The 72,089-nt window shown below is 32.3% G+C and overlaps 2 protein-coding genes and 2 long non-coding RNA genes across 4 annotated transcripts; 1 reads left to right on the plus strand and 3 right to left on the minus strand.

Annotated features, from left to right (window-relative positions):
- Window positions 1–8,190: 8,190 nt before the first annotated feature.
- On the minus strand, window positions 8,191–10,938 carry LOC139849110 (uncharacterized). Its single transcript, XM_071838783.1, has 10 exons — window positions 10,916–10,938; window positions 10,706–10,756; window positions 10,306–10,652; window positions 9,984–10,210; window positions 9,681–9,884; window positions 9,498–9,593; window positions 9,326–9,409; window positions 8,613–8,933; window positions 8,295–8,534; window positions 8,191–8,208 (listed from the first exon to the last, which is right to left on the minus strand). The coding sequence occupies exons 1-10, from the start codon at window positions 10,936–10,938 to the stop codon at window positions 8,191–8,193; spliced, it is 1,611 nt and encodes a 536-aa protein (XP_071694884.1).
- Window positions 10,939–12,397: 1,459 nt separating this feature from the next.
- On the minus strand, window positions 12,398–14,429 carry LOC139848314 (uncharacterized). Its single transcript, XR_011759909.1, has 4 exons — window positions 14,152–14,429; window positions 12,960–13,120; window positions 12,652–12,701; window positions 12,398–12,573 (listed from the first exon to the last, which is right to left on the minus strand). It is a non-coding gene; the product is annotated as an uncharacterized lncRNA (long non-coding RNA).
- A 3,326-nt stretch (window positions 14,430–17,755) lies between these two features.
- Window positions 17,756–19,849, minus strand: LOC139850550 (uncharacterized). Its single transcript, XR_011760065.1, has 4 exons — window positions 19,668–19,849; window positions 19,057–19,167; window positions 18,595–18,701; window positions 17,756–18,041 (listed from the first exon to the last, which is right to left on the minus strand). It is a non-coding gene; the product is annotated as an uncharacterized lncRNA (long non-coding RNA).
- Window positions 19,850–29,772: 9,923 nt separating this feature from the next.
- On the plus strand, window positions 29,773–31,378 carry LOC139849111 (F-box protein At2g35280-like). The gene is made up of 2 exons (XM_071838784.1): window positions 29,773–30,237; window positions 31,232–31,378. Exons 1-2 carry the CDS (start codon window positions 29,773–29,775, stop codon window positions 31,376–31,378), a joined length of 612 nt encoding a protein of 203 aa, XP_071694885.1.
- The last annotated feature ends 40,711 nt before the right edge of the window (window positions 31,379–72,089 follow it).

The following is a 72,089-nucleotide window of genomic DNA, read 5'->3' on the forward strand; positions in this document are numbered from 1 at the left end:
AGCACTGCAGAACAATTAGCATTCATAGTAACAGCCGAGAGTTCTTCCATTTTCTTTCTATTTGTGATTAGATCTTTCAGAAATTTAGCATATCTAGGCATTCCTGAAATCACATCAATGAAAGGAAGATTTACATTTATCTGTTTAAACATATCCAAGAATTTGGATTGCTCGGCTTCAAGTCTTTCTTTTCTCATTTTACTCGGGTAAGGAAGTGGTGGTTGGTATGGTTTAACATAAGGTTTTGCCTTAACTGTGTTATCTTCATTAACCTTTTCAACTACCGGTTCTTTTTCCTTATCTTGTTCAGATTGTGGTTCTTGTGGAGTAGGAATAGCGTCATTAGAAATTATAGGTATTTCAGGTGGTTTAAGTGTAATACCACTTCTTGTGGTAATGGCTTTAGCTGTTTCATTCCGGGGTTAGCATTTGTATCACTAGGTAAACTTCCCGGTTTTCTTTCACCTATTAACCTTGCTAGGTTACTTACTTCTTGTTCCAAATTTTGAATAGAAGCTTGTTGATTTCTAAATGCTTGAGCATTTTGTTCATTGGTTTGTTTCTGAGATGTGAAAAATTGTGTTTGAGATTCAACTAGCTTCGACATCATATCTTCTAAATTTGGCTTTTTATCATCGGTTTGTGGTGGTTTGTTTTGAAAATTAGGTCTTTGCTAATTGTAAGTATTGTTGGATACTTGTTGATTGCTAGGACCTTGTTGATTGCTATATGGAACATTTCGGTTATAATTCTGGTTTTGATTGTAGATCGGTCTTGGCGGTTGATAATTATTCTGATAATTATTTCCAGGCCTTTGGTTTATGTATGAAACATTCTCTCTTTGTTCCATTGTTAGTTCAATACTAAGACAATCTTTTGTCAAATGTGGTCCTCCACACTGCTCACAACTAATTCGTATTGAGTGAATATCTTTAGTCATCTTTTCCATTCGTCTCTCAACAGCATCTATCTTTGCGGAAATGGAATCTAAGTCATGGCTAGAATCGGCTCTAGCTGCTTTAGATGATCTAACGATATCTTTTTCTTGGTGCCACTCATGTGAGTGGGAAGCAGTGTTATCAATAATTTTGTAAGCGTTAGTTGTTGTTTTCTTCATAATGGAACCACCAGCTGCTATATCGATGTCTTTCCTTGTAGTGATGTCGCATCCTTGGTAGAATATTTGTACTATTTGACAAGTGTCTAAACCATATTGCGGACATTCTCTTAATAACTTTCCAAATCTTGTCCACGCCTCATATAGAGTTTCATTTGGCTTTTGCGTGAACGTAACAATTTCTCCTTGAAGTCTCACGGCTTTAGATGCCGGAAAGAATTGTTTAAGAAATTTTTCAACTAAAACGTCCCATGTATCAATCGCCCCTTCAGGTAACGATTCTAACCAATCTTTGGCTTCTCCCTTTAGAGTCCAGGGAAATAACATGAGATATATCTGTTCATCCTCCACTTCTCGGATTTTAAATAGTGTACAGATCCTATTAAAGGTACGAAGATGTTCATTTGGATCATCCTTCGGCGCACCACTAAATTGGCATTGATTAGTTACCATGTGTAGGATTTGTCCTTTGATTTCATAATCTGGCGCATTAATGCCTGTTTGAGTAATTGCGTGACCTTGGCCAGTGCGTTTATTTCTCATTCGGTCTTCCATACTTAGAGGTTCCAGATTCTCCATTATTGAATTTGTTGAATCTGAATCACTAGAGGATTCTGATTTAATGGTTGGTTCCTCAACAATCTCTGTTTGAATGATTGGTGGTTCCGGAGGAAAGATTAGTGGTTCAGGATCTCTGAATTGTCCCTGAATATTCTCCGGATCCTCAATTGTGAGGTCGGGTTCAAAAAATGGATTATCGGAAATTTGAATTGGAGTACTTGGTCGACTGGATAATGATTCTAAAGAAAAATCAATGGCGACAATATTTGCTAGATGTCTTGATCGAGTTACAGGTGGTGAACGTACAAAAGGTGGTGAACGTTTTGCTCGGTGCATTCACTGAATATCCTATTAGTTATAAAAGATAAAAATTATTTAAGTTATCAAATTAACAGACTTTTCTACTTTTGCCCACGTTTCGAATAGCCAATAGATGTAGCAGGGAGCCAGAACCCTTTAAATCGGAAGCTCACAACTCAGCCACTAACAAATCCAACTATTACTACGAACCAGAAAATTTTGGATGTCTATCAATTCAACCACTTAAAATCATTTTTCGTTGAAATTTAAAGAAATTTTAGAGAAGAAATAGAAAAAAATCTAAGTCCTAAAAACTAGAGCGGCGAAAAATAAGAAAGAAAAAGAGCGCCTCGAAAAACGTCAAAAAATAAAAGGTCGAAAAATAATAGGCGTCGAAAAATAAAAATAAGAAGTAGCGCGTCGAAACTTAAAAAGGAACTAAAACTAAGAATTAAAAGTTGCATCTAAAAATATTAAAGCTTAAAAGAAAAACTATATCCCAAATGGCAATAACTTAAAAAGGTACTAAAATATAAAATAAACGGCGTTGCAAAATTCTAAAGCACTTAAATCTTAGTCTAAAGAAAAAGCACTTAAGAGATTTTACGGCAAAGCCTAAAAATCTAGAAATAAAAATAACTATGGCAAATACTATGTTTTAAAACTAAATACGAGCGAAAAAATACAAAAAAATTACGAATAAACAAATAAAAAGATACAAAATATAAAAATAAACTTAAAGTTATAAAAAGTACAATTTTTATAAAAATATTAATTTTATATTATTTATTTTATAAAAGTATTAATTTTATAATTTATTAAAACTAATTACACTTAAAAATACAAATAAATTAAAAAACTTAAAACAAATAATTAAAAACTAAATCCTAATTAGGGTTTATATTAATAATTAATATTAATTAAAACCCTAATTCGATGGATCAGATGTACCGGGAATGTCAAATCACTCCATGCGATCGCATGGAGTTCTAGTTATGTTTTCATGCGGTCGCATGACCTGCAGATTCGGGCCAAATGCTGGGCTGCTACAGTAACGGGCCTAGAGGTTTATATATATATATATATATATAAATATATATATATATATATATATATATATATATATATATATATATATATATATATATATATATTTTAATTTTCTGTTTTAATATTTATAAAAAGTATTTATATAAATTAAATAAAACTTATATTTTTACAAACTAAAAATAGAAATAGAAATATTTTATATTTTTGAACAACTCTTAAATATATATATATATATATATTTTTCTTTTTATATTTTTGTATTTTTAATATTTAAAACATATATATTTTTATACAAAGAACTTAATAAAAAATCTCTTTTTTTTTAGATAGCGTTTCGCTTTCGGCGTTTAAGCTTTCTCCCCGGCAGCGGCGCCAAAAATACTTGATGTTATGCGAGGGGTATATGCAATAGTATTAATTTTTACAAGGAAATACTATTAACTACGATACAATTTTACACAAGATATTTATTTATTTATAGAATGGATATACCTAAACCTTGCTACAACACTTATAGGCAGTGTACCTAATCGTACAGTAGTGTAGTTTTTAGTAAGTCCGGTTCGTTCTACAGGGATCTTTTAAACAAGCTTAACGCTATATTAGTTTTAACTTATAATTGTAAAAATACAAAAATATATATAAGTAGTATTATTATTATAAAGGGGGTTTTTACCGTTTAATGACCGGTTTGTCGATTTTAAAACTTTAGTCGCAGTTAAAATCTAATGTAAAATATTAAAAATAAATATAACTTAATTTAAAGCGTAAAGTAAATAACGATAATGAAATTGCGATAAATAAAAGTGCGATAAAACAAAATTGCGATAATTAAAGAGTACGATAATTAAAAGTGCAATTAAATAAAATGACAATAAATAAAAGTGCGATAATTAAAAGTGCAATTAAATATGAAATAAAAGAATTATGCTTATTTAAACTTCCATAATCATGATGTTTGACGTGTTTATTTTTAGTTTATTCCCATGGGTTAATTGTCCTTTGTCCTGGATTATTCGATATGTCCATACGGATTTGTCCATAATAGTCCATCAGTCATAATCATAAAGTGCGAAAGTCTTCGTCAAATTATTCTTATTCCCGAAGTTAAATATTCCAACTAATTGGGGATTCGAATTGTAACAAGGTCTTAATACTTTGTTTAATGAATACACCAGATTATCGACTGCGTGTAAACCAAGGTTTTACTACTTTGTTAACAATTACACCAATTACCCTTGAATGTAATCCACCCCTGTTTCAACAAGTCTATTAACTATTAATCCAGTTCCGTGTCCGGTAAAATGAACAATTATTGGTATTTATAGATATCCCGCCCACCGTACCCAGTCAAGCGTATGTGGTTATATATAAATACCTCAAATTATAAGTCTATATATTAAATTAACGAGGTATCATTTAGTTAATATAAAACCCATTAATAGCCCATAGTCTAATTTTCACAAGTGTCGTTCTTTTGTCCAAACCCCAATTATGGTCCAAAGCCCAGTTACCCAATTTTAGTATTTAGCCCAACATCGTGATTACTTCGGCATTAAATAAGCATAATAATAACTTAGCTACGAGAGATTAATTTAAAAATAACATTAACCATAACTTACAGTGATTAAAAATAGCGTAGCGTTACACGGACAGAATTTCGACTTACACCCTTACAACATTCGCTAACATACCCTTATTATTAGAATTTAAAATTAAAATTAAAATTATAATATATATATATATATATATATATATATATATATATATATATATATATATATATATATATATACGAGTGATAGATAGAGAGATGATGGATATTGTGTAAAAACTGAGCCAAAATACGCAAATTTATAGCATGTGCCCTGGATTTCAGGGCCATGCGATCGCATGGAAAATAAGCCTACAGGCCATGCGATCGCATGGAGGTAGGTATCAGCTCACACTCCTTTGTTTTCTTGTTTGCCGACGTTTATAATATATAATATAATATATATATTAATTTTAAGAATTAATTATATATTATATTATATTCATGTGCATAGTTGACTCATAATTTTTAGTCCGTTGCGTCGAGCGTTGAGAGTTGACTCTGGTCCCGGTTCCGGTTTTTCGAACGTCCTTGCGTACAATTTAATATCTTGTACTTTGCGTTTCGCGTCTTGTACTCTTGTAATTTTGAGACGTTTCTCACCAATAATTTGAAATCACTTTGATTGTACTTTGTACTTTTGAGCTTTTTGGTCGTTTGCGTCTTCAATTCGTCGAATCTGTCTTTTGCCTTCACCTTTTATTATTTAAACGAATATCACTTGTAAATAGAACAATTGCAACTAAAAGCTTGTCTTTCTTGAGAGATAATGCTATGAAATATATGTTCGTTTTTAGCATTATCAAACCACACCCTTTCACTTGCTTCATATGAGATTTTTACCTTTTTCCAATCTTTGACCTTTTTCGTTTATGTCATTACGTTCTCACTTGTTACCATATTTATGGTTTTGTCTGCTTCTCCTGCTTTTGATTCGCTTTTCTTTTGCCACAGGTATTCTTTTTCCTGTCTTGACCTATTGCCCTCTTCTTTAGCCGATTTCTTTAAATGCTGCAACCTTCCCCTTTCAGTTCTGCGACCACCTTCTCGATTAACTGCCGGCACTTATTAGTTTCGTGACCAAAGTCGTCATGAAAGTCGCAAAATTTGGTTTTGTCCTTTTTTGCATAATCGGGTAGCGGTGCTGGAGCTTCGAATATTTTACACACTGATGTGACGACCCGGAAAATTTCGACTAATTTTAAATCAAACTCTCTATACGATTTAATATTTTTGACACGATAAGCAAAGTCTGTAATGTTGAGTCTCAAAATTTTTGAACTGTTTTCTTGCATTCATTTAACTTCGACCATTCTCGACGATTCACGAACCATTATTTGTAAATAAATGTGTTTACATATAAATATAAATATAAATATAAATATAAATATAAATATATATTTCATAACTTAAAATAATAATATACGATATAATTAAATTGTTATTAAAATATATATATATATATATATATATATATATATATATATATATATATATATATATATATATATATATATATATATATATATATATATATATATATATATATCAAGGTTGAAGAATTCGGATCTCGGGGAGATCTCGTTTGGACTTTTTTAGGGAGATCTCGGCATCTCAGAATAATCTCGGGGAGATCTCGGACGTTGACTTTATAGTTTTTTATAATAAAAATATACATAAAAACATAAATATATGTATATTTATATACGTTTTTATGAGATTTTACAAAAATATCCGAGAAATGAGCGAGAAAATCTTAGAAATTACGAATTTTACAAGAAAATCTTACAAATTAGCAAGAAAATTTGAGAAATCGTGGCTTTGACTAAGTTTAACCCCGTTGACCGAGAAATCTCGGGAGATGAACATCTCGTCTCGGTTGCCTTATAAAAACGAGATCTCGTGAGAGATCTCGGGGATATCTCGGGAGATTTACAACACTGATATATATATATATATATATATATATATATATATATATATATATATATATATATATATATATATATATATATACATATATATCAAATATAATTGTAACACTCAATGGACGTTTCGATTATTATTTAGAGAAGTTTAACTCGAATTTATGTGATTTTTAAAATAAACGGTGATCCAAAATTGAGTTATATAAATTATAGGCTTATTAAAAGTATATTTATGATCTAATTATTAAATTTTAACACTTTTTATATTTTACCCAGAATCGAGCGCGGACAGTTGAGTTAATTTTTTATTTAATAATTTTAAAGAATTAATGACCAATTTTATACCATGATGACTGAAATAAATAAAGATAATTACTATAAAAATTTGAGATTTTTCCGAAGACTTTTATCCACCACTAATTATCAACGGTGTACGAAATGCTATTCACTACAAAAAAACTGCGTTCTTAGGACCCCCATAAGGGTCCTAAAAGGCCCATTCTTAGGACCCTTTGCCTGATAGGACCCCCAAAATGCACGACGTAACAACAGCGGTCGTATTAACCGAAAAGGGTCCTAACGCTTATAGGACCTTTTATTTGAGTCCTATAAACAACATCGAAAGGGTCCTAAGAATGGGCCTTTTAGGACACTTTATAATACTTTGTGACGCACGAAGGGTCCTATGACGCCTAAATTTGTATGTTAGATCATATTAGGACCCCAAAAAAGTGTACTAGTATAATGAGAAACTATGTTAGTACCAATAAAAGAGTCCTAAAATAATTTTAAATTATGAAAGTACCCAAAAAGGGTCCTATTATAAAAATATAGTAATTTAGTACCACAAAAAAAAAGGTTCTAATATACATTTAGTAGTTTAGTACCACAAAAAAGGGGTCATAATATATATAAAAATATAGTAGTTTAGTACCACAAAAAAGGGTCCTAATATAACTATATGTTAACTTATTACCACAAAAAAGCGTCCTAACAAGTCATATGAGTTTCGAATATCCGGTTCGGGTATTCGGGTCCATTTCGGATTTTGGGCCAGGTTATAGTAATTGGGCCTTTCCAGGTCGGTTCAGATAATTGGGCCTTTCCAGGCCAGTTTAGATATTTGGACCTTTTGGGCCAGATTATGTTAATTGGGCCTTTCCAGGCCAGTTCAGATAATTAGGCTTTTTGGGCCAGGTTATGGTAATTGGGCCTTTGCAAGCCAGTTCAGATAATTGGGCCTTTTGTGCCCGGTTATGCTAATTGGGCTTGTCACCACGTTTAAGCTTACTGGGCCTTTCGGGCCTGCTTCAGCTATTTAGGCCTTTTGGGCCCTGTTCGGATCCAGTTTTCTTTTGATTGCATCAATTTATTATTCATTGCAATTACAATAATTTTAAAATTTTAAATTACAAAACAAATATTAAATATAAATTATAATATTGATCACCACATGATTACATTTAGAGTAAGTTATATTGTTTCAATAATAATTAAATCACGACAGGACAAATCATTGTTTCAAACACACCAACACATACATCGTATCAACAAATTGTTTCAAACACAAACATTCATTAATAAACCGGCTCACATTAACAAACACAAAAACTCTTCAACCCTTCACCATCCAATCTTGATCAATCCACACGTACCAACTACAAATTAAATCATCCATGTATAAGCATAAAGGTGCACATTATAAAAATTAATCTTAATTATTACAAATTTAACAAGGACATACCTCGATTAACTGAGCAGGCCAAGCAATAGACATACTAGTGATGTCATGAATGCATTTCAAATAATCATATGGCCTAAACAAAGCTTCATCTTTTTTAATGGTCACCTGAACATGGACCTCACACCAACCATGTTCAAGTTCTGTTCCATTAAGAACCGTATTTGGATCAACACTTCTCAACCTTCCTATTGCTACCTTCTCGAAGTTTGTAAGGTTTTTTACATAAACTTCCTTTTCGACCTAAAATTTAGTTGTCAAAAAAACATTTATGAACGCTAAAAGGGTAGAAAAACAGTAAGCTATTAAATTGAAACATACCCATAAATGGTGATCACCCGAACCATTAGCATGAACACGCGAACCATCATTCTGAGCACCCGGACCATTATTCTTCTCGGCTTTTAATCTTGCATTTTCTTCTTTAAGTTGTGTATTTCTAGACATCAACTGAGCATTTACTTTGCTAACAGCTAATCGACTAGGTCCTGCACCCCACAAATGATTGGCGCAAACACCAAGTCCGTACATTTCTGCAGTACCATTTTTAGCTTTACCCATTACCGTGGCAAAAACGTCATCTGGTCCAGGTACATCAGTTGCACCATCACCGAGTTTCTCAGTTAGGTCTTTCATTTTTTCCTGCATAAAAAAGATAGTAAATCATTTATATTTGATTCAATAATATGACCAGTATATATACAGGAGATGGCATCGATATACATGGAAAATTGCCAACTAATTTGTGAGCTATACAAAGGATAACTATCATATTATAATTCTACTCTGATATTCGATATATGCAATGCCTAATCACAGTATAGCCCAATCACAGTATATGCAATGCTTACCCTTGTAACTATTAAATTAAAGATATGGTTAATAGTTATTTTCTTTTATCTCCGACCTAAAAGTATACTTCAAATGAAATAAAAACCTCACAAGTGGTTTATGGTGATTAACATATATATAAATATACATCTACTGATATCATGTGTAGGATATATTTGATCTACTTTTGTAAAATTACTTACAAAGACACGAGCAGCTTCACCTTCACCGATTTTGTAACATTCCTTAAACATATCCACCCTAGTTGGCTCTCTTCCCAACTTCACCTACAATGAGTAAAACCAAGGTAACTATTAACGATGTATATTTAAAAGCTATACGTACTATATAAATAATTCTCCCATGATATATTACCTTCAGTTCTTCACGAATTCTTGCAAAACTTTTTTTCCCCGTCATTTGTGACAACTTCTTTTTAGCCCTATTGTCTTTGTTTTTTCCGGTCATCTCCTGAACAAGAAAAGAGTGGTCAGTATTTGAGGAGATCAAATCATGATGGTTAGTCTATCTACATGAAAGTGTAAGAATATATCATACCATCACATCATCTCTGGTCCAATATTCAAGAAGTCTTCTCCAGTGTCTTTTGGTTAGTTGTAGAGGTGGTGACTTTAATAGCTCCTCCATTGGTTTAGACGGGTCAAAGTAACATTCCTTAACTCTCGACCTCCAATTTTTCATCTTGCGCCCATATGATTGGAGTATCCACGAATTAGTAGTTGGTGGAAAATCAAACTTTGTCTACAAATTAAAAAAAAAAAAAAAAAAAAAAAACATATAAATCACATGCATGAGAACAAAAAAAAACACATATTATCACACAGATTTTAAAATATGTACCCTTAAGAACTTCAACAACTTATCCTTCTTTTCGGGTTTAACTTTGTTCCACGGTCTATAAATTGGACAATACTGGTAACTCCGCGATAAGTGACCAAGAAAATGGGTAAATTGACTACTGTTTGCACCAATTGGCTGGCCATGTTCATTAAAAGTAATAGGAAGTCGAACATGTGGCTTTTGCATATAAATCTGCCGCATAAGAGTCGGTCCTCTCGACTGATTATCTACAAAATATGTGCACTTGATTTACAACTGATACACTAAACAAGAAACAATATAAATCGAATAAACAAACCAAATTAGAAAAAGAAAAAATAACCTGGTTCAGTTTCTTCATTCACACATGAACCTTCTTCAGGTTGTTCATGTAGTACTTCAGTTAGTTGTACTTCAGTTTGTTGTAGTTCACCTTGTTGACGATGCTCTTCAAAATCTTCATCATAGCTTGTGTAATTATCGTATTCTTCATTTTGTCGTTGTGCATCATCCTCGGGCTCCGTATCTTCATCTTGCAGTTGAAGACGACCCAGACCTCTACCTTCTTCTTGGCCGACTCGTTGAACTTTACTTTTACTTAACCTCGGCCTTTTATCACTTACATGGCCCTTTTGAGACTTGGATTTTGAGGATGATTCTTTGGAGACATGAGGTGCACTAACTCGTTTTCTGATGGTATTGGGAGTAACAAACTAGCGTTTTCTCATGGTATTAGCCTCAACCTGTTGAGAGGATCTAAGTGAAGACTTTTTGATTCCTTCAATTGCCATAATCTACAAGAATGTAAAGAACAATAATGAGCAATTATATCAAATAACGCAACAGAGTTATAAACAATTTTATATACAGAGTAGTTAGGAACAATTAAAATTACAGAATCGTTAATCCATTTTCGTGAAAAAAGATATACAGTTTGGTGAAAAAATATATACAGTTCTTGTGAAAAAAGATACATGTGTTCGATCTTGTGAAAAAAGATATCTGTGTTCTTTGAGAGTTAGTTATCTGTTCTTTGAATTGGTGAAAAAAGAGATAAGTGAGTTGTTCAAAAACCTTTTAACTAGCTAACCCCAATTTGATTTGGCGCACAAACTAGTTTGGATCCATCCACACCAAAACAATCTAAATTACCTATTTTACCCTTGTAAATAGTACATTGACTTACTAGTAGTTTAAGAGTAAAATAGGAAGTTTGTATTATTTTAGAGTGGATGGATCAAATGCTAGTGTGGAAAGATCACCTCCCAAATTTTGGAGGTGAAATTTGAATTTACCCAAATTTGGGAGGTGATGTTTGAATTTACGATCAGGTTCAAAATTTGGGTCCGAAATCCGTGATATTTGGCGGTTTCTTTTGAGAGGGTAAGTTTTGGTGAAAATTAATTGAGGCCGTATAACTTCTCTATTATCTAGCTATTACTGGTAATTAATTTATAAACTTTATAGAATAAATGTACACGAAATTAATTTAATTATTCATAAAATGTATTTTTTAAAAAATATATCATAATTTATCGTAATTTAACATCGTTTATCCACTACAAGAAAAATGGTCCTATAGGACCCCCAATTTGGTCATATAAAGCCACTTTATAGGACCTTTGGGCTTGATAGGACCTACCAATGGGGGTTGTATCTAACGCGGTCATATAAAGTATTGAAATTAAAAAGTGTCCTAAAAGGTCATAAGATTATGAAATCAATGATCAGATCCTATAATATGATTAACAACCACATAGAAATGTCCTTTAAAATACATATTGGGAGACTTTTTTTGAGAATAAGACATACAAAAGGGTCCCAAAACGTAAAAATATATTACATTAATACCAACAAAAGGGTTCTAATAAAATTTTATATTTCTTTAGGAATAACAAAAATGGTCCCATTATAAGTATATAGTATGTTAGTACCCAAATAAGAGTCCTATTATAAACAAAATACTATATTAGTACGAATAAAAAGGGTTCTAATATAACGATATACTAGTTTAGTACCAAGAAAAAATGTCTTAAAAAGTAAGATTTACTACAATAGTATTACAAAATAAGGTCCAAATATGCACAAATACTATTTTAGTACCACATAAAGGGTCCTTATGATATTATTTCAAGTTTAATATAACCCAATTATAAGTCCTAACAAGTCATAGTAGTTTCGGTTGTGATTTCAAATATTCGGATCCAGTTCGGACATTCGGATCCGGTTCAAAAATTAGGGTCCGGTTCAGCAATTCGGGTCTAGTTCGAATATTCGGTCGAGTTCAGATATTCAAGTTCAGTTCGGTTAGGATATTTGGGTCCGGATCCAATTTTCGGGTTTTGGGCGATTTTTTTAAATGCGATTTATATTTGATATAATTTTAGATAGATACCCAATTAATAGTAAAATAATTTTACATTAAAAAACAAATGTGAAATAAAACATAATTAAATTCCAATAAATTATTCTCATAACATAAAAAACACTAAACATAAATAATCCAACATATAAAGACTTCAAATAACATTTGACAAAAATGAATAATTAACGAAAAGCAACGTGTAACGTTCTAGGTCGACACCTATCTTCAAAAATCCTCACGTACCACCTACAAATAAACCATTCATGTACACGTTATATAAAAAAAAATTAAATCTTAATTATTACAAGTGTAACAAGGACATACCGAGATAAACGTACAAGGACAAGCAATAGACACACCAAGGGCATACCGAGCTGAAAAACAAAAACATACATGTAGAGAGGCAATTGCAATAAGAAAACCTAGCACGCCCACACATACTGGCACAAACTAAAGCAACGAAAAAAAATAACTGAATTCAAGAAAAACAAAAGTTCAGTAAGAGATATGTTTAGATGAAGAAAATTTAAACCACAAAATCAAAAAGTAAGCGTGTGAAAATTACAAGAAAATAAGATTAGAAATCATTACACAATGCTAGGAATAATTTCTTAGAAAAAGGGTAAACTTACTTGTTATAATACATGTGCAACCTTTTTGATGGAAAATAATGCAAGAACAAGAATGTGTGCAAGGAAACTACATTGCTCCCGAGTTAAAACTGATGTACATATCCCATAATTTATTACATAAGAAATCCTTTCCAACAAAAGACAACCCTCTTTCAAATGTTCTGTCAAGTCAAGCAGAAAAAAGGAACTTGGATGAGTATAAAACAGCCAAAACACAGGTAACAAAGTATTGAAATACTCTAATTTATTGGGCAACCAACGAATGGGCCGGAGTTTAAGTTCACCACTTTTGAAGATCAAAGATAGAACCGGTTTTTTTCCCTTTAAATTAAAGAGTCCAACAATGAAAAAGATGGAGGCTTTTGGGTCATGAACTTTGGGTTGGGGGCAAAATAAAATAATCTAAATTTTTAGGCCTAAAATTTGCTGATCCACTGGGGCATGCACCCCCGGCTCAGCTATTTCCGCCCCTGGTCATAAGTGCAACGTCTACAACAAAGATTACACATTCGACGGTACAATTACTAACCTACTTAGAGCACAATCATTAAGCATGAATCGTACATAGTAAACGCTGTAAAACACTATCTAAGTGATTCATAACCATGATCAGATGAAAACCATAAAATATAAAGTAACTAAAGTCTAAAGTACAATTTTGTAACAAAAATCATATAATTCGTCGATTTACTTCAAATACTACACAATCATCACTAATCACTAACACTTGCACGTTCAATCTATGTACATACTTAACCACAAGATATGATACATAATCTAATCATATTCAGATCCAAATAAAAATTAATAAAACTTGCAAAATCTTGAAAAGCATGGTGTGTCTATATTATAGGCCTTTAGGCAAAAAAAATAAATTCAATTTACCGTAGAATTATACTACATGTTTTGAAAGAACACACACAAAAAGAAGCACTAAAAACGGAATCTAAGAATGAGTCTTCAAATAAAAACATAAATCCAAATCTAAGATGATGCAAATTAGTAGCAACAGGCTGAAATATTGAACATATATTAGATAAAAAATTGATTGTGTTTAAAAGACCGAATCTTGTAAATCATATAGTCGCATACAACAAAAAAAATATGAGTTCAATAATACCATAAAATTAAGTTTATGGATAACAATAATCTGCAAAGTCATAAGCTTTTTTGAAAATCAACGATCACAAACCTCTAATCGACAAATCTTACTTCTTCAAAACTGATGCCGATGGATAGGTTTCGTTACATTGATTGAGTCTGAAATTAAGTAAACCAAAAATCGATTCATCAACATCAAGAGCACAAATAACCCTGTCGCGAAATAGGAGAATGGATCGTTAAACATCATTAAATCAAAACAAATGGCTGCCGATTATAGCATAGTTTTTATCAATTATAGTGAGGGTTTTATATTGTGGATTGTTGGGGATATTATCAGAGAAATTGACGAGTTTAGTTTTTGTAGGAAAAGGTGGAAGTTATTAAACCTAACAATTGGGGAAGTGAATGAACGACCGCTAATCTGGTCAATAATTCCTTTTTTTTTTTAATGTACTCCGTATATTTTTAAGATTAAATAAAGGAATTTCGTGAACTCCTAAAATTTTGGATCTGGAAACCGTTCTGCAATTAAATCTCACGATTAAGTTATTTTAATCTTAAGATCCAAAATCTTGCTTTTATATTAGAAAGCACAATTATGACAATGTTGGTTAATTGTAAAATTTATTAGACGTATGTATTGATATAAACATAAGGTTGTAGTTTATTAATTTTTTTATTATATAAAATCTTAAAGTAATGTATAAAAAAATAGTTTTATCTTACGAATCAAGTATCGTCAGACCACTAAGATTTAAATTATGATTGAATAATGATCAAATCTTATACTCGTAGTAATAAGTTTCAATGCTTAAATTGAGAAAACTCGGCCGGAATTTGAATTCACGAGGGTGTAAAACAATCAATCGGATTGATTTACTCAATCGGATTCAGTAAATTAATATTTAATAGTGTTGAGCTCCGGTGACTGACCGGAGTTCAAATTAAATGCTTATTGACATTTGTTGTATGATGTAATTTTTACAGAGTAACATTGTTGTAATTGTGATTGTATAATGATGCCAATAGATGACCCATGGAGGTGTATTTATAGGCGCCAAAAGTTTTTTAGAGGGAATGATGACGTGACACATGTCTCATTCATGATCGTAACTAATTATCGTAACAAAATTTCCTGGATTTACTGGCTGACGTTGCTCAAATGCTTCACTCATGTGCAGCTGTCTAGATATTTGGATATTCGTGTGTAGGCTAACGGGTAACCTACACATTTGACCAAGTTGAATGGCTTATGTGAGATAACATTCTTAAATCTTCAAGTGTTTCTTTAAGGTATCTTTCACTCGGTTATCTTCTAGACGGCTCGTGTCTTCTATCCGGTAGGCAGTTCTAGTACCAAATGTTCTATTTGTCTGGGATCTTGCTTCTAGCCGGTGACGGCTTTTGATAGTAAAAAGGGCTTTGTTTCTTTAAATGTATATAATTTACATGATATGACTTATTTGATACGAATTGAATATCGGTATCATTACTTTACATTGAAAATATTGATACAAAAATGTGTAATTAAATATAAATATTTCGGGTTAATAGGTTTATTTGTAAGTTCTTTAAAGGGGTATCACAAATTCATGGGTCGATATTTAGCCCACATCGGTTATGGTATATCCATGATCCGTATGCAACCCTTCAACATGAATAAAATTTCAACAACCAATACTTACGGGTCACGAGTACATATTTTTACATTTACCTATTAATCACGGGCGCAAGTACATTAGGTCACGAGATTTCCCCCCTCCAATTAACGTCCATGATTAACTATTAAGACATGGAGAGAATGTTTGGTAATTTGCATAACTTAGCACTTGACAACTCATCATAATTAGGCTCTAATTAATCAAAAAATTACACATAATCTTAGTTTAATCATAAGAGGACAAATCAACCTAACCATTCACTGAAAAAGACTTCATTATCTTCGGTTTTTCCACCTTTGTTGATGTCGTTGCTTCACTCCACCTGCGAGCGATTTGCTTTGGTGGATTGCATCACATGTCACTTCCCGACATTGCCCCAACTGGTAAAACTCATCGTTTACTTTGTATTGATGTTTTGGTGTCGGGCGCGGTTTGATGGTTTATGTAGCAGTATAGAGTGATTTTCTTGGTTAGGTTGAATTTATGGTTTGGAGTGAAAGTCAACTGTCAAGGTCTTGGTTATTTTTATGTCTTTTGTGTCAAGTGTTTTTACCACTCTCGGTAATTTTCATTTCTTATGTGCCGGGTAATAACAAGAATCAACAAATGTGGACGAAAACATAGATTCAAGGCACGAAGATTGAAGAATTCGACGAGTTCATTAACGAGATTTGAGTTTGTCTATACCGATTTCATGTTTCTTAGCATACTTTTGAGTTCATCGGGCTTTCTTTTTTGTGTCTCTTGTTAAATTTGTTTTTTTTCGAGAACGTTTTCTATTCTATAAAAGTTTTCGTTATTTTTGTAAAAAAAAGATAAAAGATCTAAATAATTTGCATTTTTTTTCAACAACACTCAATGCCGTATAAGTGGTGTATGGGGACGTGAAATGTAGAGAATCCTTCGTCTATCCGAGTCATTTCTCCTCCCAGAGTGAAAACAATCTAAAAAGTAGAGAAAGTCATCCCCTTGTCCATTCAATGGATAGAAAGATTGCATCCGAGTGAACCTCCGACCAATAAGTAGCAAACTTTTTATTAAAAATGAATAAAATTAAAAATAAAAAATAAAAAATAAAAATAAAACTGAAACACCATGAAAATGGAAAAATCAAATTTCCATGAGTTTTAAATCAACAACAATACAACAATAAAACCCAATACCACATGAGTGGTGTATGGGGGAGGTGAGATGTAGACAATCCTTCCCCTATCCGAAAATAAAGACAAGTCATTTCTCCACCCAGAGTGAAAACACTCACAAGAGTAGAGAAAGTCATCATGTCTGAAATTTAATTTAAGCTCTAAGAATCAGTCAAGTCGCCAATATATCGACGCTTGCTTTCGACTCAATAACTAGAGCCTGAAAAATGAAAAAGTAGAAAAATGAAAAAGTGAAAAAGTTAGCGCCAAGTCTATTTTTGTTTTCCCTCCGTTTCTTCCACACATTCAAGAGCTTTCTCCAAAAAAATTATAATTATTCTCCAACTTCCTATTACAATTAAACAGTATAAATCTTTTCAATTGAAATCGTATTAAAGAAATAAACAATTAAACAATCGGACAACAAATCGGAATGTGAAGGTATAACAATCCATTGGTTGGTTTTCTAGATCGAGTTAAATCGTTCGTCAAATCAATCTTTCGACGAATAAAACCAGACCGGGAACAATGAAATCCAACAAAAGGTATAAAACATTGATGGATCTTACCGCATGTGTTCGTGATGGTATGACGAGATCAGTTGTGAAACAGGTTACAAATTTTAACCGTGTACACCGTTTCTAATAATTGATAACATGATACTTAGTCTTGAATCATATTATAATTGTTACTATAGTATGATGCGTTTAGGGTGCGATTCATGGTGTTTATCGTTTATAGCATTTGTAAAGTTTGTTTTTATTATTTAATCTAATCAATTTATGGTTTGTATGCTTTATAAGTTTTTTGTGGTCAATATACGGTTGACTTATATGTACTTTATTTTTTTCTGTTGAACACTAAGCCATGTTTTATGTCATATGTTCCATGTTTATACTATCTTATATAAACAGAATTTATTATTTGCGCTTACAGACCTTTATTCTGTATGTGCAGCCATGAAAAAGAATTAGTGAGTTGATAAACTTCTCTAGGGGCATAGACCGGAACAAGTTGAACTAAAATTGGTTTGCAACATGGTTATCAGAAGGTTGTTGTTCAGCAATAGTTGCAGTCTTAGCAGCAGAAACAGTTTGCTTTGGCATCTCAGGTTTCAGTTTCAAGGTATATCTTTTTTTTTGTATATCTGATGCATATAAGTGTTTCTTATAAACCTGAATGAATGAAATAAAGTTAGTCAATAAATGGAGTTAACTGTGTATTAATTGTAGTGATGCTAGACAAAACAGGGTAATAATATATTAGGATCCATTTGAAACCACTACAAACCATTTACTCGAAATTTTTTTTTTTTTTTTTTTTTTTTTTTTGCCAATCCCCATCAGGTATCCCAAATGATCCCATTAGGGATCCTGTTCTGATCCAAAATCTATAAATGTATCAACTGATCCCCATCAGGGATCTCAAACGATCCCCATCAGGGATCCAGTCAAAGTAGATGCTTTAGCCAAATTTTGCACCTTGACCCATTTCATTCCCATTTCGACACCAAACCATATTTCATTTCAAATGTATTTAAACCACCACTTTTAACAAGTTTTTATCATAATTAAAATACTTGATATTAAACTGACCCGTTACAACACTAGGTGGCAAATTCGACCCATCTTTACAAAATGTGGTTATTTTGACCCAAATGAAAAAAAACGACAACCAAAAGGTCAAAGCATGATTCTTAGGATATCACTATCCCACCCAAGCGCCTACCAATGATATCTAGCATCTACAACTAATCCATAAGCAAGTCATCCAAAAGCACATATAACATTAAATAGCTAATCGTCCATCATACTCTTTCTTGTCCATACCGGAACCTGTAAAAAAAATTAAACAACAACGGAGTAAGCGAAAACGCTTAGTGAATACAATATGTGCTTATGAGTTAATAACATCCATAAAGATAAACAATTATCCGCATACCACCAACCAATCAAGTCATTCAATTCATATATGGTTCCCGATGCGTTCCCAACGTGAACCGAGAACCCTACCATCATATCAATCATCACAATGCGCATGTGTCTACCATGGATCCCGATGCGTTCCCAACGTGAACCGAGATCCTGCCCGATGCGTTCCCAACGTGAACCGAGCCATCATACCATCGTAATACAAACAACCGCATACCAATACCAATCTTATTAACAAGTAAACACACATTGTACTTACCTCAAATCCGAGCAATTTACGCAACAAACAAGTTTCAAGCCACTATTTAACAACAATTTATCACACATCCGGTCAAGAAGTCAACGTATCCGTCATCAAGCACAAATCCACCTAATAATAAGCATATACATACACAAATATCACAATTCATTCATATTTGGTCAAACAATACCGACTACACTAAGATTAACCATTTTAATTCATAAGCCCATTTTAATATCTTTTTAGCTATTTTCAAGACTTATAACCATAATAAGTCTTTCAAATTCATCTAAAACCCACTTCTAAACTTACTTGACTCATAAAACCCATTTTGACAATTTCTAAACAAGAACACGAGACTTACAATTTGCAAGTCTTCAATCTGAACACCAAAATCACACTAAGTCTTGACTTACCCATGTAATAGTAAAAACTTAGATTTTGACCCAAAACAATTTTACAAGTTTACTAGCTTAGTTTGACTAGTTCATCTTCTTAACAAAACCCATTTCATGAACCCTAACCCTAAATTCGAATTAGGGTTTCTAAGTAACCAAAACCTTGATTACTAACAACAATAACACCATCTAGACTCAAAAACCCAACCAAAAAGCATAATTTAATCATACCTCAAGTTAGGGTTTCAAACCCTAAATTAATTCAATGAAGATGAAGAAGATGGAAGAAACAAGACTTCTAATGGTGCTAGCAAGTATTGGCAAGGTTGATTCTACCCAAAAGCTCAATTGCATGAAAGGATTTCAAAGATCTTGAGCTTGCTCTCTCTCAATTTCGTCACCCTCAAGAACACCCACACACACACTAAAATTCTGCACTAATGAGAAAATGAGTGTTTAGACTTATGTAGAGACTTGCTATATGTATAATTACCCTTTTACCCTTCCCCACTTAAGCTTTTTACAAAAATAGGTCCTTACCTAGTCAAATGTGGGTCAAACAACTAATATAACAATAAATTACACCTAATAAAAATTAGGCTGTTACACCATTGGTACAAATCAATGCGTCTAAAGACAACAACAACTGAATTAATAATTTGATTAGCCTCCCTATTGAGAACCCTATAATTAATACTAAAAAAAAATACAGATAAAGTATATAGTTCATACGCTAAGACGTCTTAAGTTCACACGTGAAGATTTGGGATATGTTTGTTACTTCTTATTTTAATAATTTCATAGATTGATCTTAGTGGACTTCTATCATGATTTCAAAAACTACGCTAAGGTACGCCTTATAATTTACTGCGTTTGTTATTCACGAATTTACTACTTTCATATGGTTAGTTATATTCACAACCATCATATATTATATTTGTGTATATTTATTATTTTCTGATGTATGCAGCCTGATCAAAAGGTGTGACAAATATACTTGCAGCAATAGTCCATATCTTCTGATCAAGAGGTATCTTATTGGTAAGACCTTTAACCAATTGATTTAAATGTGCAAAAATGTTTAACAATCCACAAAAAAAGTGAACATGCCTGAAACTTTGTTAATTTATCCTAGCATTTATTTCAAAATATTAGAGTAAAAAACAAATGGGTGAAATTTAACTTGCCATTGTTTGGATTACATGGTTCTTGTGATTATATTAGTGAGGTTTTATAAAATTGTACTAAGTGGTTTTCTAATTTAGTGATTTAACATGATTCTTGTGATTGTTAAAAGTAGATAGAACTGGTTAAAAAATTGTTACTCTCTCACACAAAATCTTACGTAATTATCGATGATGACGTGAATTATGTGATGTTTCACTGTGCCTTAACTCTTTTCTGTAGAGGCTTGCTGTAGTTATGCACAAGAATCTTGAAGGTCCTGCTGTTTTTAAGATGCTGAATAAGTCACTGGAAAGGAATATAAGAATTTTGATTGTGCAAATGCATGTCGTGAAAGTGGTTTTTTTTACATACTTATCAAATTGATGTTACTAAAATTATATTCTTTAATTACTTTTTTATGACATTTCTATCATATATTCTTATGTACTATCCAGGGGGAACTGGATGACGCCTTAAAACTATTCAAAGATCTTATCGTTGAGAATCCTAAGGATTTTCGGCCTTATCTTTTGTGTTCCTTTTGGGGGTGATGTGGTAAGAAAATCAACAATCACATAGTAATTTTGTAAAATTTGGTTAAATGTTTGCTGGTTAAACTGTGATATTTATTACCTAATATTACCTTTATTTATTTTTTGTTTTGTAACAAGCTACCTTCTTCATGGATGTAACTGAATTAGCTCTAGATTTGAAGGTTGTTACTATAGAGGACATAAACAAGATGGAACATTTAGCTAATACTACATTCTCTAATGAAGTGAGTTTGAAAAAGTTGAGAAAGATTCGCCATTGCGTTTTGTGAAATCTAACGATAGTGAAGACACATAGGAAGACACCATTAATAACGAAAGTCTAGCTGCCCGAGTCGATGCTTTGGAGGGCGAGGTACATTGTACATTGAATGAGCAATGCATTGCACTTTGTGATTCAAAAGCTTGGAATCATATGACCCTCCACTGAATGTTGTATGTGCTGTAAATGCCTGTGCTGATTGATAAAACAAGAACTACAGATTCTAGCACTTGAACATCTTAACCTTCATCTACTCTTGTTATGTATTTGACTTGGTGATTCCTCTAGTGATGATACTTTTAGTTTGGCTCAAAATTGTTTCTTATTGTACTAGTATTTTGTTTTGGTATTTGAACATAGATGCTCAATATTGATGTAGTATAAACATGCCTGAAGAGTACTTTTGGTTACCTTTTTTCAGTATTTTGACCTTGGTAAACATGTTTTGGTGTTTCTTATTTAGTTTTAGAGATTTAAACGTTAATGTTGTATATACATGTTTTCGATGTTTTATAAATAACCATTATTGTTAAGTATTTTGACTTTGTTCAATTGTCTTATAAACACATATTGTTAAGTATTTTGTCCTATTAAATAAACACATATTGCGACACTAAATCGTTAAATGTCTTATAAAGTTCCATTTGATGATTCACAATTAAAGTGTCCTATGAAATCATATGATATTTGGGGGCCCAACAACTCATCCGTCACATTAAAGAATCAAAGTGTCCTAAATATTTATAATGAAACGACATATATTTCACATATCCTATTAGCTTATGATATAATACGACTATGAAAAAAAATGTCCTATGATAGTTTATTTCATATGACCTTTTTATAAAGTGTCCTATTAAATTCACACATAATGCGACACTAAATCTTTAACTGTCTTATAAAGTTCCATTTGATGATTCACAATTAAAGTATCCTATGAAATCATATGATAATTATAACCCCAAAAACTCCTCCATAATATTAAATAATTAAAGTGTCTTAAAATTTTAAAATGATACAAGATAAATATCATATGTCCTGTTAGCTTATGTTATAATACGACTATGACAAATACATGTCCTATTAGAGTTTATTTCATATGACTTTTATATAAGGTGTTCTATTAAATTAACATGTAATACTACACTATGAAGTTAAATGTCTTATAAAGTACTATCTTATGGTTCACACTTAAAGTGTCCTACAAAATCATATGACCATTAAGCCAGAAAAATATCAATCAGTCATATTAAGTCTTATTATGTTCTACTATGACACGACTCACAAAAATAAACGTCCTCTAAATGTACATTTCATATGACCGTTATATAATGTGTCTTAATAACATAAATTTATAGGACATAAGTACCAAAAGTCCTAACATGATACAGTTTAATAAGACTCTCGGAAATAATTGGCCTCTAAAGATATATTTAATATGACGTTCATATTAAGTGTCCTATTACATAAACACATAATGAGACTCTATCAAATAAATGTCTTATAAGATCCTCTATTAGGATCTACTTTTTAAGTATCCTATGAAAATATATGACTATGGGACCTACTCTAAAAGCGTATCTCATAATCGGACCCTACTCTAAAAGAGTACCTCATAATAGGACCATACTCTAAAAGCGTAGCTCATAAAAGGACCTAAATATTGTTTGGTCCTATGTAAGTAGCATTTAGGACCATATTTTACTAGGTCCCAGAAAAAAAGGTCATATAGGAGCATTTTTCTTGTAGTGATCGTAATTTAACGTTGTATTATTTTAGGGTTTGGAGGTGAAATTTGAATTTACCCAAATTTGGGAGGTGCATGGTTTAGGCTTTAGGGTTTAATGTTTAGGGTTCATGCATATGGTATAATGTTCAGGGTATATGGTTTATGGTTTAGGGTTTTAGGTATAGGTAGGGTTTAGGGTTGGTATAGGGTTTATGGTTTAGGGTTTGTGGTTTAATGTGTAGGGTTTGGTTTTTGGTGGTGTGCCTAAAAGTTGGTGGTGTACGGATCATCACCCTTATGGTTTAGGGTATAGGGTTTAGGGTACATGGTTTAGTGTTTATGGTATAAGATTTAGGGTATAGGGTTTAGAGTTTTTGGTTTAGGGTTAGCGTTTAGGGTTTAGGGTTTATGATTTAATGTTTGGGGTTCAGGGTTTAGGGTTTAGGGTTTATAAACCCTAAACCCTAAACCCTAAACATTAAATCATAGACATTTAACCCTAAACCCTAATCCCTAAACCCTATACCATATACCGTAAACGTACACATTAAATCATAAACACTTAATCCTAAACCCGATACCCTAAATCCTATATCCTATATACCATAAACATTAAACCATGTACCCTAACCCTATACCTGTACGGATCATCACCCTTATGGTTAAGGGTATAGGGTTTAGGGTACATGGTTTGGTGTTTATGGTATAAGATTTAGGGTATATGGTTTAGAGTTTTTGGTTTAGAGTTAGGGTTTAGGGTTTAGGGTTAAGTGTCTATGATTTAATGTTTGGGGTTCAGGGTTTAGGGTTTATAAACCCTAAACCCTAAACCCTAAACCCTAAACCCTAAACATTAAATCATAGACACTTAACCCTAAATCCTAAACCCTAAATCCTAAACCCTAAACCCTATACCATATACCGTAAACGTACACATTAAATCATAAACACTTAATCCTAAACCAGATACCCTAAATCATATATCCTATATATACCATAAACATTAAACCATGTACCCTAACCCTATACCTGTACGGATCATCACCCTTATGGTTTAGGGTATAGGGTTTAGGGTACATGGTTTAGTGTTTATGGTATAAGATTTAGGGTATAGGGTTTAGAGTTTTTGGTTTAGGGTTTAGGGTTTATGATTTAATGTTTGGGGTTCAGGGTTTAGGGTTTATAAACCCTAAACCCTAAACCCTAAACTTTAAACCCTAAACCCTAAACAGTAAATCATAGACACTTAACCCTAAACCCTAAACCCTAAACCCTATACCATATACCGTAAACGTACACATTAAATCATAAACACTTAATCCTAAACCCGATACCCTAAATCCTATATCCTATATACCATAAACATTAAGCGGTTAACCATGTACCCTAACCCTATACCTGTACGGATCATCACCCTTATGGTTTAGGGTATAGGGTTTAGGGTACATGGTTTAGTGTTTATGGAATAAGATTTAGGGTATAGGGTTTAGAGTTTTTGGTTTAGGGTTAGGGTTAGGGTTTAGGGTTTATGATTTAATGTTTGGGATTCAGGGTTTAGGGTTTAGGGTTTATAAACCCTAAATCCTAAACCCTAAACATTAAATCATAGACACTTAACCCTAAACCCTAAACCCTATACCATATACCGTAAACGTACACATTAAATCATAAACACTTAATCCTAAACCTGATACCCTAAATCCTATATATCCTATATACCATAAACATTAAACCATGTACCATAACCCTATACCTGGCCCAAACCATAAGGGTGATGATCCGTACACCTACATTATGTATATTATTTTATATTTTATTAATTATTTGAATCTTTATCTTAAACTTATAGTATTAGATCTTATTAGATGTATCAAAATCATCATATAATAATAATAATAATAATAATAATAATAATAATAATAATAATAATAATAATAATAATAATAATAATAATAATAATTATTATTATTATTATTATTATTATTATTATTATTATTATTATTATTATTATTATTATTATTATTACTATTACTATTACTATTAACAATTTATAATAAAATCGTACGTATTTAATTGCAATTGCAATCATCATCAGTTTTTGAAGATGTGTTTGCAGATCTAAGTTAATTTCAATCATCGATTATTAATCAGTTAATACGTAATTGAAGATATAAGTTGCAATCATCGAAAAATTGGGTCAGCTTGTTTCATACGCTTTGTCCATACCCCTTAATTTTGAATCTTTGATTTTGAACCAGGTTAATTTCTTTTGTTTCATGTCCATACCCCTTAATTCTTACAGTACAATCTTTGATTTTGAACCACGTTAATTTATGTCCGATTAAATGTGTTTGTAGAATACAGGTCTATATATGATAGACTCGACTTGGATGTCCTTGTGTAGATCTTCCCCTGCATACGAAAAAGGACTTGACAAATTTATAGAACGTATTTTCTCTAAAAAGGGAAAAGATGGTCATATATATTGTCCGTGCAAATATTGTGGTAATCACAAACGGGTTGATCGGGTCCAGGCTAAAACACATTTGCTATGTGATGGGTTTTTCGAAGGTTATAAAATTCCAAATGTGTATTTCGAACCGGATGATACACCAATGTTTGAAGATGCTGATGAAGATGATATGCAAGCATTGGCCCAATGCGTCTTCAATGTGTTTGAAGATGAAGATGAAGATGAAGATGATATCCAACAAACTGAAAATCAGACTGTACTAAACTTAAATGCTAAAAAGTTTAATAAAGTATTGGAAGATGCAAAAAAAGAATTATATCCCGGCTGTAAGTTCTCTGTTCTTTCGTTCATTGTTACACTTTTCCATTCAAAATGTGTTGGAAAATGTAATGAAAAAGGATTCAGCATGATTCTTGACACAATGAGGGAAGCCTTCCCTCATGCTGCCATACCGAAGTCCTTGTATGAATTAAGGAAGATAATAAGAGATTTGGGTCTAGGTTATGAGAAAATTGATGCTTGTCCAAATTGTATGTTGTACTAGAAAGAAAACAAGGACAAAATTAAGTGTGACGTATGTCAGACCTCAAGATATAAATAAATTAATAATGATTCAAAAAATGAGTCAACCACAGAAGCTGATAATGATGGTGATTATAAAGCTAAGAAGGTTGGAGCAAAAGTGTTGCGTTATTTTCCACTCATACCATGCTTGCAAAGATTGTTTATGTCGCCTAAAACGGTCGGGTCGATGAGATGGCATGAAGAGAGTCGTACGAAAGATGGTAGATTAAGACATCCCGTAGATTCACCAGCCTGGAAAATATTCGATTATAAGAATAGTGAATTTGCTAAAGAACCTCGTAATGTGAGGCTTGGTTTTGCGAGTGATGGGTTTAACCCTTTTGGAAACATGAGTGTTTCACATAGTACATGACCTGTTGTTTTGATGCCATATAATCTACCTCCATGGTTGTGCTTGAAAAAACCTGTTCTATTCCTAAGTTTACTTATACCCGGTCCATCTGCTCCAGGTAATAATATAGATGTCTATATGCAACCTATAGTTGATGAGTTGAAAGAGTTGTGGGATACTGGAGTTAATACTTATGACGCATCAACTAAGAGTTACTTCACACTGCGTGCTTCTTTGTTATGGACGGTAAGTGACTTTCCCGCGTATACGAATTTATCGGGTTGGAGCACTAAAGGTAAATTAGCTTGTCCTTCATGCTATAAGGAAACTAGATCAACACGGTTATCAAACTCCCACAAAGAAATCTTCATGGCACATCGTCGCTGGTTGGAATCGTTGCATCCTTTCCGTATGGATAAAGATTCTTTTGATGGCACGGAAGAACGTGAAGGGCCACCGCGTAGCTTAACAGGGGAACAAGTGCTTGCGGAGCTGAAAGATTTTGAAATAAAATTTGGAAAACTTGTGAAGGATAACCCATCCTTACCATATAATTGAAAGAAGAGAAGTATTTTTTTTAGTTACCATACTGGAAAAATAACTTAATACGTCATAATATAGACGTAATGCATACTGAAAAGAATGTATGTGACAGTCTCATTGGAACGTTAATGAATATAGATGGAAAGACCAAGGATCATTTAAAAGGACGTCGTGATTTGGAAGAAATGGGTATTAGACATGAACTTCATCCAGAACCTTTATCAAATGGCAAAGTGTATTTGCCTCCTGCATGTTTCGAAATGGATAAAAAAGAAAAAGAAAAATTTTGTAATGTGCTAAAAGAGGTGAAAGTGCCAGATGGTTATGCTGCTAATATTTCTAGATGCATTCAGGTAAAACCTACTCCAAAAATATTAGGCCTAAAAAGTCACGATAATCATATTTTGATGCAGTAGTTGCTTCCCGTGGCAATAAGAAATATTTTACTGAAGCATGTGCATTCTGTTATCATGAAGTTATGTCGGTACTACAAACAATTATGCTCAAAAGTTCTTAATCCTAATGATTTATTTAACATGGAAAAAGATATTGGAAAATACTTTGTGATTTAGAAAGAATTTTTCCACCATCATTTTTTGACGTCATGATTCATCTATCGGTTCATCTAGCTTCAGAGGCCAGATTAGGGGGACCTGTTCATTACCGTTGGATGTATCCAATAGAGAGATGACCATTTATGCTGTAGTAAATTATACTCGTTTGAATACAACTTTTTTTTAATCTGATATAAACTTTTTTTGACCACTCAAGTATTTAGGTACATTAAAATCTTATGTGCGAAACAAGAGTAAACCCGAGGGTTTAATTGCAGAAGGATATTTAGCGGAAGAGTGTTTGTCATTTTGTTCTCTGTATTTAGCCAGTGATGTCGAGACCATACATAATAAGACTAGCCGAAATCATGATGATGGTGGTGATGATACTGTCTTACCAATATTTTGTATGCATGGTCGACCAATTGGTGCAACAAACGTAGTAAAACTCGGCTATGACACTTTGTCTATTGCACACTCACATGTGCTGTTCAATTGTAGTGAAATAGATTTCTTACGAACGTAAGTTAGTTAAATTTACTATGTTATGAGATTATTTTTTATATGACATTGTGTAATTTTGACGATAATGTACATTATTCTCTTTTTGTTACTTTGATTGCAGAGAGCATCTGTATATTCTTAGTCATCAAAATCCAAAAAAACGTAAGCGTGACATTCAACATATACACTTGGCGAAAGAAAAGCGTTCGAAAAAGTGGAGTACAAACAAACGGACTTGTAGTAAACATAAATTGGGACGAGAGTGGGTGCCATTTTGAGTGATTTTTATTAAGAACCATCATTCCATTTATTAATTAAGATCCATTTATTATTTATTATTATTATTATTATTGTGTTTTGCGGAACTATTCGTGGTCAAGGCAGTCCAAGTGAAGGTGAAAACACAAAGAGATCAAGTTTTTATAGATTATGACGGATTTTAGTTTTTATTTGTGTTGTAAATTCTATATCCAACAGATAAAAAAAAAATACCATACTACAAAATGGTTGTAACTTTTTTTTTTTTTTTTTTTTTGGCAAAAAACTTGATTAATATTAAAAATATTTTCACAATTCGTGAAAATATAAGGGAACAAGAAAAAAATGGTTGTAACTTGTAACATACTTTATGGGTAAGGTAAATGCATCCCTATTATATAGGTAATTATTATATGGGTAATTAATAGGTCCCACCATTTTATTTAGTTTTGATTTATTTTTTGTATAATTAGTTATTATAGGATATAAATTGTCTATCTTACCCGTAAATGGTATATTGACCTAATATCAATTTAAGAGTAAAATAGGAAACTTGTATCACCAAAAATCTTCTTGTAAAAAAAAAAACCTCTCAAATTGCATATGATATTATTCGTTTATATGGATAAATATGCTTTTTCAAATGTTAGTAATGGGCATATATGATACTATTAATTTATGTAAGTGGGTATGTATATGTGATTTTAAAAGTTAAGAAGGGTATATGAAGTTAAAAACTCTAATTAATTAGTCAATTTATTTATTGATATTTAGTTAAAGATTGAAAGATATTATATCGTGAAATTTAAATTCAAAAAATTAGCTTCTATATTCTTATCTTTAAAAAGGGAGTTGCGGGTGATGTAATGAGGTGCTTTAAGGTGTAATGGTCCTCATAATAATCTAATGGTTATTATTTGTCATGTATCCTTAATATTATTTGCTAGTATTATATATTGACTTTGTTATAGATACTAATTGAAATAAAATTAGAAGTATATTTTATACTTAAATAAAATCATCATTAAGTGCACACGTGGTATATTGTCCATTCACTTTCACCAAAAATCTAATGGTTATTATTTGCCATGTATCCTTTACATAATATTATTTGCTAGTAATATATATTGACTTTGTTATAGATACTAATTGAAATAAAATTAGAAGTATATTTTATACTTAAATAAAATCATCATTAAGTGCACACGTGGTATCTTGTCGATTCACTTTCACCAAAAATTAACTTTTAATGCCAGAAAGCAAGTTGCATATTTTCTTCTCAAGTCTTTTCTCTGTAATACTTTCCATCATCTTCCTGTACACATTTCTCTCAAGTACATCAAGTTCATCCTTTTTTCTTTTATTTTTTATTTAAAAAAATGGAAGTTACTCAACCGAAGACGATCAAAAATCTTCCACGAGATATGCTTGTGGAAATTTTATCTCGAGTTGGAAGTTACTCATCCGACCAGTTGTTCATGTGTAAGTCGGTTTGTAGAAGCTTTTCAAAGCTTTCAAAAGATCCTTTAGTTTTAAAAAGGCTTTCCCTAGATCGGTGGCCTCTATTACCTTGGGGAAACCCTAGATTCTTTGTTTTTTTATTTCGTTATACGATTTTTGGAAACCCTAATGCGATATTTCACTGGGGCTTGATAGGTTATTTTGACAGTAGACATATCGATTATGGGCTTGAATGTCTCAAGCAAGCTTCGAACAGCCAACTTAAAGAGGCTGTTTATGTTTATGGTTTAATTATGTTTGCCTCTTTCAAAATAGAGAAAAAGCATGTCGGTTTACAAATTTTGAATGAAACATTCCCACCAGAGCCGGAGATGGTGGTTGCGGTGAGAACAAGGGTTTTTGATTTGCTGCGATGTTTATGGTTATTTAACCGCCGTCCTTTTGCTAACGTAATAACACCGTGCCCTATCTCTCACCACCGTGGTTATTTTCCACACATCCATGGGTTTGAACTCACGATACCGGAATGCATGTCGTGTTTTTGGGCCTATGAGTTGGGTGTTTTTGTAAACCGATTTGCATATAACTAGATTTATGTTAGTATCTTTTAGATTTTGTATAAATTATACTCCTTTAATTTAATGTAAATATTAGTAGTAATTTCTATTAATTATATGATGATCAGTTTATTTGCTTCCATTTTTCCTTCGTATTATCTGGATTGCTTCCATTTTCCTTAGGGTTTATCATCACAACATAGTTTTTAATTAATACATTTTAACATGAACCATTCAATGGGGCTGCACGAATTTATGTTCTTTATGCTAATAGAAACAAAGAACACCTAAAAAGGTGATTCCTTTTTAATGTTTGTTGTTGACTAGCTCTACCCTTTTACTTGAATATATGTTTGTATGCAATTTGCTGTTGACTTATTGCTTAAAACTGTCACCGGCCATTAGTCCCTTTCTGATCCAAAGTTCAACTAATATACCTTAAAAAGGAAGGATTCCATTTGTTTTGTTTCTTTTATGTTTTGTCTTTACTGCAGAATTCAATTGAGTCTAGAATTGAATTCAACTACTCATATTCTTTTATTTCTTAACTGCAGAATTCAATGCTAACAATTCTATCCCAAGTAAATGTGAAAAGGCTAGGGGTCGTGTTCAATTCGCATCATTAATTAGATCATTAACTAACATCATTAATTACATCATTAACTATATATTGTTTGGGTGATTTACTTTGCAATCATGTAAACTGAATATATATACACTGAATACGCATTGAGAAACATAACCTATTTCTGCATTAATGTTGGTCTGGGAGCTCATTAAGAAACATAAAAACTTTACACGTTTGTTTATCCTGCAAAAGAAACAATCATGTTTTTTGGGCTATGTTTTAACTATTGATCGACAACCATGTTTATTCAATGAATTGTTAAGGGTGTACCGATGGAAAATCGGCATCGATATGGAAGGAGTATTGGATAGAAATATTGTTGAGAAATGTGAATTATAAGTTGTAAAATGTGTAGGCTCAATGGATTATAAAACACACGATTACATATAAAAAAAACGAGTACAAAAAAAAACACACAATTACATATAAAAAAAGACTAGTACATAAACTAGATACCGATTAATCGGTATAATAACCATCCGCACTACCATCGGTTTCGTGCGAAAGATCGTCCCAAATGTGTTTGGTATACAACACGACATTTGTGGATTTGATTATTGCGGTTCCGAGTAGCCACGCCCATTTATCGTTATCCTGAAGCCACTCGAACACCTTGTTCTCGGGATTCCAATATGCAAACTGCGAAATCTCATCGTAGTGCGCATTTCGCCTTAAATAATCAAACATTTCGTCAACTCGAAGCCCATTGACTGGCACATCTGCATAATTGACCCCCCCACCGTCGTAGCGGTCCTTGTCATCGGAAAACAAACCGCCGCCGTGAATCTCGAACATAACAATGTTTCCGAAAAGCCATTTTTGAGTATAAAAGATTGAGAGTGAAATGGGTTTGAAAGCGTAAATATTTGAGAGTGAAATGGTGTATATATATATATATATATGAAATGGGTAGGGTAAAAAAAAAGGCTGATCAGTAGCCGTTGGGAAAAAGAAAAGAAAAAAAACGTGGGCCCCACAAATGTGCAGTTAGAAAATAAAAAATGAATCCATTAAATCTGGCCCACCTACAATTCCCAGCTGAAATTTCGAAAATAAAAAATGAATCCATTAAATCTGGCCCAACTACAATTCCCAGCTTAAATCTGGCCCAAATATATTTTTTAATTTTAGAAACAAAAGAGACATAAAATGGATTTGAACCCAGGTCAATCACTTGAAATAATAACACACAAGCCACTATGCCATCAATGCTTTTGAATATTTAATGGAAGTTAACTTATATAATACTTTAGTCATTTTTGTAACAAAAGTGCAATAATACGACTTTAGTAAGGGTCCTAATATAGTCATATGATAGTTAGGACCTTAAATACCCAAGCTTCCTATTTTTCTGACCTTATTATCTTGTTGGTTGATCATTATGAGACACCAATAACATAGTGTCCTATTAAGTACATTTTTATGCAACTACAACTTTAAGGGTCCTAAGAGTTAGGACCTCAAATACCCAGGCGTCATATTGTTGTGACCGTATTATCTTGTTGGTTGATCATTATGAGACACCAACAAGATAGTGTCATATTAAGTACATTTTTATGCAAGTACGAATTTAAGGGTCCTAAGAGTTAGGACCTCAAGTACCCAAGATGCCTATTGTTGTGACCTTATTATAAAAGCGTCCTAAAAAATAATAGGACCCCAAAATTGTGTGTCATATTAAACATCTTTTTAGGACAAAGATTTATAAACGTATCAACAATATGATCCAAAAATTAGGTGTCCTAAAAAATAATAGGACCCCAAAATTGTGTGTCATATCAAACATCTTTTTAGGACAAAGATTTATAAGCGTATCAACAATATGACCCAGAAATTAGGTGTCCTAAAAAATAATAGGACTCCAAAATTGTGTGTCATATCAAATAGCTTTTTAGGATAAAGATTTATAAGCTTATCAATAATATGACCCAAAAATTAGGTGTCCTAAAAAATAATAGGACCCCAAAATTGTGTGTCATATCAAACATCTTTTTAGGACAAAGATTTATAAGCGTATCAATAATATGACCCAAAAATTATGTGCCCTATTCTTAGGACCCCACTTTATTAGCTTATGATATTATAGGACCCCAAGAATTATCCCGTCCCAATTTTTAGTCGCTTAGGACGCTTTTTCGCAGGGGTCCCAGACGAGGGGGTCCTAAGAATGCAGTTTTCTTGTAGTGATTCCTAATAAAACTGTCGGTAGGAAGAGCCAATTTTAAAGGCTGCTTTACTGTTTAAGAATTCATTTCATTATGCAATCATCTGCACGTTTCAATTGGTTAATGTGATTCATACTATATTATTATTATTATTATTAAAGTGACAAAGTGATTTAATGTATTTCTGTACGTACCGTTTATGATTGAAATTATAATCATATTATTACTGTGCTATGTGCTTTTCCTTGTTTTCATGTTTCTTTCTTTTTGTTATATCTCTTTGTCTCTTACTCATTCTGAATATTCGTCACTTTTAAATAATTGTTTTTCTTTTACTTTTTTAGATATTAATATTAAATATTTTCGTTTATCTGCATTTATGATGATGATGATGTGCACTGAGATTGAAAGATTATTGGTTTTTTCTAAGTCCTTTTCCTGAGTGCTTCAAGTATTGTTACTATTAACTTTTACTTATATTTTATAATATGTTACATATATATTATATATACATATGCACTTCGAGATTTAACATATACATATGTACAAACCATTTCAATCAACATCTTCTTGCTAACCTTTCACCACACCAAGATTACCATCCGCCATCACCACGCACCACCATCACCACCATAGCCACCTTCCACCACCTCTTACTACTATTATTCTCCGATGACAAACCAACCTAAAACCCACATGCGTTTACGGTTAATGCTATGTCCTTGTTCTGATTAAAACTCAACAAAATATTCAAACACCCATATGATCGTACTGCTGCAATTTTTGTTTTCTCTGCTGCTATACTGCAACGAATTGAAACCAACAGCCACCATCACCTTCGATTTAGAAACAACACCCACCACCTTACCACCTTAATCCATCTCCTGTTTCCTTTTATCTTTTTCTTCTTCCTTCTTCTTCATGACAACCACCACCATAGACGAACTAGTGTAAACTGCTACTGTTTCATGAAACCTCCTTCAACCCGCCATAATTTGTTACTATATTGCTACTGTTACTTGAAATTTCTTTCTGTTTTCTCTCGCAAACACCACCAACAAACCTCACAGTTGGGTAGTCACCTACTGCTGCTGCTCTATCTATTTTCTGTTTAAACTGTAACAATAAACGATGATGGATGATGATTACACGAAGATGATATGTAGAGAAGATGATGAATAGTGAATACAAGATCATGATGGTGTTACGGTGTTGATAAGTGACGATGATGGTGATAAAACGAGGAAGAAGAGGATGCTGATATGATGATGTTGGTGATGAATAGCGAAATGATAACGTCGATTGAAGATGATAATTGTCTGCGTAATATTTTCTTGTTTCTGCTTTTACTGTCGCTTCCTATTACCAGACCAAATCCACGAGATTGTCTTTGGATCAGGCTGTTTTGGACTTATGATGTAGAATGGGCCGAAGCCCATAATACAATTAATTCAAAACTTGTGCTAAATTGGGCCAAAAATCCACTTGGACTAGTTATTGTTGTATGTCGACATGCTACTGCTACTTCGTTCTTTTTTCTATTTTTTTGTTTTGACAACGATAAAATGACAATAATAATGGTGACAAGATGATGACGACTTGGTGATAAAGATGAAGATCGAGGTGATATGGTGATGTACGAATGATGATGAATATGGAGATGATACATGATGATTACGATATTGATAATAATTGTGTCGAGGATGATGATGATTATAATCATGATGATGAAGTTATAATAAGATGATGATGATGTGAGAAAACGAGATGGCTATCATGACGATGATGATATAAATGATAAATGATGATCGTGATCGATGGGGAAGAAAGATGATGAGGACAAGAGGAGGGAATGATGTTAAGATGATTATGATGATGATCACGAAGATGAGATGGCTTATGAGGTTTCTGTTGGGCCGATATAATTTGGACTGAGGTATAGATATATGACGATGATATGGGTTATAAGATTATAATTCGGTATTAAAACAGAAAAACAAAACAGATCATATGGTTTGGGGTGTAGTTGTTTAACCGAGAGGTCTTGAGTTCGAGCCCGGGCAGTGGCAGTTTCATTTTTGGGAAGCTTATTTATTTCTCTTAAGGTATTATTATTATTATTATTATTATTATTATTATTATTATTATTATTATTATTATTATTATTATTATTATTATTATTATTATTATTATTATTATTATTATTATTATTATTATTATTATTATTATTATTATTATTATTATTAATATTACTATTAATATTATTATTATTAAATATAACAAATATTATTTATATAAAATATATTCCATATAACATAAGTATATTAATATTACAAACTATTATATTTTAATATATTAACTAATATATTATTATAACATTAATTGAATTATATAACATATATATACATTATGACATATTATAAGTATTAATATAATTATATATAAAAATAATAATCTTAATACATTACAAAATATATATAAACTTATTTGATTATGATTATGTTTTAATATATATATAAATAAATGATATAGGTTCGTGAATCCGAGGCCAACCTTGCATTGTTTAGTTTAGTCATATGCATATTTTGTCACAATATTGTATCATGAGTTTCATTTGCTCCCTTTTTAAATGCTTTTGCAATACATATTTTTGGGACTGAGAATACATGCGCTGCATTTATAATTGTTTTACGAAATAGACACACGTAATCGAAACTACATTCTATGGTTGGATTATAGAATCGAATATCACCCTTTTTAGTCTGGTAATCTAAGAATTAGGGAACAGAAACCCTAATTGACGCGAATCCTAAAGATAGATCTATTGGGCCTAACAAACCCCATCCGGGTTACGGATACTTTAGTACTTCGATTTTATCATGTCCGATGAGAGTCCCGGAATGATGGGGATATTCTAGACGCGTTTTGTTAATGTCGATTACCAGGTGTTCACCTTATGAATGAATTTTTTAATTCACGGGTTACGCGTTTTATTTTGTACTCGGGTTACGTGTAAAATTAAATATCTGGAAATCTTGTGGTTTATTAAAATGATGAAAATGAGTGATTATGATAAACTAATGAACTCACCAACCTTTTGGTTGACACTTGAAAGCATGTTTATTCTCAGGTTTAAAAGAAATCTTTCGCTGTGCATTTGCTTATTTTAAAGATATTACTTGGAGTCATTCATGGCATATTTCAAAAGACATTGCATTCAAGTCAATGAGTTCAATAAAAATTATTATTAAGTAAATGACAGATTAGGTCATTTATAGTTTGGATATTATGAAATAGTATGCATGCCTGTCAACTTTCAATGTAATGAAAGTCTGTCTTTTAAAAACGAATGCAGTGTTTGTAAAATGTATCATATTGAGGTCAAATACCTCGCAATGTAACCATGTGTTATTGTATTCGTCTTTATGGATTAGGACTGGTCGCTTCATGTGGTATCAGAGCGGTGGTCTTAGCGAACCAGGTCTTGCATTAGTGTGTCTAACTGAAAGATATTAAGATGCATTAATGAGTCTGGACTTCGACCGTGTCTGCATGTCAAAGGTTTTGCTTATCATTTTTGTCAGAAATTACCTGCTTATCATTTTAGTCTAGACACATTTTACTGCATTGATTGCATGAATAGTGTATAGACAAAATTATATCATAGCGAATCTGCTAATTCATATCTTAGCGTATCTGTTACTGTAAACTTTGCCTGACATATTCCGTAAATCCCTCCGTAATATACGAAATCTTTTATTCTCTCTCTCTATATATATATATATATATATATATATATATATATATATATATATATATATAGATATTCCATGTAATTAGAATACCATCCGATAACCAGAAATCATTTCATATCGAAAAATCCTTTGTTCAATAGTACGAAATGGAATTCGCCACTAGTTCAAGTCCCTCGGATTCCGATATGGAGTTTCACTCGAGCTCCGAAAGCAGTGTGACCGGAATGGATCAACCAATTAGCCATCATCTATTCTGGATGAATTGGGGATGGGTTCGTAGTCTACTTCATCATTGGAGATAAGAAGAAAGCGATCCCTTCCATCCATTTCCCTCTTGGCGAAGAACCTGAAGCACTTACCGGCGAACCTGTTCGAAATACCATTTTCTCTCTCATTTCCAGAGTATCTCGTCATGACTATATACTATCCCGAATTTTAGATCTTATTCATCCACTCGTCCGAATCGACAATCACCCCGGTGTAATAGAAGAAGTCAACGAGCTTCGCGCTCTGGTAGTGGCTTTGGAGAATATGGTGCAAAGTTTACAAGCACCAGCAGTATCACCGGCATCAACAATACCACCATCATCAACACCATCAGTACCATTACCACCACCAACAACATCCACATCCCATACTTCAACATCACAAACTGTCCTACGAGCATCAACGTCATACGCACCATAGATATCAAGGAATACCAACAACAATAAACGATAAAGTATTGATTCATAACTTCATCGAAGAAATATTCTGCAGAGAATATGTAGTTTTTAAAAGTTTTAGAGATTATATATTCTAGTTCTAATTGTAAACCAGATGAGTGAGCGAATAAAAATGATGAAATGAAACCCTGGCGAAATGGTGCATGATTTACAAGCTAGACTTGTTTTACCGTCAGCATTAATAGCACCGTCAGCATCATCAGCACCGTCAGTGCCGTCAGCATCGTCAGCATCGTCAGCATCAGCAGCACCTACAACATCACAAACTCCACCAGATCTATAATCACCGCAAACATCATCACAAATCAACAACGAGCATATTGTATCAACGAGTTATGAAGTATTAACTCATTCTCTCTGAAGAATTTATATGTATATTTTATATATATATGAATTTTAAACCACAATATATCTTTTAGTACTAAGCTATTACACGTGATTTTAAAAGAGTAGATACTACTCGGTAAACACTAATCACTAATATGCTAAGATGTACATCCTTCACAACTTAAGAATCGTTAAACTCTGCTCCAACTCAATAAATTCCATTTCATAATAAATCAAGTGTATTATTCAAATACATGTTCGATTTTACATTTTCATTTTCGAGGTATTCGAAACTTTCTGGAAAACGTCATGCGTGTCTTATGAAATTCACAAGAACCCTACGAACCCCAACATCATTCATCGATAAATAATGAAGTATTGATTCAAAATTCCATTTACGTTGAAGAAATAATCCGCGAAGATTACGTAATTTCTAAAGTTTTAGGAATTATTCAATTCTAGTTCTAACTACAAATCAAATGAGTTTAATTTAATATTAACTCATTAAATCTATATTACATCTGAAGAAAATATACATACATATATATTTTCATAAAGATTGTAATAAAATTCTTTTGTAAAAAATATTACTTGTGAAACTTTTAACGGGTAGGTAATACCCGAGAGATATATAAATTCACAATTAATATGTTACATTCTTCAATTCTGATTACAAATCATCAACTTTACCCACTACTTTCACAATGATATACATTCTTTTCTAGAAATCAAAACAACCATACTCATTCAAATCCAATTACATATTCTGATTTTGAAATCTCAGAATTCAATTCGAGATATAACCGGTATCATCACTCTTAGATCCCTACAGCTTTCAAATCTATACTCTGACTTCAAAACTGTGCTAGAACATCATTTCTATTCATAGAACTCAGAAAAAAATATTTGTAATCCTAGAACATCATATGTATATTAACGATTATAATCTGTATTCAAACCCCTCAAAATTCCTGAAGACACTTCAAATAATGAACAATCTAGATGATGATCCAACCACATGTTATCCACAATCATGCATATGGAAACTACCAGAACCTAAGTAAAAGTTTAACATGTATCCACATCAGATCCTTTGGCATTTATTAGCAAAAATAACTTTGCGATTCCTTTTCAAAGTAGCCAGTTTTGTCACAGCTCCAGCAAGTCAACTTCGATTTTTCAGTTGAAACAGTCTTATTATAACCTCGATATATACGTTGCCCTTTTGTCATCGTTACCAGAGAACCTTTTATATCCCATCACATTAGTAGTAAACTTACCAGCAATTCCATTGGTCTATGACTCTCCGAAAAATCATTATCTTTATCGAAACCCTCTCATGTGCTCATCCGCATTCTGTAACAATAATTGCCATACCAACTACCGGAAATCTTCAATTATTATTTTTGAATTTCGCAACATTTCTACATCAACAGTTATATACATACATATAACATCTATCTCTTAGACCTACTTACTTCGAATGTGAAGTTTCTGAAAAACGCCCTAAACTACGAACTAGTTCTCTGAATTTTGAAAAGCTGAATGAAGCAGCAGAAACTATAGATAACCGAACTGTCAAAAGCTTAATGATAAAGAATAATGTGTTGGAAAAGCTCAGAAAAATAGAAGGTTTGGAACTGGAAAACGGATTGAGCAAACCATGAAGGAGGCTGTGGACAAATCACAAAGACTAAACCTGCCTTCAAAGAATCCAAATGATTCAGTGTCTACTGAAGTCATTAACCAATACCTTGCTCTTGACTTTAAAACTTTACGGACAAATCTTTTTCATCATCCATCGATGTTAGAAATTCGAAGATATCATCATATCTTTCATTATAAATATCTTCGATGTTTCTGAAGATATCTTCATAACTATTGTTATCCGAAATCATTTATCTCTTCGCGCTATCTGTGTTACATCATATAAGAAACTATTTTAGTTTCTAAATTCTGAAACCTTTGAGTTTAAAATATGAATGTTTTGAAGTAGTGTTGGGAACTGAAGCATGAGTTAGTATAATATAATGACACTTGATCAACATGATTATATTACAGTAAGTCATGCTGAGTTTCTAATGGAACATGACGATTCACAGACCATACCGTCATCATGTGCCATGTTACACGACTCTTGTATTCTATTTAACCTCTAAAAATATTAAGAAAATGTTTTCTTGATGATTCAGTCTTTTCCGGATATTCTGGTAATTTGACAAATCAAGATCGTGTCATTACAATTCCTTCTTAGAACATTAACTATGTTCATTCCGAAAATTCTGGACCATTACATGCAGTGCTCAATGGCAAGAAGAGAAAACAAAAGAATGAAGCTCCGAAATAGAAATAGGAGTATAAATCGTAGCAAATAGGAGAGAGCATTAACTGTGGATGATAATGATTATAGAAGACAGAAGCAGGGACTTTGAAATATAAGGGAAGATATAAAGCCCAACAACAACCCAGAAATTACAAACCATATATATTGATGCATATAGCAATATAAAGACACGAGAGAACTAAAAATACTATAAAATCAAGAGTATAGTAGAAGTAAATAGATTCTTTCGGCGGTAGATGAAAAAGAAGAATGACAGATATGAAAGTTAGGAATATATCAAGAAGCATAACTGGATGAAGCATATTGATGAATGCTTCAAAGTATGAATTGAGGGAGGAAGAATAGAAGGTGTGAGCTGTGGAAATAAGGAAACGAAGGGAGTGAATTTATAGTAAAATATCTGATAGAGATATCGAGGCAGGTTATCGCATTAAATCGAAGAGGATCATAATTTTTTTAATCGCCGAAGAATCAAATCTTGTATAGATTACAAAGATTTTCTTTACTCTGGAAATCAACCGTGATGACATCAAAAGATAAGACGAATCCTTATTTTCTCATTTCACTCTTTTAAGATAGCTTCGCGCATACGTTTCGAGTAATCGAATTATTTTATATAAATTTCTTAATCATGATAAAACCCTATGTATCAACTCATATTCGTCATAATAACATTCTTATTGTTAGCCATGACGACCTCGATCAAATTTCGGGACGAAATTTCTTTAACGGTAGGTACTGTGACGACCCGAAAAATTTCGACTAATTTTAAATCAAACTCTCTATACGATTTAATATTCTTGACACGATAAGCAATGTCTGTAATGTTGAGTCTCAAAATTTTTGAACTGTTTTCTTGCATTTATTTAACTTCGATCATTCCCGACGATTCACGAACCATTATTTGTAAATAAATGTGCTTACATATAAATATAAATATATGTATATATTTCATAACTTAAAATAATAATATACGATATAATTAAATTTTTATTAATATATATATATATATATATATATATATATATATATATATATATATATATATATATATATATATAATGGACATTTCGATTATTATTTAGAGAAGTTTAACTCGAATTTATGTGATTTTTAATTGGGGATCCGAAGTCAAATATTCCAACTAATTGGGGATCCGAAGTTGAGTTATATAAATTATAGGCTTATTAAAAGTATATTTAGGATCTAATTATTAAATTTTAACACTTTTTATATTTTACCCAGAATCGAGCGCGGACAGTTGAGTTAATTTTTTATTTAATAATTTTAAAGAATTAATGACCAATTTTATACCATGATGACTGAAATAAATAAAGATAATTACTATAAAAATTTAGGATTTTTCCGAAGACTTTTATCCACCACTAATTATCATCAGTGTACGAAATGCTATTCCTAATAAAACTGTTGGTAGGAAGAGCCAATTTTAAAGGCTGCTTTACTGTTTAAGAATTCATTTCATTATGCAATCATCTGCACGTTTCAATTGGTTAATGTGATTGATATATTATATTATTATTATTATTATTATTAAAGTGACAAAGTGATTTAATGTATTACTGTACGTACCGTTTATGATTGAAATTATAATCATATTATTACTGTGCTATGTGCTTTTCCTTGTTTTCATGTTTCTTTCTTTTTGTTATCTCTCTTTGTCTCCTACTCATTCTGAATATTCGTCACTTTTAAATAATTGTTTTTATTTTACTTTTTTAGATATTAATATTAAATATTTACGTTTATCTGCACTTATGATGATGATGATGTGCACTGAGATTGAAAGATTATTGATTTTTTTTTAAGTCCTTTTCCTGAGTGCTTCAAGTATTGTTACTATTAACTTTTGCTTATCTTTTATAATATGTTACATATATATTATATATACATATGCACTTCGATATTTAACATATACATATGTACAAATCATTTCAATCAACATCTTCTTGCTAACCTTTCACCACACCATAATTACCATCCGCCATCACCTTGCACCACCATCACCACCAGAGCCACCTTCCACCACCTCTTACTACTATTATTCTCCGATGACAAACCAACCCAAAACCCACCTGCATTTACGGTTAATGCTATGTCCTTGTTCTGATTAAAAACCAATAAAATATTCAAACACCGATATGATCGTACTGCTGCAATTTTTGTTTTCTCTGCTGCTATACTGCAACGAATTGAAACCAACAGCCACCATCACCTTCGATTTAGAAACAACACCTATCACCTTACCACCTTAATCCATCTACTGTTTCCGTTTATGTTTTTCTTCTTCCTTCTTCTTCATGACAACCACCACCATAGACGAACTAGTGTAAACTGCTACTGTTTCATGAAAACTCCTTCAACCCGCCATAATTTGTTACTATATTGCTACTGCTACTTGAAATTTCTTTCTGTTTTCTCTCGCAAACACCACCAACAAACCTCACAGTTGGGTAGTCACCTACTGCTGCTGCTCTATCTATATTTTGTTTAAACTGTAACAATAAACTATGATGGATGATGATTACACGAAGATGATATGTAGAGAAGATGATGAATAGTGAATACAAGATCATGATGGTGTTACGGTGTTGATAAGTGACAATGATGGTGATAAAACAAGGAAGAAGAGGCTGCTGATATGATGATGTTGGTGATGAATAGCGAAATGATAACATCGAGTGAAGATGATAATTGTCTGCGTAATATTTTCTTGTTTCTGCTTTTACTGTCGCTTATTATTACCAGACCAAATCAACAAGATTGTCTTTGGATCAGGCTGTTTTAGACTTATGATGCAGAATGGGCCGAAGCCCATTATACAATTAATTCAAAACTTGTGCTAAATTGGCCCAACAATCCACTTGGACTAGTTATTATTGTATGTCGACATGGTACTGCTACTTCGTTCTTTTTTCTATTTTTTTGTTTTGACAACGATAAAATGACAATAATAATGGTGACAAGATGATGATGACTTGGTGATAAACATGAAGATCGAGGTGATTTGGTGATGTACAAATGATGATGAATATGGAGATGATACATGATGATTACGATATTGATAATAATTGTGTCGAGGATGATGATTATAATCATGATGATAAAGTTATAATAAGATGATGATGATGTGAGAAAACGAGATGGATATCATGACGATGATGATATAAATGATAAATGATGATCGTGATCGATGGGGAAGAAAGATGATGAGGACGAGAGGAGGGAATGATGTTAAGATGATTATGATGATGATCACGAAGATGAGATGGCTTATGAGGTTTCTGTTGGGCCGATATAATTTGGACTAGGGTATAGATATATGATGATGATATGGGTTATAAGATTATAATTTGGTTTTAAAACAGAAAAACAAAACGGATCAGATGGTTTGGGGTGTAGTTGGTTAACCGAGAGGTCTTGAGTTCGAGCCCGGGCAGTGGCAGTTTCATTTTTGGGAAGCTTATTTATTTCTCTTAAGGTATTATTATTATTATTATTATTATTATTATTATTATTATTATTATTATTATTATTATTATTATTATTATTATTATTATTATTATTATTATTATTATTATTATGAATATTACTATTTGTTATGAAAGTCAAATATGTCTGCCAATTTTGTGGCTATAAATTTTCCACCAAATTGCACAGTAACTTATGTTGTACTATAAATATATGAAGATGTAGTTTGCAGAAGATGCACCTTTGAATATAAAGTTTCATATACATATACTCTCCCTCTCTCTTCTTTCTATTATTCTCTAATTAGAGACTACATTATTAAAGGTAGTTATAAACTCTTAAATTATAACACGTTATCAGCATGAAGTGCTCAGTATAATCAATGTTTATCTAAGCAAGCACAAATCACTAATCAAGGTATGAAATTCTTTAACGATATCTTCTATTATTTATTAGTAAGGTAAATATTATTATCATCATTAGTAAACTTATATTTCTGTAATCTAACTATTATTAACTTCACTAATATTTATATTTAAGTTATATATGGTCGGTTATACCGACTGAATTATATTTCTGTAATTGATAATGCTAAAAACGAACATATATTTAATAGCATTATCCCTCAAGAAAGACAAGCTTTTAGTTGCAACTGTTCTATTTACAAGTGATATTCGTTTAAATAATAAAAGGTGAAGACAAAAGACAGATTTGACGAATTGAAGACGCAAACGACCAAAAAGCTCAAAAGTACAAAGTACAATCAAAGTGGTTCAAATTATTGATGAGAAACGTCTTGAAATTACAAGAGTACATGACGCGAAATGCAAAATACAAGATATTAAATTGTACGCAAGGACGTTCGAAAATTCGGAACCAGGACCTGAGTCAACTTTCAACGCGCGACGCAACGGAGTTAAAATTACAAGTCAACTATGCACATAAATATAATATAATATATAAATAATTCTTAAAATTATATATATATTATTTTTATATTTTAAATCCGTCGGCAAGCTAGGATCCAAAGTGTGTGAGCTGGAATCCAGTGCTCCGCACTCGCAGAGATTCAAAGGCAAACAAATCCGCACTCGCGGAGGCAACAGTATCCAGATGGGGCCTATAAAAGGCAACGCATTTTGCTGAATTCGATCATCTTTTTCTCTTCTCATTCATACGTAAAGATATATATATATATATATATATATATATATATATATATATATATATATATATTATATTTTAATTTTAATTTTAATTTTAAATTCTAATAATAAGGGTATGTTAGCAAATGTTGTAAGGGTGTAAGTCAAAATTCTGTCCGTGTAACGCTACGCTATTTTTAATCACTGTAAGTTATGGTTAATGTTATTTTTAAATTAATGTCTCGTAGCTAAGTTATTATTATGCTTATTTAAAATGAAGTAATCATGATGTTGGACTAAATATTAAAATTGGGTAATTGGGCTTTGTACCATAATTGGGGTTTGGACAAAATAACGACACTTGTGGAAATTAGACTATGGGCTATTAATGGGCTTTATATTAACTAAAAGATACCTCGTTAATTTAATATATAGACTTATAATTTGACGTATTTATATATAACCATATACGCTTGACTGGGTATGGTGGGCGGGATATCTATAAAAACCAATAATTGTTCATTTGACCGGACACGGAACTGGATTAATAGTTAATAGACTTGTTGAAACAGGGGTGGATTACATTCAAGGGTAATTGGTGTAATTGTTAACAAAGTAGTAAAACCTTGGTTTACACGCAATCGATAACCTGGTGTATTCATTAAACAAAGTATTAAGACCTTGTTACAATTCGAATCCCCAATTAGTTGGAATATTTGACTTCGGGAATAAGAATAATTTAATGAAGACTTTCGCACTTTATATTTATGACTGATGGACTATTATGGACAAATCCGTATGGACATATCGAATAATTCAGGACAAAGGACAATTAACCCATGTGAATAAACTAAAATCAACACGTCAAACATCATGATTATGGAAGTTTAAATAAGCATAATTCTTTTATTTCATATTTAATTGCACTTTTAATTATCGCACTTTTATTTATTGTCATTGTATTTAATTGCACTTTTAATTATCATACTCTTTAATTATCGCAATTTTATTTTATTGCACTTTTATTTATCGCAATTTCATTATCGTTATTTACTTTATGCTTTAAATTAAGTTATATTTATTTTTAATATTTTACATTAGGTTTTAACTGCGACTAAAGTTTTTAAAATCGACAAACCGGTCATTAAACGGTAAAAACCCCCTTTTATAATAATAATACTACTTATATATATTTTTGTATTTTTATAAGTTAAAACTAATATAGCGTTAAGCTTGTTTAATTTTCCCAGTGGAACGAACCGGACTTACTAAAAACTACACTACTGTACGATTAGGTACACTGCCTATAAGTGTTGTAGCAAGGTTTAGGTATATCCATTCTATAAATAAATAAATATCTTGTGTAAAATTGTATCGTATTTAATAGTATTTCGTTGTAAAAATAATACTATTTCCTATTACACCTCGCACACATCAAGTATTTTTGGCGCCGCTGCCGGGGATCATAAACGCCGAAAGCGCAACGCTATATATATATATAAAAAAAATTATAAAAGTTTTTATTAAGTTCTTTTTATAAAAATATAAGTTTTAAAAAATAATAAAAATATAAAAATACAAAAAGAAAGAAAAATACATTTATATTATTAAGAGTTTATAATATTTATAAAGTGAATAAGTATTTTTATTTTAATTTTAAAATTAAATTTTTATTTAAGTTATATCTATATTTTTATATATATTGAAAAAAAATTATTATTAAAATTATAACTGAACCTGCATAGAAATCGACCTGATTCTCAGCTGAATTTGGACCCTCAGCACTCGCGGAGTATTTGAACTGGGTTTATCCGCACTCGCGGAGGTACTCTGATAGGTCAAACCTGGTATGCATTTATTACGAAATTAGGGTTAATTTATTTATTATTAATATTAATTAGGGTTTGCTTAAATTAATAATTAGTTTTAGTTTTAATTAATTTGTATTTTTAAGTTTAATTAGTTTAATTAATTTATAAAACTTAATACTTTTATAAAATAAATAATATAAAAATAATATTTTTATAAAAATTGTACTTTTTACAACTTTAAGTATATTTTTATATTTTCTATCTTTTTATTCGTTTTAGCGTAATATTTGTATTTTTCACTCGTATTTAGTTCTAAGTTATAGTTTTTGCCATAGTTATTTTTATTTCTAGATTTTTAGGCTTTGCCGTAAAATCCCTTAAGTGCTTTTTCTTTAGACTAAGATTTAGATGCTTTAGAATTTTGCGACGTCATTTTAAGTTTTTAGTACCTTTTTAAGTTGTTGCCGTTTTGGGATATAGTATTTCTTTTAAGCTTTAATATTTTTAGACGCAACTTTTAATTCTTAGTTTTTAGTTCTTTTTTTTAGTTTCGACGCCTTTTATTTTTCAACCTTTTATTTTTCGACGTTTTTTGACGCGCTCTTTTTCTTTCTTATTTCTCGACGCTCTAGTTTTTAGGACTTAGATTTTTTTTATTTCTTCTCTAAAATTTCTTCAAATTTCAAAATGAAAAATTATTTTAAGTGGTTAAATTGATAGACATCCATTTTCTGGTTCGTAGTAATAGTTAGATTTGTACGTGGACCGGGTTATTGGAGCCACACAGTACTCAATTATATTGAGACCAAACGAATCCTGCCCTTCTGCTGCATCTTTTGGCTATTCGAAACGTGGGCAAAATCAGAAAAATCTATTAATTTGATAACTTATATAATTTTTCTTATTTTAAAAAACTAATAGGATATTCAGTGAATGCACCGGGCAAAACGTTCACCACCTTTTGTACGTTCACCACCTGTAACTCGATCAAGACATCTAGCAAATATTGTCGCCGTTGATTTTTCTTTAGAATCGTCATCCAGTCGACCAAGTACTCCAATTCAAATTTCCGATAATCCATTTTTTGAGCCCGACCTCATAATTGAGAATCCGGAGAATATTCAGGGACGATTTCGAGATCCTGAACCATTAATCTTTCCTCCGGAACCACCAATCATTCAAACAGAGATTGTCGAGGAACCAACCATTAAATCAGAATCCTCTAGTGATTCAGATTCAACAAATTCAATCATGGAGAATCTGGAACCTCTAAGTATGGAAGACCGAATGAGAGCTAAACGCACTGGTTAAGGTCACGCAATTACTCAACCAGACATTAATGCGCTAGATTATGAAATCAATGGATAAATTCTACACATGGTGACTAATCAATGCCAATTTAGTGGTGCGCCGAAGGAAGATCCAAATGAACATCTTCGTACCTTTAATAGGATCTGCACTCTATTTAAAATAAGAGAAGTGGAAGATGAACATATATATCTCATGTTATTTCCCTGGACTTTGAAGGGAGAAGCCAAAGATTGGTTGGAATATTTACCTGAAGGGGCGATTGATACATGGGACGTTTTAGTTGAAAAATTTCTTAAACAATTCTTTCCGGCATCTAAAGCCGTGAGACTTCAAGGAGAAATTGTTACGTTCACACAAAAGCCAAATGAAACTTTATATGAGGCTTGGACAAGATTTGGAAAGTTATTGAGAGGATGTCCGCAACATGGTTTAGACACTTGTCAAATAGTACAAATATTCTACCAAGGATGCGACATCACTACAAGGAAAAATATCGATATAGCAGCTGGTGGTTCCATTATGAAGAAAACAGCAACTGATGCTTTCAAAATTATTGATAACACTGCTTCCCACTCACATGAGTGGCACCAAGAAAAAGATATCGTTAGATCATCTAAAGCAGCTAGAGCCGATTCTAGCCATGACTTAGATTCCATTTCCGCAAAGATAGATGCTGTCGAGAGACGAATGGAAAAGATGACTAAGGATATTCACTCAATAAGAATTAGTTGTGAGCAGTGTGGAGGACCACATTTGACAAAAGATTGTCTCAGTATTGAACTAACAATGGAACAAAGAGAGAATGTTTCATACATAAACCAAAGGCCTGGAAATAATTATCAGAATAATTATCAACCGCCAAGACCAAACTACAATCAAAACCAGAATTATAACCGAAATGTTCCATACAACAATCAACAAGGTCCTATCAATTAACAAGTATCTAACAATACTTACAATCAGCAAAGACCTATTTTTCAAAATAAACCACCACAAACCGATGATAAAAAGCCAAATTTAGAATACATGATGTCGAAGCTAGTTGAATCTCAAACTCAATTTTTCACATCTCAGAAACAAACCAATGAACAAAATGCTCAAGCATTTAGAAATCAACAAGCTTCTATTCAAAAACTGGAACAAGAAGTGAGCAACCTAGCAAGGTTGATAGGTGAAAGAAAACCGGGAAGTCTACCTAGTGATACTAATGCTAACCCCCGAAATGAAACAGCTAAAGCCATTACCACAAGAAGTGGTATTACACTTAAACCACCTGAAATGCCTGTAATTTCTAATGACTCTATTCCTACTCCACAAGAACCACAACCTGATCAAGATAAGGAAAAAGAACCGATAGTTGAAAAGGTTAATGAAGATAACACAGTTAAGGGAAAACTTTATGTTAAACCATACCAACCACCACTTCCTTACCCGAGTAAAATGAGAAAAGAGAGACTTGAAGCCAAGCAATCCAAATTCTTGGATATGTTTAAACAAATAAATGTCAATCTTCCTTTCATTGATGTGATTTCAGGAATGCCTAGATATGCTAAATTTCTGAAAGATCTAATCACAAATAAAAAGAAAATGGAAGAACTCTCGGCTGTTACTATGAATGCTAATTGTTCTGCAGTGCTGTTAAATAAGATACCAGAAAAATTATCAGATCCAGGAAGTTTCACAATTCCATGTTTTCTGGGAAGTCTTAGTTCAATAGAAGCATTGGCAGATTTAGGTGCTAGTATAAATTTAATGCCGTATTCACTATATGCTAAACTAGACCTTGGTGAATTGAAACCAACACGAATAAGCATACTACTAGCCGATCGATCAGTAAAATATCCTAGAGGGATAATGGAGAATATGCTAGTTAAAGTTGGAACTTTAGTATTTCAAGTAGATTTTGTTATTCTGGACATGGAAGAAGATTCTCGAGTACCTCTCATATTAGGAAGACCATTCTTAAACACGGCCAAAGCAATAATAGACGTGTTTGGTAAGAAACTGACCCTAAGTATAGAGGACGAGAGTGTTACCTTTTCAGTTGATAGAGCCATGCAACAACCGCAATCTGCAGATGATACATGTTATTATATTCAAACTATAGAATCACATGCAGAATTGTTAGAAGAATTTTCAGAATTACAAGGAACAGGAGAATGTTCTTTAGGAGAAGGAACTGAACCAATTGATGAAACTGAAATGTTAGCTACACTTATGACTAATGGATATGAACCAACAACAGAAGAAATTCAAATGCTAAAAGAAGAAGACAGATATCGATACAAATCATCGATAGAAGAACCACCGACATTAGAGTTAAAGCCACTTCCAAACCATTTGGAATACGCTTATTTACATGGTAAATCTGAATTACCTGTAATAATATCGTCTTCTCTTACTAAAAATGAAAAATCACAACTCATTTCTGTGCTAAAAGCTCATAAACCAGCTATTGCATGGAAAATTCATGATATTAAAGTCATAAGTCCTTCGTATTGCACACATAAAATCCTTATGGAAGAAGGTCATAAAACGTATGTGCAATGCCAAAGAAGACTAAATCCTAATATGCAAGATGTTGTTAAGAAAGAAATTATTAAACTGCTTGATGCAGGTTTAATTTATCCAATCTCTGACAGTCTATGGGTAAGCCCAGTTCAATGCGTACCTAAGAAGGGTGGCATGACTGTCATCACAAATGAGAAAAATGAGCTTATTCCTACTAGGACTGTAACAGGATGGCGTGTTTGTATTGATTATAGAAAATTAAATGATGCCACCAGAAAAGATCACTTTCCCTTACCTTTTATTGATCAAATGTTGGAAAGATTAGCCGGAAATAGTTACTATTGTTTTCTTGATGGTTTTTTCGGATATTTTCAAATTCCAATAGCACCCAAGGACCAAGAGAAAACCACATTCACGTGCCCTTATGGTACTCTTGCTTACAAACGCATGCCATTTGGATTTTGCAACACCCCTGCAACCTTTCAAAGGTGCATGATGGCGATTTTTCACTACATGATAGTAGAATGCATGGAAGTTTTCATGGATGACTTTTCAGTCTTCGGTGATACATTTGAATCATGTCTAGTTAATCTTGAACAAATGCTTATTAGATACAAATAATCGAATCTAGTACTTAATTGGGAGAAATGCCATTTCATGGTTAAAGAAGGCATCGTTCTTGGTCATAAAATTTCAATGGAAGGAATTGAAGTGGATAGAACTAAAGTAGATGTAATTGCTAAACTTCCACATCCCACCAATGTTAGAGGAGTTAGGAGTTTTCTAGGGCATGCCGGTTTTTACCGACGTTTCATAAAAGATTTTTCTAAAATTGCCACTCCTATGAATAAACTCCTAGAAAAGGATGCTCCATTCATCTTTTCAGAAGAATGTATCAAATCTTTTAATATTCTTAAAGAGAAACTCACTAATGCGCGGATCATGATAACTCTAAATTGGAATCTACCATTCGAACTTATGTGCGATGCAAGTGATTTTGCAATGGGAGCCGTTTTAGGACAAATGATTGAAAAACGATTTCAACCTATTTATTATGCCAGTAAGACGTTACAAAGAGTACAAACAAATTACACAACTACTGAAAAAGAACTCCTTGCTATTGTCTTTGCTTTTGACAACTTTCGTTCATATCTCGTTCTAGCAAAAACGGTGGTCTATACCGACCATTCTGCTCTTAGATATATATTTTCGAAACAAGATGCCAAATCACAATTAATCCGTTGGATCTTACTCTTACAAGAGTTCGATATTGAAATCCGAGATAAAAAGAGAGCAGAAAATCTCGCCGCTGATCATCTTTCTCGTCTTGAAAATCCCGAATTAGAAGTTCTAAATGAATCGGCCATACAAGACGACTTTCCTAATGAATATCTATTGAAGATAGATTATAATGAAATTCCATGGTTTGTAGACTATGCAAAATATTTATTATGTGGATTCCTTGAAAAAGGATTATCGTACCAAAAACGAAAGAAATTCTTTAGTGATATAAAACACTATTTCTGGGAAGATCCACATTTGTTTAAAAGTTGTCCCGATAGAATAATACGCCGATGTGTATTCGGGGATGAAGCTAGTCAAATCTTAAACCATTGTCACACAGGACCAACAGGAGGGCATTATGGGCCTCAACTCACAGCAAGAAAAGCTTACGATGCTGGATTCTATTGGGCTACAATTTTCAAAGACGCACACCTTCTTTGCAAATCCTGTGATGCTTGTCAAAGAGCCGGAAAAATAAGTCAACGTGATGAAATGCCATAAAATGTCATTCAAGTATGTGAAGTATTTGACATTTGGGGTATTGACTTTATGGGTCCATTTCCAAAATCTCATAATAATCTATACATTCTCGTAGCCATTGATTATGTATCTAAATGGGCGGAAGCACAAGCTCTCCCAACTAACGATGCACGAGTTGTAGTCAACTTTTTAAAACGTCTTTTTGCAAGGTTCGGAACACCGAAAGCTTTAATAAGTGATCGGGGTACTCATTTTTGTAACAATCAACTTGAGAAAGTTCTAAAAAGATATGGAGTAACTCATAAAATCTCCACCGCATATCATCCACAGACAAGTGGACAAGTTGAAAATACCAACCGAGCTTTAAAACGTATTCTAGAGAAAACCGTAGGATCAAATCCGAAGGAATGGTCCATGAAATTGGAGGATGCACTCTGGGCTTTTAGAACAGCCTACAAAACTCCAATTGGAACCACACCTTTTAGTCTCGTTTACGGAAAAGCATGTCATCTTCCAGTAGAAATTGAACACAAAGCATTTTGGGCTTTGAAAACATGTAATCTTGATTTACATGAAGCCGGACGTCTACGATTAAGTCAACTAAACGAATTAGAAGAATTAAGACATGAAGCATACAAAAATTCGTTAATCTATAAGGAAAGAACGAAGAAATGGCATGATAAAAGAATTAGAAGTTCAAAAGAATTTAAAGGAGACGGAGTTCTTCTTTTCAATTCACGATTCAAGCTATTTCCTGGAAAATTGAAATCAAGATGGTCTGGACCATTCATAGTCAAAAGAGTTTTCCCATACGGAATAATAGAGTTAATAAATTCAAATGGGATTGAATTTAAGGTTAATGGTCACAGAGTTAAACATTACATACATGGTCTGATGGAAGTTGACAATGAAGTCAATCATAATTTCACCACCCAAGAAAACCCTCAAAATGAAAACATAAATATGTTATCAACAACATGTGAAAAATGAAAATTGGAAAATAGGGAGGATTCAAATTGGAGTGATGAAGAAGAATTCTTATACAAACCTCCCATTCCAAGAAACGAAGAAAAATGTGAACAAGAAGTTCAAATAGAAGTGAAAGAACCAAGAAAAGAACACCCAAAAAAAGGTTTACAAACCAACTCGACTTACTAAAGCAGGAGACCCGGGTGAATTTATCATTTCTTGTTTGCTTAATGATGGTGTTGTATATAATGGACTCGCAGATTTAGGAGCAAGTGCAAATATTATGCCTCTTTCGTTATACAAAAGATTAGGTATGGGTAAATTAAAACCAACCAAAATAGGTGTTCAATCATTTGACCTAACCATTAAACACTCGGTTGGAATAGCAAATAATTTACTTGTTAACGTGGGAAGCTTGACCTTTGTTACAAACTTCATAGTGATTAATATGGAAGAAACCCTTGATATTCCTCTAATTTTAGGTCGCCCATTTTTAGCAACCACCGAGGCATTCATTGATGTAAGAGAAGGTAGAATAACACTTAGGGATGGTGATACATCGATCACCTTTGTGAACCGAAAGTTTAGATCTTTACCAACCAAAACTGTTAAACCAATAAAAACGCATAAGTGTGGGGAAGATGAAGAAACACTTAATGATGATCCGATCACAAAGAACCCCGTTGATGATAAAAAATTAGATAAACCTGTTTTTAACAGTTTAACGAAAAAACTTTATAAACGGATTCAGGATGCTAAGATTAAGGGAAACTTTAAGTTATGTAACCGATTAATATCCAATTTATCGCCAAAAGAAAAGGCGATGTTAGTTGAATTTGTGAAAGTTACGGAGGAAATCAACAAATGGATTGAAGTAAAATTCAAAGATATACAAGTTGTTGATGATCCAATTGAAAATAACGTTAATCACAATTTCAACTAAGTGTGGGGAGGTTCGAATCTTTTTAGGGTAATATGTATTTCTGTTAGAGTTAGATATTCTGTTTTCGTGTAGTTCTCGAGAATGGAATCCGAATGGTCTTTCCCTAGCAGACCCTAAAGAACTAGTCTTCTCCCCCCATTCTGAATTTTTATTTTTTTTAGGTTTTACGAGATGAAGACTTCCTGTGAATTAAACCATTGTCTAATGCTACACGCTTTAATCACTAAACGTAATAATGGCACCCTTCCAAGTGAAATACTATCATTAATCAGAGGTAAATTGGACGGAGTAAGAAAAGAATCCAGGAACGAAAATAATAAGTTACAGTTTGGTAAAGGAAAATCAAAATCCGCAGCAAAAAGAAGAGCATGACACCTTGAAAGATGTCACAAATGCGGAAAATGGTCACACGAAGGAAAATGTTCGACGAATCAGACATATTCCAATACCGAATTCATTACTTTATGCAGAGATGGACCGTTCATATGTTTCGAAGAAAAAACGTTGAATGCTCGAGGTTACGCCTATGTAGCTATGGAAAACCAATTAGTCCGACTATCTTATGAGTGGGCTAAAATAGGTCACTAAGAATTCTATTTCACAGGTAAGTATGTACAGTTTTTATTTTTATTTTTATTGCTTTGAACCTTTTGATAATAAACGCTAAATTGTTCGCTATAAAGTATTAAATTGATATTCAATAAAATTAGGTTTTGCGACCGAAATTATTGATATCATACAAAAATTTATTACATCACTGCGAAATTTACCGTTTATTCTTAAGGTATAAATATCTTTAATCAATCAACCCAAAATATTTCAAAAATTCGTCAGGAGTAAAACTAGGTAATATAGCCGAAATTACTTTACCGAAAAGAGGGGCGTATATTTTTGATAATATTTGATTGATTAAAGTGGGATAAAAGACCAAAAAGATTTTTAATTTTTAATTTTATTATGTTTTTAAATTTAATATATTAATATTAAATTATTAATGTAACTTTTTAAAATTAATATATTTAAAATTGTAAATATTTGAAAAATTAATATTTTTAATATAAGTTTGTATGTATAAAAACAAAAATATAATTTAAGTTTGGTGTGAATTTTTAATATGAATTTTTAATTTTATGCATTTTAAATTTAAGTTTGGTGTGAATTTAAAAACAAAAATTTACTTTATTTCGCTAAGTTAAAAATTGATTTCTAAAAATTCGTCGTGAGTTGAAGACTAGGTCTTTGAACCGAAATTACTCTACCCAAGGGAGGGACGAGAACTTTTATTATCATTATTTTTAATCTTATTGAATTAAAGTATGCCAAAAACATTAAAAAAAAATTGTAATGGTTTTTATAATTTTCTAACTTTTATTATTAGATTTTAATAATTTTGAACGTAGGGTGATATACCCAACTTCAAAAATATATATATGTTTGTAGTATATCTTATGTACAAAACAGGGTAAAACAGCGTATTTTCAAAGACTGGCATTAAGTTCAGCAAAAGCTATTAATTTTGACGACAAAACAAAAAAAAATGTGATGTACCAACAGACGGAATGAACAAATGAAGTGCACCATTTATCATTCAAAGCATACAACAATATGATTGGAAACTTTGGTAAAATTTTAATCATCTTTTTACACTAATCACCCTCAATAATTTAAATTGTTACTGATTTCTTGCAAATGAGGGCATTGCAAGATCTTAAGTGTGGGAAGGGGTTAAATTCTTTCGGATTTTAAAAATTTTTGACTTATACACTTGGTTACCATTAGAAATACTAGTAACGCAGTAGTTGTATTAGAATCTAGTGCTCTCTGATAATAAAGAACAGCCCTAGTCTTATATACTGACTACCCAATTCTAGTAAAATTTTTCAAAATTTTCAATTAAATGAACTCAAAATCATGTTTATACATATTTATGAACGATAAAACTAGGTGTTAACACCGAAATTATTGTTACCTCGGAAATGACATAAATTGAGAAACAAACCAAAATGTTAGAATTCATTTAAAATGGAATAGAGAACAATAAAAAGGCAAAGAAAGGAAAATAAAAGCCAAGTGTGGGAAAAATTTACCAAGTTATTTAAAACATATATCACATATTTTTGTATAAATAACTGAAGATGCTTTTGCTTTAGACTAAACTAGTCAGTTTCACCCGATTTACTGTAATATATTTGAAAGAAAGATGGAGCTACACGATGAATCAATTCCATCATTAAAAGGAAGTAAAGTCTTCCGAAAAAGACACGCGCTTCTTGATTTAGGTCATGAAGTTGTCGTCCAGACCAGCTGTAGGTTGACGAAAAATCTAGAAAAGTCATCACTAAAATCAGCAGGAAATCCACGGACCTCAGCATCAAACAGGGTCGCCAAGTGGTCAGACTTATCCTAACCATGAGAGGATCTGTCTTGTAAAATGGGGAGGACGCCGTACAAATTAGCTTGATAAGACTAATGAATCAGACCCCCAGAAAGGATAATCTCCTTAAAAGATCAAAAATCAGCTTTTAAGACTGATATTACTCAATCCTTGAGATTGACCTTAAAGATTGAGAATTACAAACTCATGGAATTCAATGATATCTAAACTCGAGCTTGAACGAGAAAATATTTTGATCAAAATTACAAACCGATTTGTTTTCTGAAAATCCATTTTCAATGCGTTCATTACCATTGAACGTAAAATCCTAGGAATTCACCTGAAATTCATTAGGTCACCTGAACCAAATCGGGTGTCAACTGTAAGAACGGTGGTTACATAGCATGGTCAAAGACAGGACCTTGTGCCAGACCGGAAAATTATAAGGGTGAGCTTTACTACTGCTCCTACAAAAGATAGTAATTGCATCCGACACGTTATAGACCATAAATAAAAGCATGTCAGGGGACATTGCCTTAACAGTTGCTTGTTCAATGCTTTCCTTTACAACCGGACGCTAGTTTACCGAAAAGTAATATACGGAGCAAGTATATTAGACGTGTTGCTTTCCCAATACAAGGTTAGCAAGTGGGTGACACAAAACCATAAGTTTTGAGCTAAAATTTTCAAAAATGAAACCCACCAAACCCACAAAATCAATTTGCAAACACCGGTGAAGGGTTATTCCGGAAAATTTATCTAAGGTAAAAGCTAGATTTAATTTTCAAAAGATCAAATATTTTCATAAAGATCCAATTTCCTTAAAGGATCTAAATTTTTATAGTCATGTGGGACTGTAAACCACATCGTTACTACCATTGTTTATACCGCCGTATAGAAATCACTGATGTACAAAGTGTGAAGAATAAAGAAGTGATTCTAGTAGTTTTATTTCAAGACTATATTGCTTGAGGACAAGCAACGCTCAAGTGTAGGAATATTTGATAATGCCAAAAACGAACATATATTTAATAGCATTATCTGAAATGTCCCGTTCTTATTGATTAAAAACGTTCCATATTAATTGATTTCGTTGCGAGGTTTTGACCTCTATATGAGACGTTTTTCAAAGACTGCGTTCATTTTAAAACAAACCATAACCTTTATTTCATCAATAAAGGTTTAAAAAGCTTTACGTAGTTTATCAAATAGTGATAATCTAAAATATCCTGTTTACACACGACTATTACATAATGGTTTACAATACAAATATGTTACAACAAAATAAGTTTCTTGAATGCAGTTTTTACACAATATCATACAAGCATGGACTCCAAATCTTGTCCTTATTTAAGTATGCGACAGCGGAAGCTCTTAATAATCACCTGAGAATAAACATGCTTAAAACGTCAACACAAAATGTTGGTGAGTTATAGGTTTAACCTATATATATCAAATCGTAACAATAGACCACAAGATTTCATATTTCAATATACATCCCATACATAGAGATAAAAATCATTCATATGGTGAACACCTGGTAACCGACATTAACAAGATGCATATATAAGAATATCCCCATCATTCCGGGACACCCTTCGGATATGATATAAATTTCGAAGTACTAAAGCATCCGGTACTTTGGATGGGGTTTGTTAGGCCCAATAGATCTATCTTTAGGATTCGTGTCAATTAGGGTGTCTGTTCCCTAATTCTTAGATTACCAGACTTCATAAAAAGGGGCATATTCGATTTCGATAATTCAACCATAGAATGTAGTTTCACGTACTTGTGTCTATTTTGTAAATCATTTATAAAACCTGCATGTATTCTCATTCCAAAAATATTAGATTTTAAAAGTGGGACTATAACTCACTTTCACAGATTTTTACTTCGTCGGGAAGTAAGACTTAGCCATTGGTCGATTCACGAACCTATAACAAATATGTACATATATATCAAAGTATGTTCAAAATATATTTACAACACTTTTAATACATTTTGATGTTTTAAGTTTATTAAGTCAGCTGTCCTCGTTAGTAACCTACAACTAGTTGTCCAACGTTAGATGTACAGAAAAACAATTGATATATATTATCTTGAATCAATCCACGACCCAGTGTATACACGTCTCAGGCTAGATCACAACTCAAAGTATATATATTTTTGGAATCAACCTCAACCCTGTATAGCTAACTCCCACATTACTGCATATAGAGTGTTTATGGTTGTTACAAATAATATATACACATGGGTCGATATGATATGTCAAAATATTTGCATACATGTCTATCGTATCCCAAGATTACATAATATATTAGAATACATTTATAATACAATATAAATTAGCTAGGATATGATTAATATAGATTTGTTACCAATTTTCACGTTGCTACAACAAGAAAAATTATCCAATCTTGTTTTACCCATAACTTCTTCGTTTTAAATCCGTTTTGAGTGAATCAAATTGCTATGGTTTCATATTGAACTCTATTTTATGAATCTAAACATAAAAGGTATAGGTTTATTGTCAGAAATTTAAGTTACATGTCAATTACTAAAGAGGTAGTCATTTCCGTCGAAAAAACGACATCTTGATGACCATTTTGGAAAATATACTTTCACTTTGAGTTTAACCATGATTTTTGGATATAGTTTTATGTTCATAAGAAAAATCATTTTCCCAGAAGAACAACTTTTAAATCAAAGTTTATCATAGTTTTTAATTAACTAACCCAAAACAGCCCGCGGTGTTACTACGACGGCGTATGTCCGGTTTTACGGTGTTCTTTGTGTTTTCAGGTTTTAAATCATTAAGTTAGCATATCATATAGATATAGAACATGTGTTTAGTTGATTTTAAAAGTCAAGTTAGAAGGATTAACTTTTGTTTGCGAACAAGTTTAGAATTAACTAAACTATGTTCTAGTGATTACAAGTTTAAACCTTCGAATAAGATAACTTTATATGTAGGAATCGAATGATGTTATGGACATCATTACTACCTCAAGTTTTCTGGATAAAGCTACTGGAAATGAGAAAAATGGATCTAGCTCCAAAGGATCCTTGGATGGCTTGAAAGTTCTTGAAGTAGAATCATGACACGAAAACAAGTTCAAGTAAGATTTCCACTCGAAATAAGATTGTTATAGTTATAGAAATTGAATAAAAGTTTGAATATGAGTATTACCTTATATTAGAAAGATATCTTACTATAAATAAGAAAGATTTCTTGAGGTTGGATGATCACTCTACAAGATTGGAAGTAAGCTAGCAAACTTGGAAGTATTCTTGATTTTATGAAACTAGAACTTGTAGAATTTATGAAGAACACTTAGAACTTGAAGATAGAACTTGAGAGAGATCAATTAGATGAAGAAAATTGAAGAATGAAAGTGTTTGTAGGTGTTTTTGGTCGTTGGTGTATGGATTAGATATAAAGGATATGTAATTTTGTTTTCATGTAAATAAGTCATGAATGATTACTCATATTTTTGTAATTTTATGAGACATTTCATGCTAGTTGCCAAATGATGGTTCCCACATGTGTTAGGTGACTCACATGGGCTGCTAAGAGCTGATCATTGGAGTGTATATACCAATAGTACATACATCTAAAAGCTGTGTATTGTACGAGTACGAATACGGGTGCATACGAGTAGAATTGTTGATGAAACTGAACGAGGATGTAATTGTAAGCATTTTTGTTAAGTAGAAGTATTTTGATAAGTGTATTGAAGTCTTTCAAAAGTGTATGAATACATATTAAAACACTACATGTATATACATTTTAACTGAGTCGTTAAGTCATCGTTAGTCGTTACATGTAAGTGTTGTTTTGAAACCTTTAGGTTAACGATCTTGTTAAATGTTGTTAACCCAATGTTTATAATATCAAATGAGATTTTAAATTATTATATTATCATGATATTATGATTTTGGAATATCTCTTAATATGATATATATACATTAAATGTCGTTACAACGATAATCGTTACATATATGTCTCGTTTCAAAATCATTAAGTTAGTAGTCTTGTTTTTACATATGTAGTTCATTGTTAATATACTTAATGATATGATTACTTATCATAATATCATGTTAACTATATATATAACCATATATATGTCATCATATAGTTTTTACAAGTTTTAACTTTCGTGAATCACCGGTCAACTTGGGTGGTCAATTGTCTATATGAAACCTATTTCAATTAATCAAGTCTTAACAAGTTTGATTGCTTAACATGTTGGAAACACTTAATCATGTAAATAACAATTTCATTTAATATATATATATATAAACATGGAAAAGTTCGGGTCACTACAGTACCTACCCGTTAAATAAATTTCGTCCCGAAATTTTAAGCAGTTGGAGGTGTTGACGTATCTTTTGGAAATAAATGCGGGTATTTCTTCTTCATCTGATCTTCTCATTCCCAGGTGAACTCGGGTCCTCTACGAGCATTCCATCGAACCTTAACAATTGGTATCTTGTTTTGCTTAAGTCTTTTAACCTCACGATCCATTATTTCAACGGGTTCTTCGATGAATTGAAGTTTTTCATTGATTTGGATTTCATATAATGGAATAGTGAGATCTTCTTCAGAAAAACATTTCTTCAAATTCGAGACGTGGAAAGTGTTATGTACAGCCGCGAGTTGTTGAGGTAACTCAAGTCGGTAAGCTACTGGTCCGACACGATCAATAATCTTGAATGGTCCGATATACCTTGGATTTAATTTCCATCATTTACCAAATCGAACAACGCCTTTCCAAGGTGCAACTTTAAGCATGACCATCTCTCCAATTTCAAATTCTATATCTTTTCTTTTAATGTCAGCGTAGCTCTTTTGTCGACTTTGGGCGGTTTTCAACCGTTGTTGAATTTGGATGATCTTCTCGGTAGTTTCTTGTATTATCTCCGGACCCGTAATCTGTCTATCCCCCACTTCACTCCAACAAATCGGAGACCTGCACTTTCTACCATAAAGTGCTTCAAACGGCGCCATCTCAATGCTTGAATGGTAGCTGTTGTTGTAGGAAAATTCTGCTAATGGTAGATGACGATCCCAACTATTTCCGAAATCAATAACACATGCTCGTAGCATGTATTCAAGCGTTTGTATCGTCCTTTCCCTCTGCCCATCAGTTTGTGGATGATAGGCAGTACTCATGTCTAGACGAGTTCCTAATGCTTGCTGTAATGTCTGCCAGAATCTTGAAATAAATCTGCCATCCCTATCAGAGATAATAGAGATTGGTATTCCATGTCTGGAGACGACTTCCTTCAAATACAGTCGTGCTAACTTCTCCATCTTGCCATCTTCTCTTATTGGCAGGAAGTGTGCTGATTTGGTGAGACGATCAACTATTACCCAAATAGTATCAAAACCACTTGCAGTCCTTGGCAATTTAGTGATGAAATCCATGGTAATGTTTTCCCATTTCTATTCCGGGATTTCGGGTTGTTGAAGTAGACCTGATGGTTTCTGATGCTCATCTTTAACCTTAGAACACATCAAACATTCTCCTACGTATTTAGCAACATCGGCTTTCATACCCGACCACCAAAAATATTTCTTGAGATCCTTGTACATTTTTCCCGTTCCAGGATGTATTGAGTATCTGGTTTATGAGCTTCTCTAAGTACCATTTCTCTCATATCTCCAAATTTTGGTACTCAAATCCTTTCAGCCCTATACCGGGTTCCGTCTTCCCGAATATTAAGATGCTTCTCTGATCCTTTGGGTATTTCATCCTTTAAATTTCCCTATTTTAAAACTCTTTGTTGCGCCTCCTTTATTTGAGTAGTAAGGTTATTGTGAATCATTATATTCATAGATTTTACTCGAATGGGTTCTCTGTCCTTCCTGCTCAAGGCGTCGGCTACCACATTTGCCTTCCCCGGGTGGTAACGAATCTCAAAGTCGTAATCATTCAACAATTCAATCCACCTACGCTGCCTCATATTCAGTTGTTTCTGATTAAATATGTGTTGAAGACTTTTGTGGTCAGTATATATAATACTTTTAACCCCATATAAGTAGTGCCTCCAAGTCTTTAATGCAAAAACAACCGCGCCTAATTCCAAATCATGCGTCGTATAATTTTGTTCATGAATCTTCAATTGTCTAGACGCATAAGCAATCACCTTCGTTCGTTGTATTAATACACAACCGAGACCTTGCTTTGATGCGTCACAATAAATCACAAAATCATCATTCCCTTCAGGCAATGACAATGTAGGTGCCGTAGTTAACTTTTCCTTTAACAATTGAAACGCTTTCTCTTGTTCATCTTTCCATTCAAATTTCTTCCCTTTATGCGCTAATGCAGTCAAGGGTTTTGCTATTCTGGAAAAATCTTGGATGAACCTTCTGTAGTAACCAGCTAGTCCTAAAAACTGGCGTATGTGTTTCGGAGTTTTCGGGGTTTCCCACTTTTCAACAGTTTCTATCTTTGCCGGATCCACCTTAATACCTTCTTTGTTCACTATGTGACCGAGGAATTGAACTTCTTCCAACCAAAATACACACTTTGAAAACTTAGCGTACAATTCTTCCTTCCTCAATACTTCTAACACCTTTCTCAAATGTTCACCATGTTCTTGGTCATTCTTTGAGTAAATAAGTATGTCATCAATGAAAACCATGACAAACTTGTCAAGGTATGGTCTACACACTCGGTTCATAAGGTCCATGAACACAGCTGGTGCATTAGTTAAACCAAACAGCATGACCATAAACTCGTAATGACCGTAACGTGTTCTGAAAGCAGTCTTTGGAATATCATCTTCTTTCACCCGCATTTGATGATACCCGGAACGTAAGTCAATCTTTGAATAAACAGACGAGCCTTATAGTTGATCAAATAAGTCGTCGATTCTCGGTAGTGGGTAGCTGTTCTTGATGGTAAGTTTTTTCAACTCTCGGTAGTCGATACACAACCTGAATGTACCATCTTTCTTCTTGACAAACAAAACAGGAGCTCCCCACGGTGATGTGCTTGGTCGAATGAAACCACGCTCTAAAAGTTCTTGTAATTGGCTTTGCAGTTCTTTCATCTCGCTAGGTGCGAGTCTGTAAGGAGCACGAGCTATTGGTGCAGCTCCTGGTACAAGATCTATTTGAAATTCAACGGATCGATGTGTGGGTAATCCCGGTAATTCTTTCGGAAATACATCTGGAAATTCTTTTTCGACGGGAACATCATTGATGCTCTTTTCTTCAGTTTATACTTTCTCGACATGTGCTAGAACAGCATAGCAACCTTTTCTTATTAGTTTTTGTGCCTTCAAATTACTAATAAGATGTAGCTTCGTGTTGCCCTTTTCTCCGTACACCATTAAGGGTTTTCCTTTTTCTCGTATAATGCGAATTGCATTTTTGTAACAAACGATCTCTGCTTTCACTTCTTTTAACCAGTCCATACTGATTATCACATCAAAACTCCCTAACTCTACTGGTATCAAGTCAATCTTAAATGTTTCGCTAACCAGTTTAATTTCTCGATTCCGACATATATTATCTGCTGAAATTAATTTACCATTTGCTAATTCGAGTAAAAATTTACTATCCAAAGGCGTCAATGGACAACTTAATTTAGCACAAAAATCTCTACTCATATAGCTTCTATCAAAACCCGAATCAAATAAAACGTAAGCAGATTTATTGTCAATAAGAAACGTACCCGTAACAAGCTTTGGGTCTTCCTGTGCCTCTGCCGCATTAATATTGAAAACTCTTCCGCGGCCTTGTCCATTCGTGTTCTCCTGGTTCGGGCAATTTCTAATATTGCGGCCCGGTTTTCCATATTTATAACAAACTACATTGGCATAACTTGCTCCAACACTACTTGCTCCGCCATTACTCGTTCCGACACCATTTGTTCCTTTCGTTCTGTTAACCCCTGGTCCGTAGACCTCACACTTCGCAGCGCTATGACCATTTCTTTTACACTTGTTGCAAAATTTGGTGCAGAACCCCGAGTGATACTTTTCACACCTTTGGCATAGCTGCTTCTGATTGTTGTTGTTGTTGCGGTTATTATTGTTGTTGGGATGATTGTTGTAGTTGCTGTTATTGTTGTTGTTGTTGTTGTTGTTGTTGTTGTTGTTGTTGTTGTTGTTGTTGTTGTTGTTGTTGTTGTTGTTGTTGGGCCGTTTGTTGTAGTTGCGATTGATGTTGCGATTGTTGGGATAGTTGTTGCGATTATTGTTGTAATTGCTGTTGTTGTTGTATTGGTGATTCTTATCACCGTTTTCCTCCCACTTTCTTTTGACTTGCTTCACATTGGCCTCTTCAGCCGCCTGTTCTTTAATTCTTTCCTCAATCTGGTTCACTAGTTTGTGAGCCATTCTACATGCCTATAACAACCCTCATATTTCCATACCCGAATTGACTAATTTGACTATAGGGTTGTTATCCATACGTAATATATAATTAAATTCGACGTTGATCAAATATTTATTTTTAGTTGACACGTTCTGTTAACTAAAGTTTACACTAATTATATAAAATAACTTTAGTTAATATTAATGCGTATTATATTTAAAACTATATGTAACATAATTATTAATTAAATGATAAGTTATTTTAATCATTACATATATTTTTAGCTTATAAAAAAAATAAAAATAAAAAGAAATAAGATTTTTTTTAATAAATTAAATAATGAGCCCATGAATTTTGACTAAATATTTTCAAAAACAAAAACTTATTAAAAACATTTTTAACATGTTTTTATTATTTTGTCAAAATTGGCACCTTTATTTTATTATTTTTTTTTCTTTTCACCAACCATTTTTTACCTATAAATACATGGCTCCTCATTCATTTTTTCTTGCCAAACACAAAAACTTAAGTTATTCTCTCAAAACCTTGAAGAAAATTTGAGGTACTTTCTATTTTTATTAATTTTTTTCAATATTGTCATTTATATTTATATTTATTGTATATTCTTTGTAAAATTCGAAATTAATTATGTTTATATGTTATAATTAGTATTATAAGTGTTATGATGCATAAAAATAATTTTGATAATTTATGGAATATTATTTATAATTAAATACGAATTATGTAGTGTTTAAACGTAAAAATAATGTAAAATTCGTAATAAATACTTTTAACCAAAAATAAAATATATATAATTTTTTATGAGTTTTTAAAACTTATATAGATCTAAAAAAATTATAAAAATAATTACTTGGGTCGAATTGGTATTTATTATATAATTAAACTCTATTATTATGTAATTCGAAGGTAAATTAAGAATAAATATAAAATAATAAAAAAAATTTAAATATTTTTCTACAGGTTATTAGACTGATAGAAACTTATAAAAATTATAAAAATAATTATTTGGGTTTATTTAGTAATTATGTAGAATTAAAATTGTTTTGTGAATACATTAAGGGTAAAAACAAAAATAAATACAAAAATATAATAAAAACGTTTTCTTAAATTTTTCTACTAATCTATATGATTAACTAAGACTATAAAAATTATGTATGTAGTTTTTAGATATTTAATTTATTATTTAGACATTTTTGAATAATGCTCGATTAATAAAACACTATTATTTTTGAAGTAATTTAGGTATTTATTTAAAGGTAATTATATTTAATATATATAAGACATACTAAGGTATAATAACTAAATATTAAATAAAACTTAGGTTATATTATCACATATATAATTATTAAGTACATTAATAATTCGTTGTGTGTATACACCTAAAGTGAAGGTTAATCAAAGATAATGTATAATTCATGTGAACTTCATCGCTACTCACGGTCGTAAGTGAATGATGTCTAGGTTGCCATTTATGGGTAAGCTTGTGGATCTCGAATGCCATGACTTAGATTCTGGTCAAGAATCCTGGGCTCCCGGTTACATCTGGTCATTTCTGACTTATTTGATAGCAACGAAGTTTGAGTAAAGTTATACAACGTCTTGCTAAAGATTAACCCGAACTTTCTAAAATTGGAAAATTACTATAAGTGGAAACTTTCCATAAATAGTAACCTTCTGAAAATGGAAATTCTTTAGTGAACCATTACTATCAATATAGTACTACATACTATTGTCTGTTAGGCAATGTCTGATCATACGTTCTATCTCTAGGTTGAGATCTCGGTCACGTCCTTCCGTTCAATTCTTTCGTGTGCTACTAAGGTGAACTTCATAGCCCCACTTTTTACTGTTTCATAACTGTTTTATAACTTTTGGGGTGAGACACATGCTTGCTTTATAACTGTTTTACGCTTAGACACAAGTTCTAAATTGTTAACTATGCTGTCATGCTTTGATTCATGCTAAATCCCTACCGTAATATCGTTAATTGCTACGTTTAAATGCAAACTTAATTATTGTGAGTAGGCCTATTGAGAGTAACGTCTCTAACCATTCGACCGTTGGTCTTTGGTTACATAATAATGATTTCACGACACTGACAGTACAAGGTGTCATAGGGTAAACTTGTTTAGTAGCGATATTACAAAATGCATCAACACTTTTAGATTGATATTTCTATATCAATCAACTTTAAACTAAATCTTGTGGTCTAAAACTTTGGATATTATTTATAAACCTATGAATTTCACTCAACCTTTTTGGTTGACACTTTAAGCGTGTTTTGTCTCAGGTGATGATTGAGCTAGCTGCTACTTGCTACTAGATGATTGATGTATGCTTTGCTGCTTGCATGGAGTCCATCATTCATATTTATCATTTTGTTTAAGACATTTTCCATTTATTGTACTCTTATGATGTAAAACTTTGAATAATGCTTCCGCTGTTTATTTAATAAATAAAACGTCTCATTTAGAGTCGTTCTCGCTTATACAACTGTGTTATGATATGATAGGTCACAATTACCCCTGGTCCATTTTGGGGGTGTGACAGATTGGTATCAGAGCAGGTTGTTGTAGAGAACCAGGATTGCATCTTTTGTGTGCCTTATACAATTAGGTACCTTAGCAATGTAGGACTACAACTTCCTTTGACTATAGTGCCTTTAATTGTTGCCTTTAACTGTTAAATGCTACACTATACTTTAGAAACTTTTCTTATCTTAGAATGCCGAGCCAATCTAAGAACTCTGCTCATTCTCCTAAGTACTATTCAATTCCGCCACCACATTTAAATGCGACACCGTTCTCAACATTCCTATGTCATTTATCATGGTTTTGTGTATTACATATGTATTACATGAAATATTATCCATGAATTTTTGAAACTCCGATATTTGTTACTATTCATACTCAAACGTATATAACTCCCTGTTATATCACGTACCTATATGCTTTATGCCTTTATGCATTAGTTTGCGAACCGAAAAATGTCATTGAGTTATCGAGAATCTCAAAGACATTATAATGTCATCACTACTCATATTCATTACTTTTATACCTTTTATTTCTCGTTATTGAATTTTCTTGACGGATGGCGTCTACGAAACTCTAGAATGGAGGGGTTTGGATTACCGATTTAAAGGATCCTATAGCTCAAGCCCCTAGACCTGAATAGGCGATTACGAATTGAAAGTCTTTAATCGAAAGATTATCAGATTACATACTTATCATTTTATGATCTCGACACGTCATACTGTTATTATTGGATTATAGACACATCATATCTTATTATATCTTATCATATCTATCTTAATAAACTTTGTCTAACACTTTTCCTAAATTTCCTCTGTAAATTACGGAAATCTTTTTGCTATATATACGTATATCAAGAAGATAAATATATCATTCAATATTCAACACTCATCTCATAACAAAAACCCTTATTCCGATCAGATAATATGGATTTCTCACATGATTCCTCGAACTCCTCGAGCTCCAATGGCAGCGTAACCGGAATGAACCAACCAATTAGTCATCATCTATTTTGGATGAATTGGGGATGGGTTCGTAGTAAACTTAATCAATGGAGACAAGAAGAAGGTGATCCCTTCCACCAACCGAATTCACCTCTTGGTGAAGAACCTGAAGCACTTACCGGCGAACCCGTTCGGAACACTATTTTCACCCTCATTTCCAGGGTATCCAGTCATGAATATATAATATCTAAAATTCTAGATCTTATTCATCCACTTGTTCGAACCGCCAATCACCCCGGAATAATAGAAGAAGTCAATGAGCTTCGCGCTCGAGTGGTGGCTCTGGAGAATATGGTGCGAAACCTACGAACACCAGCAGCAGCACCAGCAGCATAACCAGTACCAACAGCATCACCACCAACAACATCAGCTTCACCAATAACAAACACCATAACCTGTACCTCGGATATCAACATCATACGCCCCATAGATACCAAAGAATATTAGTAATAATGAGTTAAGATGTATTGACTCATTCTTCCTGAAGAACTATATATGTATACTTTATATATATGGATTGGAACAATAATAAATCTTTTCGTACTAAGCTATTACGTGTGAATCTTAACTAGTATGTACTACTTGGTTAATTCATATCACAATATGCTATGATGTATATCCTTTGTTAACGACTTAACAATCGTTAATCACTGCTTCAACACAATAAACTCCGTTTCATAATAAACCAAGTGTATTACTCAAATACAAGATTGATTGTATACTTCCATTTTTGATATACTCGAAACTTTTTAGAAAAACATTATTCGTGTCTTGTGAATTTCACAAGGATTACACGAGCACCAACATCATACACCAAGGTATATCTATAACAATGAACGATGAACTATTGAATCATAACTTCATTAGCGAAATATTTCGTGACAATTATGAAATCTCTAAGATTTTGGAGATTATTTACTCTTATTTCAACAGCAAATTAAATGAGTTTAATATTATATTACTCATTAAACCTATCTGAAGAATACATATATGAACGTATATCTTCATAAAGATTGTAATTCTTTTGTACAAACTGTTAATTGTGAAAATATTTTAACGGGTAGGTAATACCTGAGAAATATTTAGATTTCACATTAATATGTTACACCGTACATTCTACAAATTCTGATTCAATAATCAATAACTATACATCCACAAGATATATGTATCCGTTCACTAAAAAGAACAACCATCTTCATACAAATTCAATTATCTATTCTAATTTTGACATATCAGAATCCAAGTAAAGCTTTAGCAGATGTTATCCTTCTAAAAAAATCACTACATTCATGAATTATATTCATTCGTATTCTATGATGAATTATCACATCAAACCACCGAAATTATCGTTCATTTCTTTTGAAATCAACAACGCCTATTCATCAACCATTAGATCTGTTGACGATTACAATCAGCGTTTAATCATCTAAAAATGAAATTTCTTGAAACCATCTCGGATTGATAACCAATGATTCAAATATGGCTGCATTAAATGCAGAGGAAACAGCAAAATTGTAGATGGTCTCAATGGCCAAAAGTTTTATAATAAAGAATGGTACGTTGGAAAAGCTCAAAAGAAAATTTGGAACTGAAAAACGGATTGAGCTAACCATGGAGGAGACCAAGGACAAATACAGGGACCAAACCCTATATTCAAAGAATCCAGGTAATTCTGGATCCGATGAATTCTTTAGAGAATATCTTGCTCCGAAGTCATGTTAAAAGCTTGCGGAAAATTTTTCTTCATCAACTTTCGAACTTAGAAATTCCAAAATATCATCATAAATATCCTCTATATTTCTGATGATATCATCATAACGATTCTTGTCCGTAATTAATTATCTCTTTGCGATATCTTTATCACATCATAAAGGAAACTGTATTAGTTTCTATATTCTGTAAAATTCAAGTTTAAATTATAAATAATTTGAAGAAGTGTTGGGAATTGAAGCATGAGTTAGTATAATATAATGACGTCAGGCCAACGTGATTATATTACAGTAAGTCATGCTAAATTTTTAATGGAAGATGATGATTCATAGACTGTTTAAATCACCATTCGCCATGTTACACGACTCTTACATTCTATTTAACCTCTAAACATATCAAGAAAATATTTTTCTTGATGATTCGGTCTTTTTCGAATATTCTGGTAATTTGACAAATCAAATCGTGCTATTACCTTTCCTTTCTACTTTATAAATTATGATCATTCGAAACTTCATACCTACGAGTTCTGGACCATTATTCGCTTGACTTGAAGTCGGGAAGAAGAAACAAAAGCATAAAGCTCCGACATATAAGGGAAAATATAAAGCCCGATAACAACATGGAAATTACAAACTGTGTATATCAATGCGTATAGCAACATAAAGACACAGGAGAATTAAAAACACTATAACCCCAAGGTAATTGTAGAAGTAAACAGATTCCTCTGGGGGTAAATGAAAAAGAAGAATGACAGAAACGATAGTCATAAAAATATCCATGATAAGAACTGGATGGAGCATTTTCACAATCTTTGGAAGTATGAATCGAGAAAGAAAGTATAGAAGTGGTGAAGATAATGAAACAAAAGAAGCTAATTTATAGCAAAATTTCCAAACACAGCAATCGAGGCAATTCATCGCATTTAATCAAAGAAATTCCAAAATTCCGTAAATACCGGATAATCAAATCTTATAGATTACGAAGATTTCCTTTAATCCCTTGAATTCCGGAAATCAATCGTGACTACGTCAAAAGTTAAGGCGAACATTTAATTTACTCCTTCACTCTTTTACGATAGCTTCGTTTATACTCTTTCTATAATCGAATCGTTCTATCCATATTATTCAATAGTGATAAAACTTTATTCTTCAACTTATATTCATCATTACAATATTCTTGTTGTAAACAATGATGATCTCTATCAAACTTCATGACTATAATTTTCATGAACTACTCTCTGTTTTGTCTACCCTAATATTGTGGCATAAACGCTCAAGGTTTAAATGAGCTCGATATTATTCATAACACATTATATATATCCAATTTACTGAAATGACTTGTATAACATCATCATTTTGAATGATCTCCGCATTAATAATAAAATGCACTTCGTAGAAGAACTTGTAGAAATTATGGTATGTATGATTTTAATTCTTGAAACAGAACAATATTCTATCCGTTGGAATTCACGCAAGGCCCTGAGCATACCTGGGAACGTGAAAACCAAATAAAACGTAAATATCCTCGTCTATGTACGAACAACACCGATTAATGGCAACAACTAAATTTCGGGACGAAATTTCTTTTAACGGGTAGGTACTATAACAACCCTCATATTTCCATACCTGAATTGACTAATTTGACTATAGGGTTGTTATCCATACGTAATATATAATTAAATTCGACGTTGATCAAATATTTATTTTTAGTTGACACGTTCTGTTAACTAAAGTTTACACTAATTATATAAAATAACTTTAGTTAATATTAATGCGTATTATATTTAAAACTATATGTAACATAATTATTAATTAAA

The sequence above is a fragment of the Rutidosis leptorrhynchoides genome, chromosome 5, assembly GCF_046630445.1.
Source record: "Rutidosis leptorrhynchoides isolate AG116_Rl617_1_P2 chromosome 5, CSIRO_AGI_Rlap_v1, whole genome shotgun sequence".
Classification (NCBI taxonomy): domain Eukaryota; kingdom Viridiplantae; phylum Streptophyta; class Magnoliopsida; order Asterales; family Asteraceae; genus Rutidosis; species Rutidosis leptorrhynchoides.

Coding starts and splice junctions, on each gene's coding strand:
- LOC139849110 (XM_071838783.1), bottom strand. CDS start 10,938: ATGTATCTTTTTTCACAAGAACT. Junction 10,653..10,705: donor CACTTAGATCCTCTCAACAG/GTTGAGGCTAAT, acceptor CAATACCATCAG/AAAACGAGTTAGTGCACCTC. Junction 8,535..8,612: donor CGGGTGATCACCATTTATGG/GTATGTTTCAAT, acceptor ACTAAATTTTAG/GTCGAAAAGGAAGTTTATGT.
- LOC139849111 (XM_071838784.1), top strand. CDS start 29,773: ATGGAAGTTACTCAACCGAAGACGATCAAAAATCTTCCACGAGATATG. Junction 30,238..31,231: donor AGCCGGAGATGGTGGTTGCG/GTGAGAACAAGG, acceptor ATCCTGCAAAAG/AAACAATCATGTTTTTTGGG.